The following is a 72,089-nucleotide window of genomic DNA, read 5'->3' as shown; positions in this document are numbered from 1 at the left end:
CTAGCTATTGGTCCATTAGTCAGCCTGCAAGTCTCCTTCTCCGTCATCAGTCCCTTGTTAGCCTGAGAAATTCCAATATTTAGGAGAAATTCCGGCACCATTCTCTCTCTCTCCCCTCCTCACTTTCATGCGCTCTCCTCCTGGCTTTCACTCTCTCTTGCGCACACTCTCTCTCTCACCCTGCAGGGAGACACTCTGTCCGCTTAATAAACTCTCTTGCATGAGTTCCCGCTTCCGGAGTGGTTTCTGGGTGCTTACAAGGTGACTACTGGTCTTTTGAGAATCCTAAGAGTTTGTCCTGCTCTTTGCCATATAGTTTGCTTGAAACATGGTTGCAGCATACAGTTCTCACATTTAACATAACGTGTTCTGTGAGGCATTATATTGTATTTCAATGGGTGCAGATAAAACAGAAATTTAATACACACTGTGAGGTAGAATTCCTTATGAATGAAAATGTTAAGATAGATAATATTTTTCATTTGTTATATTGATAATCACTGTTCCAGATCTGAAGAGGTTCCTTGAAGGCACCCAGAAACCACTCCAGACACAGGAACTCACACAAGAGATATTATTAACTTGTTGAGCAGAGTGTCTGCACCCTAGGGTGACAGAGAGAGAGAGAGAGAGAGAGAGAGAGAGACAGGCGGGGAGGTGTAATTAAGCAGTGGAAGGTCCCGGGCTAATAACGATTGGACCAGTGGCTGAGGAGGATGTTTGCAGGATAATGATCTAGGCTGAAAAATGGTTAAGCGGGGATACAGAGTAATGGCAGCAGCAAAATGGCAGAGGAGTGGTAAACAGCTGCAGCCTTGGTAACCCGTTATCCCTTCACTCCTGAGTCAGACCTATTTTCCATATAGTGTCCTGAATTGGCCCCAAATCCATTCTCATGGCAGGAGGTGATAATTCTCCCTCAGACCAGTACACAGAGGAGTTGGAGTGTAAAACAGTTCTAAAAACCAATCTAGTCTCTCTCTCTCTCCTCCTCATGCTCTCTCCTCCTGGCTTTCACTCTCTCTTGCGCATGTGGGCTCTCTCTCTCTTTCTCTCATTTTCTCTCTCTCACCCTGCAGGGAGAAACTCTGCCTGTCTGCTTAATAAAATCTCTTATGTGAGTTCCTGCATCTGGGTGGTTTCTGGGTGCTTTCATTGGTGCCATGACTCGGATGGGCTCTTCTGCCACAAATAGGTGAGTGGAATTCCATCTGTCACCCCAGACCGTGAGACTCTGGTCTCACCTTCCATTCACCTGGACACTCTCCTCCACATCCAGACACTGACCTGCCTCATTCGGAATGAGACTCTTCACCCCCTAACCAGCAGGAAGAAGATCACAGAAAAAAGACCATCATTCCACCCCAAGTATATAGAAACAAAAAGGGAGGAATGTTGGTGTCAGATCTGCTATTTTTCTGCCACCATTATTCCCCATTGCCCATACCACTTTACAACCCAGATTGTGAGCCTGTGATCTTCCTCACCAGCCATTGATCCATTGTTATTAGCCCGCAAAATTCCACTGCTTAAAAATAGCTCCCCTGCCATTTTCTCTCTCTCTTTCCTCCTCACTTTCATGCTCTCTCCTCCTGGGTTTCACTCTCTCTCTCTTGCACGTGCACTCTCTCTCTCTCTTTCTCTCATTTTCTCTCTCTCACCCTGCAGGGAGAAACTCTGCCTGTCCACTTAATAAAATCTCTTATGTGGAAAAAAAAATCTAAACTGTCCCTGTTTCATAAATTCCATTTCCATCTCAAAACTCTAGATTCCATGTCAATAGTTCTCCTGTAAGATCCCCAATCTATAACCCGTTTTCCTACAACAGAACAATTTTGACACCATGGTAACAATTTATGTGAAGCATCCCAGTGTCCATGGTAAGAGCATAGGTGTCTGCTGAATGAGTTATTAACATGAACTTCCTGCCATGCAGGTGAACCTCTTCCAGTGAGGAAAATAAGCCTGTCCTCTTCATCCTGTGTTTTAGGGACATATGGAAGCCATGTTTGAGGCCCAGTGTGGCAACAACATGAGTTCTTGAGAGACATGCAAAGTGGGAGTTGAAAGTGTTGTGGGAATCAGGCAAGAAGTTGCAAAGGGCACTGGAAGAGTGGGAGACACCAAACTTTATATTAACCGTTGGAACCAGAGGAGGTGAGCACTCTGATTCTGAGTGCCCCTTACCAGTTTTCCACACATTTCTAGGCTATCTAGTGTCATAAATTTTCTAGTCTGAAACAATACATACTTGTACACAAGGTTTCCAAAAATGATACATGATTGTGTGTAACAGTTTTCAAGTAAGAAGCATGTTTACAGAACCAGAGTGCTACAAGGGGACTCCTCTCATAAGGCCTTTGGTAAATAAATCTCCACCCTTGGGCCCTGGAGCCTTGCAAGGGGCCTGGGGGAGGGTATTACACTTCAAAGGAATGTAGTTAGGTCCTAGGGAAAGTCCTTTACAATCCAAAAGGTAGGAGTGAATGTAAATAATAAGGTTCCCTGAAAACCAACTGGCAGGGGAAAGGGGAGGAGAACTCTCTCCCTTTCCCAGGCACTAATTTTCACAGACAGTGTCCTTAATTTATTTTGTATCTGGTCCTGGGTTTGTTACCCACTACAGGAGAACAATCCCAAATAATTGAAAAATAATCGTTTGGAGGCACCAGTAGTCAACAAGGGACCAGGAAAGAAGGCAGTGGAATTAAATTAGATTGAAGGGGGAAGATCAAACCATGTTACTGGGAGAGCAATGGAAGGCTGTTGAATGTGGGCCCAAGAAGTCTCTGTGGCACTAGTCATGCTCAAAGTTGTGCATATTATGAAGACCAGCACAAGGAACCTGTTAACAGATTAGGAGTAATGAATTGACCCATTTTTATCAATTGGCACACAGGTAGTTTTGTTATTCTCTTAACCTGCCTCCATCACATGGGGTGTGACTGCTCATTCATACTGCTCATTCCTGGGCAGCATCGAGGGTCTCATACAACATGAAATCCCTCATGTGATATGTGGCATTAGCATGTTATAAAAGTGTGCCAGAGATGATTCTGAGGGAGCCAAAACCAAGGAAGATCTAGGCAGATGTCACTTGCCTACTTTTTACTCCTGTGATATGTGCCATGCCCAGAGGGGCAATCTAATACAGAAGGTCATACTCCTTACCCAATACACTGCATTCTCAGAAGAGCAACTAATGATCTTTTTTATTCCCCACATCCTCAGTAGCATTTACTCTGTGTACTCTTTTTTTAAATTAATTTTTGTTGTAAACAAATGGGATACATCTTGTTTCTGTGTACATGAAGTAGAGACATACTGTTTTTGTAATCATATATTTACATAGGGTAATAGTTTTTGATTCGTTCTGTTAATTTCCCCAACCCCTCCCACCCTTCTTATCCCTCTATACAGTCCTTCCTTCCTCCATCCTTCCCCCCCTCCTATTCCCTATTATGTGTCATCATTCACTTATCAGGGAGATCATTCGTCCTTCAGTTTTTTGAAATTGTCTTGTCTCACTTAGCAAGATATTCTCCAATTTCATCCATTTGCCTGCAAATGCCATAATTTTATTATTTTCTATGGCTGAGTAGTATTCCATTGTGTGTATATATACATAAATTTATCACAGTTTCTTTATCCATTCATTAATTAAAGGGCATCTAGTTTGGTTCCACAATCTAGCTATTGTGAATTGAGAAGCTATGAACATTGATGTGGCTGTATCTCTGTAGTATGCTGATTTTAAGTCCTTTGGGTATAGGCCGAGGAGTGGGATAGCTGGGTCAAATGGTGGGTCCATTCCAAGTTTTCTAAGGAATCTCCACCTTCTTTCCAGAGTGGCTGCACTAATTTGCAGCCCCACCAGCAATGTATGAGTGTACCTTTTTCACCACATCCTCGCCAACACCTGTTTTTGCTTGTATTCTTGATAATCACCATTCTAATTGGGGTGAGATGGAATCTTAGGGTAGTTTTGATTTGCATTTCTCTTATTACTAAAGATGGTGAACATTTTTTCATATGTCTGTTGATTGCTTGTACATCTTCTTCTGTGAAGTGTCTGTTCATTTCCTTAGCCCATTTGTTGATTGGTTTATTTGTATTCTTGGTGTAGAGTTTTTTGAGTTCTTTATAGATTCTGGAAATTAGTGCTCTGTCTGAAGTATGAGTGGCAAAGATTTTCTCCCACTCTGTAGGTTCTCTCTTTGCATTGCTGATAGTTTCCTTTGCTGAGAGAAAGCTATTTAGTTTGAATCTATCCCAGTTATTGATTCTTGCTTTTATTTCTTGTGCTATGGGAGTCCTGTTAAGGAAGTCTGATCCTAAGCCAACAAGTTGAAGATTTGGACCTACTTTTTCTTCTATAAGATGCAGGTCTCTGGTCTGATTCTGAGGTCCTTGATCCATTGTGAGTTGATTTTTGTGCAGGGTGAGAGATAGGGATTTATTTTCATTCTGTTGCATATGGATTTCCAGTTTTCCCAGAAGAGGCTATCTTTTCTCCATTGCATATTTTTGGCACCTTTGTCTAGTATGAGAAAATTGTATTTATTTGGATTTGTGTCCATGTCCTCTATTCTGTACCATTTATCCACCTGTCAGTTTTGGTGCCAATACCATGCCATTTTTATTACTATTGCTTTGTAGTATAGTTGAAGTTCTGGTATTGTGATACCCTGTGTTTCACTCTTCCTGCTAAGGATTGCTTTAGCTATTCTGGGTTTCTTATTCTTCCAGATGAATTTCATGATTGCTTGCTCTATTTCTGTAAGGCACATCATTGGGATTTTAATTGGAATTGCATTGAATCTGTATAGCACTTTTGGTAGTATTTGACAATATTAATTCTACCTATCCAAAAACATGGGAGATCTTTCCATCTTCTAAGGTTTTCTTGAATTTCTTTCTTTAGTGTTCTGTAGTTCTCATTGTAGAGGGCTTTCACCTCTTTTGTTAGATTGATTCCCAAGTATTTTATTTTTTTCGAAGCTATCGTGAGTGGGGTAGTTTTCCTAACTTCTCTTTCTTAAGATTCATCACTTATGTATAAAAATGCATTGGATTTTTGAGCATTGATCTTATATCCTGCTACTTTACTGAATTCACTTATGAGTTCTAAAAGTTTTCTGGTGGAATTTCCTGGTTCCTCTAAGTGTATAATCATACCATCAGCAAATAGGGATGGTTTGAGTTCTTTTTCTATTCGTATCCCTTTAATTTCCTTGGTCTGTCTAATTTCTGTGGCTAGAGTTTTTCAAAGAACCAATTTTGTCAATTTTTTTGACAAAAAAAATTTGTCTATTTGGTTTCTGGAATTGAGAAGGATTTGTTTGACATATATGGATGAGCCACTATTTGGGGCATAGATATTTATGATTGTTATGTCTTGCTGATTGATGCTTCCATTAAGCAGTATGAAATGTCCTTCTTTATTCCTTCTGACTAACTTTGTTTCCAGCTTTGTATAGAAAATGTGTGTGACCCCTCACATGGGTAGAGACAGGCAGGAAATAGTTAGGGGTTATGCTAGAGGTAAAATTGAGGAATGTAGTTAGAAATGAATAGGTTCTAGATGCAATGTGAAGAGAGGGCAGATGGAATTTCCTAATATTCTGACTGTGTGGTTGGGAGAGAAAGATAGGAGTGAAATGATGTCAAAGGTTTTTAGCCTAGGCAACTCGGAAGATGGCATTAACTAAAATAAGGAAAGTATGCATAGACCAGATCCCCCCCTCCCTACTTCCACCAGGGGAAGGAGAGCAAATTGGAGATTCTGCTTCCTACATGTTTAGAAAGTAGATACAAAGAAAAGAAAATGATCCATTTGAACTAGAGGACACGTCCAGATTCTCTACCTGTCCTGCAGAACTATTCTCTCTTCTATTGGCCAGATGTCCCTTTCTCATGATCCCTGAAGCTGTTGTTTGACTTCTCATTCAAAACACCACCTGAGCAAGCACAGGCACTAGGTGCCATGTTGCTTAGAGGGGACTCACATTCTGCCTCAGAGTCTTATCTATTTTGGGGGAAATGGAGCTCTGCTTCAGGGAACTGAAAACTGCAAGGTCCTAAATTTAAAATTATTATGTTAAAATGTTAATCAGAATTTCAGAAAGATGGAGGCAGCAGTGCAGTTTTGACTCTCCCCAAACACAGAAAAGAAAAAGATATATTAGGACTAGGGGCCATTGAAATAGACAAAACAAAGCCAAAACCCTGGAGTAGGATTTCCCACAAATATAGGGAAGAGTTTTCCCTATGAACTTCAGAACTGAGGATAGGGAAAACCACCAGTAGGAGGCACCAGAGCTGCCGGGAGACTGGAGGCTTTCACACCTCCAGCAGACATTCCCTGGAAAGTACTGCAGGCCAGCAGAGGGGTTTTAGCCAACCACAACATGAGTACAGTTGGTCTTGTATATCTATAGGTTCTGTATCTGCGAATTTAACCAACTTCAGGACAACAACATGCATAAGAAAAATCACATCTGTACTAAAACTATACAGGTTTTTTCTTGTTTTTATTCCCTAATCAATAGAGTATAACAATGATTTAGAGAGCATTTAAGCTGTATTACGTATGAGAAGTAGAGATGATTTAAAGCATACAGGAAGATGTATGCAGTCTCTATAGAAATACTACCTCATTTTACATAAGACTTGAGAATCTGAGAATCTTGGTGTCTGTGAGGAGTCCTGGAAAGCATTCTCTGTGGAAAGCAAGGAGCAGCTGTAAGTACAAGTGTCCCATGATGGAATCTGAATGGCTGAATCTGTCCAGTCCTTCTCCTCTCTTGAAAAATGAATAACCAGTGCTCCTTTTCAGAACATGGCCCCACATGGAAGAGAAATTGCTGGGAGGAACAACAGACACAAAGGATAAAACTGCAGGTGGAAACCAGAAACTCTTAGAAAGCAAGTCACCATGTGTTTGCATACTACAAGAAGAATAGAAATAAGGAGGAGGAGAAGGAGAAGGAGACCACGGGAAGCAGACCAGGAGGAGTAGGGGAGGAAGAGGGGAGGGGAAAAGCAGAGAAAGAGGTAGAGGGAGAAGAGGAGGAAGCTGTTGTTCCATCATATTAGAATCTTTATCCTCAATCATACTTTTACAAACAAAACTCATTTCACGTAAAAATGCATGAGAAGAAAAGATTAAAGCCAAATCCCATATAAAGGTATTTTAAGAAAAGGAAGAGTAGTATTCTCTCAAACAATGAGAACAAGTCACAAAAGAACCGACCAGGCAGATCAGATGTAGCCCTCTATTTCAAAACTGGCTAAAAGGCATTAGGAAAAGCAATGCAAAGTATGAGAGAACATAGAGAGGGGAATGGGGAATTCTCATCAGTGGATGCAGAGTTTCTGTTTGGGATGGTGAGAAGATTTGGAGATGGATAGTGGATAATGCTTGAATAACACTGTGAATCTACTTAATGCTAAGGAGTTATCCAGTTAAAAGTGGTTGAAATGGCAAGTTTTATGTTACATATTTGTTCACAATCACAAAAGAGCAACATAAATGGGGATTCGATGAGATACTAGAACTCATATGGAGACTAAATTAAAGGGAACATAGAGTCAATGAACATAATAGATAATGCATAAAAAGACAGAAAAATTTTTAAAACATCAAAAATTATTCCAGACAGATGATAAATATAAAGGGCAAAAAAGCTAGGCACATTCTAAAGAGAATAATGCAAAAACACATAGGAATTTAGTATGCTATAAATATGACATTTCAAATCAGTGGGGCAGATCATTGGATTAATTGTGATAGATACATTTTAGGGTTAAGTAAATAATTTCTCTGGAAAGATCCCAAAAGTGGCAAAAGCAGATATCTCCTCCTCCAGAGTGGGAAAGATGGTGGCTGGAAAACTTGAGATAATGAGTGAATTTCCACTGAGTGCTCTTCCTGAATCTTTCTCATTGTTCTATCATGTGAACATTACTTCCAAAGTCTGAATGCCACAGTTCAAATCCTAGATTCCCGGTTGATGGATAGCTCTTAATCTAGAGCAAATTATTGACATTATCTTTTTATCTGTGAAGAAGAGGGATGAGTTTGAGCCAACAACTGGCAATAAAAGTAAATTATTGTAAAAACAACACAAAGTCCACCAGTGATGTGTGGATAAACAAAAGTGGTATTATGATATTAGGCAGTGTCAAAAGGGATGAAGGACTCGCACTTTACAGCACAGATAATCCTTGAAAAGGGTCTTCTAAGTGAAAGAAGCCTAACATTAAAGTCACATGTTGTATGATTCCTTTAATATGCAATGTCCTGAAAAGTCAAAACCAGAGAGATTGATGACTGCCTGGGACCAGGGTGAGGAGGGAATAGGAATGACCTCTAACAAGAGGCAGGATCTCTTTTTGGGATAATGAAAATATTATGTATCAGTGCGGATGTGTGCACAACCTCGAAAAATTACTAATGCCACTGAACTGCACACATTTTAATGATGAATTTTATGTTATGTGAATTTTATGTTATGTGAATTTTATCTCCAGAAATAATTTTAAAATGTAAATTAGTAATCTTTGCATGGTGATGATGCGCTGCCTCCATCATCTTGCGCCACTGCATTCCTTTCCTATCCTTCCCTACTGTCCCTCAGCCTCTAACGGGGCAGGGTCGCTCCAGCACTCTGGCCTCGAGAAGAGACTGCACAAATTGAGCTTCCAGGTCCAGCAGCAATTGGCCGGTGTCCCCCGCGGCGCCCACCCCAACCTGCACATGAGCACTGTCTGCTCGCATAGGGTGGATTTGGACGCCTAGAACTGTTTCTTGTGAGCATGGGTTGATGGCAATGGTTCCTGAAGGCTGCACGTGCCACAATCGGTGGAGGAGCTGACAGTTTTATCTATCCTTGTTTTGAGGTGTGATCTCAGCTACTGGTAATTTCCAGATGCTGTGCTCTGAAAGCCAGGCTGGCTGCCAGAGGGCACTTGTGATCACCGAGAACTTGAGGCCATAGGCCTCAGATTGATGCCTTGTTTCTCTGCATACAATTTGATCCTACAGCACTAGATCATTAGTAAAGTGGCTCAGTGATACTGGCCTTGTGTGTTTGAAGGCCAATTGAAGCACTGCAGCTCTGCTGCCTTGCTGCATGGGTGCTGAGTAAATGGTGATTTTTTCAAGGCCGTGTTCTGGGTGGGCCTCCTATTGCTGCAGTTCACTTGGCTAGGTCCCAGGTTATCAGCTGCCCTCAGGATATTTGTGAACCCTTGCCACACCGCGGGTAGATTTCACCCATATTTTGTATTCACCTTCCCCAGCTATGATTTAGGTGACCCAAACATGCTGGAAGATGTGCCCTGAATCTTATTTTCTAGAATGCCTTTCTGGTAGGTCATTCTCCATGCGGGTTTTTTGCATTTCTTCTTGTCAACCTGAAACCATCTTCTGCCATTTTCAATTTGGTTCAGGTTTTATGTTTTAACCCTACCCTCAAACTTTGTGTCTTCAGTCATTTTATCCATTCGTGATTCTTCTTATACTCTCCAGAATCTTCTTTTTCCCTTGCTAGAAATGGATTGCATTCCTTCTTCTACCCTGTCCTTTACCCCTGTTATCCCTGTCCAGGTTCAGTTCCTATCTTCTCACTCAGGTGTGATCCCCACCTCTACCAAAGAAACCACAGTTACCAGCGACTTAAAACTCAAAAGTTCTTTCATTACATACCTATTAATCAATTCTATTACATTTCTTTGTTCAATGTTATTGTTAGAAGTATATGAGAATGAACAAAATTTTATCTCTATATAGGTGGAAAAGCACTTGCTAACCAAATGGTAACAGAAGGTCTCTTTATTACATATTAACCAAATCTATTACATTTCTTTATTCAATATTAATAAGTTTTGAAAATATGTCAGAATGCATACCTACTTATATCTACATTGATGTGGAACACTATGGGGTACCAAAGTGGTCCCAGAAGGTCTCATTATTTATCTATTAAACAATTCTACTATATTTCTTTATTCAAAATTGTTGTTTTCAAATATATCAGTGAATAAATTTCTACCTATCTACCTACAAACATACACATGGAAACCTATATGGTTTCTAAATGGTACCAGAAATTCTCTTATTACTTATCTATTAATCATTTCTATAACACTGCTTTATTGAATTTTATTGTATTCTCAAACTATTAGAATGCATAAATATGTACCTATCTATGTATTTAGGTGGAACACTATTTGGTACGGTAGTGGTACCAAAAGACTTCTGTATTACTTACCAATTAATCAACTATATTATATTTCTTCATCTAATTTTAATAATATTTGAAATCATATGAGAATAAATAAATTTATATCAATTCATATACATGTGGAAACAAACTGGCAGCCATGTGGGCCCATCAGTCTTAGCAGCTCTTATATTGTATAGCCATAGTAGTGAGCAATTTCCATCTCTCTTTCCCTCTCAATGAAAAACTGCACTCTCCCCAAAGGATATTTGGCAGCATTCTCACGCTCTTGTTGAGCCTTCTTCTTCATGGCTTCCTGCTCTGGCCTCTGCTCTTCTGTGATGGGAGTTGACATTACTGGCCCAGGAACATTGGATTTCCTCCATGGAATTGGTTGTAAGGCAAAGTCTTGGAGCAGATATCGGTTTTGAGGCTTGGGCGGTTGGGACTGGAGCTTGTTCACAAGGGTGGAAACAGGGCCCCGCTGTTCAGAAGTGCAAGATGATGATGTGTAGGCTGCAGGCCTAGAGGCAGCAGACCAAGAGACACTAGGCTGGGTAGATGTGGTGAAGCCTGAATGGATTGAGTGGGATACAGCTGGCTGAGCTGGCTTGGCAGGACGCATGAAAGATGTGTTGGCAGGAGCTGGTCGGCATTGGTTGACTGCCCTGGGTTGAGCTGAACTGGTAGAAGCAGGCTGGGCAGGGTAAGCCACAGTGGGTCTACGTGAGGCCAGAGACTGTGGCCTGCGATACACAGGTCGAGGTTGAGGTTTCTCTGGGGACAGAAAAGGCAAAGGCACCAATTTAACCTTCCCAGGAGGTGGAAGCTCATACTGGGAAGGAGATGGACACTCTTTGTCAGCACTGATATCTGGTTTCTGGGCTCTGACTTGAGTTTTCTCAGGACCTTTAACCTGCAGCCAGGGTTTCCTAACTGGACAAAGACGGGGATCTTTGTTACTGCTTGAGTTTCCCAGGGCCCTGGAGGAAGAGAGCCCAGTTTTCCTATCGTTCTTCTTCCCAGTGCATGAAAAACCGACTCCAGCATGTGCATGCCTAGATAACTTCGAGGCTTTTTAAAGGTCTCTTGGCTAAGGTCAGGTTGATTTCTCTTGCGCTTTGCCTTAGGAACCATTGGCTTCTCTTCTGTCTTGACCTTGTTGCCTGCCGGCTTACAATCCTCAGCTTTCTTGGAGATGTTTTCTCTGCTCCTTTTGGGCTTTTCCTGCCCATGACCCTTAGCTTTGCTGTTCCTGCTGGGTGCAGCCTTTTGAGTTTTGCTATTACAATGCTTGGCTGTGTTCACAAGAGCCGTGAGACTCTCTGCATCACTGCAAGCAACTTCTCCCTCTAATGTGCACTGTGGGTGCTTTGGCTGCATTTTGGCCTTAGGAGTCCCATCAGGAGGCTCTGAGGCTTTATGTTTGTTGTTCGTACCTGGATCAGCAGGGCCCTTTATGTCACTTGAGTTTACCTGCTCCTGATTCACCATGATGTCTCTGGTATCACTGGGTTTTATGATTTGAGGACTTCCAGAATAGTCAAGGTCTTTGAAGGATCTGAAAATCTCGGGAAGGTGAATATCCTCCGCCAGTTCAGTGAGGTCTGCAAAACCACTGCTACATTCAGTCCCATTTGCAAATGTGCTTTGGTCCTCAAGACTCAGGCTACTCTTTCCCAGATTGATATGTTCAGAATGAGGCATCTCCTCTTGGTCCAGAGGACCAATGGAGGCCAGGAGCTTGTGGCTATCAGAGATTTCTAAAGTAGTAGTGGAGGATCCTGGTTTTCTACTGCAAACATATAGGCATCCAGAGGGTTTGAAAGCATGGCTTTATCCTCATCCAAACTGTTACTGCCTGTTTCTTCCTGGCTTTGAGTTGGAGGCAATGCCATGAAATTAGTAGAGCTCTGGTCTGGAGTTACTATTGAAATGTCCTCAAGTTCAGTTGGTGGGTTACTCTCCAGTATTTGGAGGTTTTGGATACTTCTGCTACTGCAGGAGTTGGGGAATTCTGGAGGTTGCGGCAGACAAAATGTCTGACTTGGAGGTTGCAATTCCATAGAAGCCTCCATCCCTATGGATGTTTCCATCACTGCAAAGGAATCAAGGAGGATGGTAAGTACGATGCTCCCCTTACACAGCAACACAATAATCAGGGAACTTGCCAACTGTGGAGAAGGCCTTTCTAGTAGCTCTTCCAAAGGACCATGGACAGGTCTCTGTTAGGAGCTGAGTGCTGACCCCCTCAGTTACAGGTGATCACTTGATATCGTAGATTTGCACTGGCAACATTATCATGGCAGCATTTTGGTAGCACACTTGCCTTTTATGTGGGAAACCCTCAAAAAATTTTATAAAGCCTATCATTCTTATGTAGCATCCTCTGAATTTTCTCCACTCTCTCAAGAGTATTTGAACACTTAACACCAAGAACTAGGAGAGACTGGAGCTCTTATTCATAAAATATATGGGAAAGGACAGATTTTGAGAAACCTGCTTTGGAAGGATCTCTGAGTACAAAGTTTAAATGCTGGGATAAATTAAGGAAAATTAAATTGTCACTACCATGGTCAGTTTTGAAGTATTCTTCCAAGAGACCAAAGCAAGTTTGGGAAATACATTCATCATGTGTTGATTTAGTGGGACTAATCTACCAAGACAGTAAAACACCTTCATTGTGCTCCTGGTAGACTCTTAAATGCATTGTGAATGACCATTTTAGTGTCCTGCATTTTCTTCTTGCAGAGTTTGAAAATGCAAACTGTTGAATAAGAATAGGGGTTAAAGTCTCAGGACTTAAATTCTATGGATCTGTAGACCCACAGCACCCAGCTGCCTATTTGATCCTCCATTTGATTGTTGATCTTATTGCTTCTCCTAGTTGCTGTTTGTACTCACCTTGAAAACTTGTTCCTGTGATAGGTTGAGTGGACACCGAGTAGTCGATGCCAGGGGTAGAGACTGATGGTAGGACATTTGTGGACTGAACGTCCTTCAGCACCATCACCATTTCTGGTTGAGGGACAGCGGCCCTACTTCCTGCATATGACACAGAGCCATAGGATTGCAGGTAGGGGCCAAGATCTCCAGAGAGCAGAGGTCCCAGTGTGTTTTGATCATGGTAGTTGACCTGGCTCTCTGCTTGGTAGGGAAGTGACAGGGTACGTGCCTGATTTGGAATCTGAGATGGTGTCCCCTGGACAAGCCTGGCCGACAGTGATGGATACTCAGGGAATATGACATTGGCATCTGAAGGTGTATCATATTGGACTGTCATTGACATGGAAGGAGCTGCTGTGTCCTGATCAGTGACAGTCAGAGTGAAGTCCCCCAGTGCAGATGACTTCTTTTCAGCACCTCCCATATTATCCCACTCAAAAATACTTGGATAGGAGGCAGGTGCCATGGGGATCTGGTGCCTCCTAGTAACCCCAGACAACATGACTGTGCTAGAATGTTGATAAAGGTAGGCACTGCCCATGAGTGACTGGAAGGAGGTACCCGAGTTTGAAGGCAGTAGCCATGCTGAACTGAGAGCTGGAGCAGAGACTCTGGAGAAGTTACATGAACTTCCTGTTAGGGGAGCTTCATTGCTCACCACAGGAAGAGAGAGAGGCAGAGAATTTGTATTTCCAAGTATAGAAGAAGTCTGGAAATTTTCTGTAGGAAGCAAGAGGGTAATTAAAAAAAACTGATGAGTGGAGATATTACTATACTTGACAAATGGTATTATCTTAAAGTTGTGGCAGTCACAAAGCCTCTAAGACCAATCATCGAGATCCCCCAAATCAAACCTTTTATCATGGTTGTAAGTGTTGGAGCTGTTTGGTACTCTTCTGATGAACTGTTTCTCTCCAATTGGGCACAGAAGACCAAAGTGTTCTGGGTCACACATTGTTCCCAACAAGCATCCTTCTCCCTGACTTAGCTTTCCTTGATCCTACCCTAATATTGGCCCATGAATATGCCCTAGAAATGAAGCATTTGAGAAGTTAGAGAACATCTGATGTTATCAGTTTGCAAGTGAGTAAATCAGGGGTCAGAGAAGTATTATTGACTTGTTCAATATCAGCACCAGGTTATGAAGTCAGGTTCAGTGGCACACACTTGTAATCTCAGTTTCTCAGGAGGCTGGCACAGGAGGATCACAAGTTAGAGGATGGCCTTGGCAATTTAGGGAGAGTCTTTATTAAAATAAACTTAAAAAGGTCTTGGGATATAGCTCCGTGGTAAAGTGTCCCTAAATTCAATCCCTGGTACTGCAAATAACAACCCAACTAACACTCCTCTTCCCTGCCACATGCAAGAGAAAACTGAAGCAAAAGAGCACTATGAATCTGGGCATGGTGGGGTGGGCCTGTGGTGCTAGTACTTAGGACACTGAGGCATTGGAATTGCTGGAGCCCAGGAATTCAAAGCCAGTCTGTGCAATTTAGCGAGAGCCTGTCTCAGAGAGAAAACAAAATGTGCTGGGGATATAGCCTGTGGAAGAGTGCTTACCTAGCATGTATGAGACCTTGGGTTCAGTCCCCTACCCTGAGAAGGAAAAAGAAAGGTAGGAAGGAAGGAATGAAGGACTGAAATTGTGGACAAAGTAGAGAACAAAATAAGAAGTGTAAAGTAATTTCATCTCTGTGCTTGTTCATTTTCTTGTAAATATTATCCACATCAAGTAAAAGATATTAAAATCCCACTAGTTAGATTTTTCAATTAATATAAAAACATTTTCTGATAAGAACTTCAGTCATAAAAATGTAGGAAACATGCTTTGAAAGTGTACTGAAATGTAAATTTATCATCAAAACATAAATATTATGTTTAACAGAACGATGTTGTCCCTAAATTCTGAAATAAGCATCACCACTAGAAAACAATAATACAATTAAAACAAATTTTTTATGTTTACTGGAACAGGAATTTGAACCCAGGGGTTTGTGCATACTAGGCATGCACTCTACAATTGACCTATAACCCAGCCCTAAATAATTATTTGAAATGTAGAAAAAACCAAAATAATTGATATATTGTTTTAGATACAATTGGAATTTAAGATATGGAGCTTGAATTTATACTCTTATGTAGCTCTTTCTTTTGATTCTTATGTTTAAAATATGCTAATGACTATTTGTATATACTCCATTGAAGAAAGAAAACTCTTGTAAAGATGAAAAACAGCTTCTGCTTGAAAACAACCTGTCACACAAAGAAACACGTCCTACTGATGCAGGTTAGGGCACATAATTTTTTTTAAATCCAGGTAGTTTGAAAAGCAGAGTAAAATAGGATATGGAAAATGCTGTATCCCCATTCCTGCCTCTAATCACTTTCCATAGTATGTTTACAGGAAGATTCATTTCTAAAACACTAAAAATGTAGATGTTCTACCTGCCTAGGTTATCTGTGTTCAAAGAGGCCATAGAAAAACTCCGAAGAACCAAATGTGACTTTTCTGAGAAACTTCTTTCCACAGTGATCCCCTAATTCTAGTCTCAGTTTCCTTGCTTGTTCCTTAATCTAGACATTCTCTCAAACAGCCTCAATCGTCCAAGTTCTGGGAAGATTTCCACCTATGCTCTCTCAATTGATTTGAAATCTTTGTTTCTCTTGCACGTTGCATTCCAAACATCCTCTTTTCTCTTGAGAACATCTCCATGCTCTTTATCTCTTTTATTGTCACATTGTCTTCTCCCTTATTTTGATATTTTCTCACCCCCACCAAGTACTTGTTGCCCTGTGCTTCAACAGTCCCAAACTTACTTCCCCTGGAATATCTGCCTCCTTACAGCCCTGTCCTCCCCCTCCCCTCTCCCTAGTTCTCTTTCACATAGTTGAAACAGAAAACTCCAAAATATGTGAATGTCCCTTTTTGAACAGCACTAAATCTGAAATACTGAAGTGGAAATATTGGAGGAGAAAGACTGTTCTAGATGGCACTCTTAGTACACAGTGTGAGTTTTCTTCTCCATCTCAGAATCTCTTTTTCTGTTGAAACAAAGGCAATCCCCAAATCCAATTTCATTCTCTATAAACATGCCCCTTAAGACTCAATTTTATAAAAGAAAGGGACCAGTGCACTGTCAGTCTGTTATCCTCCTAGTTCAGATGAGGAAACAGATTTTGTGAGAGAGTAAATGATCATCCATCCCATACCTAGTATATGTCAAAGTGAAAACTCAAATTAGGTCTCCAGATTTCTTCTTCCAGCCTTTTCCCTATTCTAAGTTAACTGGCCTCCTTTAGTACATTGAGGCAGCAAAATATCTAATGAAAAACTTTAGAAAGTTTCTTTCCTTACCTGACATTGTCAGAGAAGAGGTGACATCAATTGCAGATACAAAGGATGAGGAGACCACCCCAGAAGATGTCTGGGTGACTGAGGTTAGAGAATGCATGTTTCCTAGTATGGAGTTCACTGGTCACTGGCCACTGGTCACTGGCTACTGGTCACTGATGACTGGTTACTGCTCACTGGTCATTTGCGATGATCCAAATTTGTTTACAACTCTATGCAATCCCTAAGATTCTATCAGGTGGCAGTAGGTTTGGTGGGAGAATGATGTCACCAAAAAGGCAGTTTAAAGGTATGAGGTAGCCAATAGGGAGGTCAGATTCCCAACCAGAAGGTGGGATTGGGTGGAGAAACTGAGAAGAGAGTTGATTGGGTGGAGAAAGTGACAGGAGACTTATAATTGAACCTAACTGGCCGAGCTCTGGGGTGGTGAAATCCTGCAAGAGGGACAAGGTAGGGCCAGCTTTCCAAGTATTTGTGTTAGGAGGATAATCTCAGTGTTCCTAATTAATGTTCATTAAAATTACTTATATGTTATATGTTATATATTATATTTCACATTATAAAGGGTGATAGTGTGCACATAATTTATACTAATGTACAGTTAACATCCCTGAGGATGGAAGAAAGAGAGCAATTCTAGTCGTTCTGGAACCATAGAAGTTGATGTGATTAGTGAACCTCCTGCAGCTTCCAAGGATGAAAGAAAAGGATTTAAAAATTATCTTTTTTTTTTTTTGTATATGCACCCAATACCTGTATTTTGGTTTTGGTTTTTTAATTTTTTTAAATTTTTATGTGGTGCTGAGCATAAAACCCAGTGCCTCACAAGTACCAGAGTGTGTGAGCACTCTACCACTTAGCCACAACCTTAGCCCTAAAGAGTTGTTTCATAAGAGTAGGGTGACGTTCCTTGGAGTGCATCCTGTAGGGAATGAGGAGGTCCATGTTTTTCTTTAGGGTTTCTTGAATCCTATTTTTTGAACTGTGCTGGACTGGGCCATGTTGGACTTGTAACTCTCTTCTTCTCTCCTCCTCCCACTCCTCTTCATGTAGACATTTTATCATGGACAACTCTTGATTTTGCATTCCTATACTTATGGGTAGTACTTTCTTTTCACTTCCAGAATGAAACACTGGAGTGGTGGGAGAGAGGTTCAGTATAAATTGTCCCTGTTCTGGACTTGAGTTGTACTTCGTTCACCCATGATTTGCCTCAGATGGCTCCTTGGGTCACATAGACATCCTGCATTTGGGCTCTGTCATGTGTGAAAGGGACTGAAAATTCTTTCTCTCTTCTCATGTAAGTGAATTCAGTGTGGCAGTTACTTAATTTCCCCACCACTTGCAAACAGCCACTAGAAAATCTAGGGCTTCCCAATTCTTTGTCTGCCATACTTGGGTGGAAGGCCAGGAGAATAGTTTAAAAAGAACACTAGTAGAATATAGGGAACATGAGAGAAGAAAAAAGATAACATGGATTTTTTTTAAATTTAGTTTATTTTTATTGTAAATAAAAGGGATACATGTTGTTTCCGTTTCTACATTGAGTAAGGGCATACCATTTGTGTAATCATACATTTACCATAGGGTAATGATGTTTGATGCATTCTGTTATTTTTCTTCCCCCCCACCCCACCCACTCCTCTTTTCCCTCTATACAGTCCCTCCTTACTCCATTCTTACCCCCCTCCAACCCCCCATTACGTGTCATCATCCACTTACCAGTGAGATCATTTGTCTTTTGCATTTTTGAGATTGGCTTATCTCACTTAGCATGATATTCTCCAACTTCATCCGTTTGCCTGCAAATGCCATAATTTTATCATTCTTTATAGCTGAGTAATATTCCATTGTATATATATATACCAAAGTTTCTTTATCCATTCATCAATTGAAGGGCATCTAGGTTGGTTCCACAGTCTGGCTATTGTGAATTGAGCAGCTATGAACATTGATGTGGCTGTATCTCTGTAGTATGCTGATTTTAAGTCCTTTGGGTATAGGCCAAGGAGTGGGTCAAATGGAGGTTCCATTCCAAGTTTTCTAAGGAATCTCCACACTGCTTTCCAGAGTGGCTGCACTAATTTGAAGCCCCACCAGCAATGTATGAGTGTACCTTTTTCACCACATCCTCTCCAACACCTATTGGTGCTTGTATTCTTGATAATCGCCATTCTAATTGGGGTGAGATGGAATCTTAGAGTACTTTTTGATTTGCATTTCTCTTATTACTAAAGATGGTGAACATTTTTTCTTATGTTTGTTGATTGCTTGTAGATCTTCTTCTGTGAAGTGTCTGTTCATATCCTTAGCCCATTCGTTGATTGGGTTATTTGTATTCTTGGTGTAGAGTTTTTTGAGTTCTTTATAGATTCTGGAAATTAGTGCTCTGTCTGAAGTATGAGTGGCAAGATTTTCTCCCACTCTGTAGGCTCTCTCTTCGCATTGCTGATAGTTTCCTTTGCTGAGAGAAAGATATTTAGTTTGAATCTATCCCAGTTATTGATTCTTGCTTTTATTTCTTGTGCTATGGGAGTCCTGTTAAGGAAGTCTGATCCTAAGCCAACAAGTTGAAGATTTGGACCTACTTTTTCTTCTATAAGATGCAGGGTCTCTGGTCTGATTTCAAGGTCCTTGATCCATTGTGAGTTGATTTTTGTGCAGGGTGAGAGATAGGGGTTTAGTTCATTCTGTTGCATATGGATTTCCAGTTTTCCCAGCACCATTTGTCGAAGAGGCTATCTTTTCTCCATTGCATCTTTTTGGTACCTTTGTGTAGTATGAGAAAATTGTATTTATGTGGGTTTGTGTCCATGTCCTCTATTCTGTACCATTGATCTACCTGTCTATTTTGGTGCCAATACCATGCTGTTTTGCTTTGCAGTGTAGTTGAAGTTCTGGTATTGCGATACCCCTGTTTCATTCTTCTTGCTAAGGATTGCTTTAGCTATTCTGCATTTCTTATTCTTCCAGATGAATTTCATGATGACTTGCTCTATTTCTTTTTTTTTTTTTTTAGCTTTCTCACCTCTTTAATTTTCCATAAGGCATCAATATTATACTGTCATATATGCTAATGTATGTGTACTATATATGTGCATATGTGTGTATATATATATATATATATATATATATATGCTTTTTAAAAAAAGTAAAAAGCTCTTCATAGTCTCCTGTGTCCAATATAGGCACCAAGAATGTATTTAGAAATTTACATAAAGGCCACAAATACTTCCCAAGGAAGATCATTAAAAGAAGAAAAATCCTCTCTTCCTCTCATGTCATATAGCTGGCCTTCAAGGCATGCCAGCTAAGTAAAAGGTGTCACCCATGGTGACAGGAAGACTAGACAGTTCCCTCTTTGGGTGGTAGCTGAATTTCTATTGGCAGTCTTAGTAAAATATGTAACTCCTCATTTGTTCTAAGCAAGTCTTTTCTTCAGCTTTCCTTCAAGTAACACCTTTACTCTCCCATTAGAATATGAAGACTTGGAGATTTTGAATAGCAACGTTCTGGGTGGGAATCAGTCACTTTAAATCATGTGTTGACTATGCAGAGAGAGGGAAAGATACAGGACAACAACAGGGAAGGAGAGATAAGTTCACTGGGAGCACTAGAAGACAGCAAGCCTTTCAAAGGTGTTGCCGATATCTCATGAAGGCCCAGGCTGCATCCATGGTGAGGGCAAACACTGGCAGCAGCACCATAGCTATGGGAATACTGCTTGGCTCCCCTTCACCTCGATGTGCTATAGGTCCATTCGGCACCTGTAACCTATGCTGTACTCTCAGTGACACAGCATAGCCTGCATTACAAAAGAGATCTACCGCATCCTGGTGCAGCAGGTTCTTTAGGTCTTGACCATTTACCTGAGGGTCCTCTTGTAAGACTGATCTCTTCCTCAGTGACCAAATAATCCACTCTTCCGTTCATGTTCTGCTGCTCGCCGGGCTTCCTCCTGGGGTCAGCTGGCGCTCTGCACAGGTGAAGGTGACTTGCTCTATTTCTGTAAGGTACATCATTGGTATTTTAATTGGAATTCCATTGAATCTGTATAGCACTTTGGGTAGTATGGCCGTTTTGACAATATTAATTCTGCCTATCCAAGAACATGGGAGATCATTCCATCTTCTAAAGTCTTCCTCAATTTCTTTCTTCAATGTTTTGTAGTTTTCATTGTAGAGATCTTTTACCTCTTTAGTTAGATTGATTCCCAAGCATTTTATTTATTTATTTTTGAGTCTATTGCAAATGGAGTTGTTTTCCTCACTTCCCTTTCAGATGTTTCGTCGATTGCATATAAAAATGCTTTAGATTTATGCGTGCTGATTTTATAGCCTGCTGTTTTGCTGAATTCATTGATGAGGTCTAGAAGTTTTCTGGAGGAGTTTTCTGGGTCCTCTAAATATAGAATCATGTCATCAGCAAATACTGACAGCTTAAATTCCTCTTTTCCTATTTGTATCCCTTTAATTTCTTTAGTCCGCCTAATTGCTCTGGCTAGAGTTTCGAGGACAATGTTGAATAGAAGTGGTGAAAGAAGACATCCCCGTCTTGTTCCCATTTTTAAAGGGAACGGTTTCAGTTTTTCTCCATTAAGAATGATGTTGGCCATGGGCTTAGCATAAATTGCCTTTACAATGTTCAGGTATGTTCCTACTATTCCTATTTTTTCTAGTGTTTTGAGCATGAAGGGGTGTTGTATTTTGTCAAACGCTTTTTCTGCATCAATTGATATAACCATATGATTCTTATCTTTAAGTCTATTGACATGATGGTTTACATTTATTGATTTATGGATATTAAACCATCCTTGCATTCCAGGGGGAGACCAATACGGATAGCAGCCGACTTCTCAACCCGGACTCTAAAAACTAGAAGGGCCTGGAACAATGTATTTCAAGCTCTGAAAGAACATGGTTGCCAACCAAGAATCCTATACCCAGCAAAACTAACCTTCAGATTTGAAGATGAAATAAAATCCTTCCGTGATAAACAAAAGTTAAAAGAACTTACAAATAGAAAGCCTGCACTACAGAATGTTCTCAACAAAATATTCCATGAGGAGGAAATGAAAAACAACAATGTAGGTCAGCAAAGGGGGGAACTACCTTAGAGAAAAACCACTCAAAGAAGAAACCAAGTCAACTAAAAACCAAAAATAAGCCAAATGCCTGGGAATACAAATCATATCTCAATAATAATCTTGAACGTTAATGGCCTAAACTCATCAAACAAAGGACATAGACTGGCAGAATGGATTAAAAAGAAAGACCCAACAATATGCTGCCTGCAAGAGACTCATCTCATAGAAAAAGACATCCACAGACTAAAGGTGAAAGGATGGGAAAAAACCTACCAAGCACATGGACTCAGTACAAAGCGGGGGTTTCCATCCTTATATCAGATGAAATGGACTTCAAGCAAAAGTTAGTCAGAAGGGATAAAGAAGGACATTTCATACTGCTTAAGGGAACCATAAATCAGGAAGACATAATGATAGTAAATATGCCTCAAACAATGGGGCATCCCTGTACATCAAACAAATCCTTCTCAATTTCAGGAATCACATAGACCACAACACAATAATTCTGGGTGACTTTAATGCACTGCTGTCACCACTAGATAGATCTTCCAAACAAAATCCAACCAAAGAAACCATAGAACTCAATAACACAATCAATAACCTAGACTTAATAGACATATATAGAATATTCCATCCATCAACAAGTAGATTCACTTTCTTCTCAGCAGCACATGGAACCTTCTCGAAAATAGACCATATGTTATGCCACAAAGCAGCCCTTAGGAAATGCAAAAAAAGAGAGGTACTGCCTTGTGTTCTATCAGATCATAATGGACTGAAAGTAGAAATCAATGACAAAATAAAAAACAGAAATTACTCCAACACCTGGAGACTAAATAATATGCTATTGAATGAAACATGGATAACAAAAAACATCAGGGAGGAGATTAAAAAATTCTTGGAGGTCAATGAGAACGATGATACAACATATCAAAATCTCTGGGACACTGAAAGCGGTACTAAGAGGAAAATTCATTGCATGGAGCGCATTCCAGAAAAGAATGAAAAGTCAACAACTAAATGACCTAACATTACAGCTCAAAGCCCTAGAAAAAGAAGAACAGAATAACAGCAAAAGTAGTAGAAGACAGGAAATCATTAAAATCAGAGCTGAAATCAATGAAATTGAAACAAAAGAAACAATTCAAAAAATTGACAAAACAAAAAGTTGGTTCTTTGAGAAAGTAAACAAAATAGACAAACCCTTAGCCACACTAAAAAAGAGAAGGAGAGAGAAGAGTCAAATTACTAAAATACATGATGCAAAAGGAAATATCATGACAGACACCACTGAGATACAGAACATAATGAGAAGCTACTTTAAAAATCTGTATTCCAACAAAATAGAAACTACCGAGACATTGACAAATTTCTAGAGACATATGCTCCTCCCAAACTGAACCAGGAGGACATACACAATTTAAACAGATCAATATCAAGCAATGAAATAGAAGAAGCCATTAAAAATTTACCATCCAAGAAAAGCCCAGGACCAGACAGATTCTCAGCCGAGTTCTACAAGACCTTCAAAGAAGAACTCATTCCAATACTTCTCAAAGTATTCCAGGAAATAGAAAAGGAGGGTACCCTACCGAACTCATTCTATGAAGCTAATATCACCCTCATACCCAAACCAGGAAAAGACACATCAAGGAAAGAAAATTTTTGACCAATATCCTTGATGAATATAGATGCAAAAGTCCTTAACAAAATATTGGCAAACTGTATCTAAAAACATATTAAGAAAATTGTGCACCACGATCAAGTGGGATTCATCCCTGGAATGCAAGGATGGTTCAATATCCATAAATCAATAAACATAATCCATCATGTCAATAGACTTAAGGATAAGAATCATATGGTTATTTCAATTGATGCAGAAAAAGCGTTTGACAAAATACAACACCACTTCATGCTCAAAACACTAGAAAAAATAGGGATAGTAGGAACATACCTGAACATTGTAAAGGCAATTTATGCTAAGCCCATGGCCAACATCATTCTTAATGGAGAAAAACTGAAACCCTTCCCTTTAAAATTGGGAACAAGACAGGGATTTCCTCTTTCACCACTTCTATTCAACATTGTCCTCGAAATTCTAGTCAGAGCAATTAGTCAGACCAAAGAAATTAAAGGAATACAAATAGGAAAAGAGGAAGTTAAGCTGTCACTATTTGCGGATGACATATTTAGAGGACCCAAAACCTCCTCCCAAACACTTCTAGACCTCATCAATGAATTCAGCAAAATAGCAGGCTATAAAATCAACATGCATAAATCTAAAACCTTTTTATACACAAGCGACGAAACAGCTGAAAGGGAAATGAGGAAAACTAGCCCATTTGCAATAGTCCTCAAAAAAAAATAAAATACTTGGGAATCAATCTAACTAAAGAGGTAAAAGATCTCTACAATGAAAACTACAAAACATTGAAGAAAGAAATTGAGGAAGACTTTAGAAGATGGAACGATCTCCCATGTTCTTGGTTAGCAGAATTAATGTTGTCAAAATGGCCATACTGCCAAAAGAGCTATACAGATTCAATGGAATTCCAATTAAAATACCAATGACGTACCTTAAGAAGTAGAGCAAGTCATCATGAAATTCATCTGGAAGAATAAGAAATGCAGAATAGCTAAAGCAATCCTTAGCAAGAAGAATGAAACAGGGGTATCGCAATACCAGAACTTCAACTACACTGCAAAGCAAAACAGCATGGTATTGGCACCAAAATAGACAGGTAGATCAATGGTACAGAATAGAGGACATGGACACAAACCCACATAAATACAATTTTCTCATACTACACAAAGGTACCAAAAAGATGCAATGGAGAAAAGATAGCCTCTTCGACAAATGGTGCTGGGAAAACTGGAAATCCATATGCAACAGAATGAACTAAACCCCTATCTCTCACCCTGCACAAAAATCAACTCACAATGGATCAAGGACCTTGAAATCAGACCAGAGACCCTGCATCTTATAGAAGAAAAAGTAGGTCCAAATCTTCAACTTGTTGGCATAGGATCAGACTTCCTCAACAGGACTCCCATAGCACAAGAAATAAAAGCAAGAATCAATAATTGGGATAGATTCAAACTAAATATCTTTCTCTCAGCAAAGGAAACTATCAGCAATGCGAAGAGAGAGCCTACAGAGTGGGAGAAAATCTTGCCACTCATACTTCAGACAGAGCACTAATTTCCAGAATCTATAAAGAACTCAAAAAACTCTACACGAAGAATACAAATAATCCAATGAACGAATGGGCTAAGGAAATGAACAGACACTTCACAGAAGAAGATCTACAAGCAATCAACAAACATGAAAAAATGTTCACCATCTTTAGTAATAAGAGAAATGCAAATCAAAACTGCACTAAGATTCCATCTCACCCCAATTAGAATGGCGATTATCAAGAATACAAGCACCAATAGGTGTTGGAGAGGATGTGGTGAAAAAGGTACACTCATACATTGCTGGTGGGGCTTCAAATTAGTGCAGCCACTCTGGAAAGCAGTGTGGAGATTCCTTAGAAAACTTGGAATGGAACCACCATTTGACCCAGCTATCCCACTCCTTGGCCTATACCCAAAGGACTTAAAATCAGCATACTACAGAGATACAGGCACATCAATGTTCATAGCTGCTCAATTCACAATAGCCAGACTGTGGAACCAACCTAGATGCCCTTCAATTGATGAATGGATAAAGAAACTTTGGTATATATATATACAATGGAATATTACTCAGCTATAAAGAATGATAAAATTATGGCATTTGCAGGCAAATGGATGAAATTGGAGAATATCATGCTAAGTGAGATAAGCCAATCTCAAAAATGCAGAAGACGAATGATCTCACTGATAAGTGTATGATGACACGTAATGGGGGGTTGGAGGGGGGCAAGAATGGAGTAAGGAGGGACTGTATAGAGGTAAAAGAGGGATGGGAGGGGTCGGGGCAAGGAAAAAATAACGGAATGTATCAAACATCATTACCCTATGGTAAATGTATGATTATGCAAATGGTATGCTGTTACTCCATGTAGAAACAGAAATAACATGTATCCCATTCGTTTACAATAAAAGCAAATTTAAAAAAATTTTTTAAAAAGGGAGAAAGAGACTCTGAGGGAACAGGTAAACAAAAGGAAAAGAGAGCAAGAAAAGTAAAGAAATAAGAACTTAAAATTTTTCAATAAGGAGAAAAAAGGAAATCTACAGTATAACAGTCATATAGTAATGAAACCTCCCAGTGTTTAGTAGCCTGATGCATGAGAGGTACCTGACAATGAGCTTCAAGCCTCCAGCAGGCGTCTCAGGATGGGATTTACCCCACCTATAGATGGGAGTTATGGCTTCCAGGATTGTCCAAGATGGTCTCTCTGGCTTCGAAATGTGTTGGCAAATGGGGAACTGCAGCTCAGGGGTGGACGTGGTCAGCTGGAGGTCCTGGAGATGGGATGTGGTTGGTCCGGCAGGAGTCCTGGAGTTCGGGTGTGTTTGGTGTGGTTTTGGTATCCTGGAGGCCTGGTGCAATCAATTGGTCTGGGGTCCCAGTGATAGGGCACAGTCAGTTGTTCTGGGGGTCCTCGAGGCAGGGAGCAGTCAGTCGATGTGAGGGCCCCAGAGGCAGGGAGTGATCGGTGGGGCTGAGGGATCCTGGAGACGGGGCTCAGTTAGTCTGGCCAGGGTTCCTTCTGGGCCTGGCTGTTGTCTCAAAATGGCGGCAGCCATGTGGTATCAAAACCTGCAGGTACTGTGACAGAGAACTTCCAGGCAACAGCAGGCAACTGGTGTTCCACTAGCATTCGGCGATCATTTTGCTGACTATTGTCGTAGGATCGGGAGGTGAACCTGGTGCATTGGGAGATGGATAGGTGTAAGGCAGGCGATGGACAGGTGAGAGGCAGGCAAGTGGCGGATGATAGATGCCTGACAGTGAGTAATCTGCACTCAAAAAAGGCGTCAATATGCTGGCAGACTGTAGATGGTCGCAGCAGGGTAAACAGCAGGGGATCGATAAACAGCAAAAACTGCCTCACCAACAGATATCCTCTGCTTGAAACCGGAGTTACGGAGTGACAAGGAATGCAGCCTTCCTCTAGTCTGCCATGTTGGATCCCCCCTAGATTGCTTTTGCTCTTGATCTTGTGGAGAGTATCTGTTTCACTAACTTCTCTTGTTAACTGTGGTAAAGCAGATCAGGACATATTTGCTAGTTCATATATAATATATATAATATTTGTATATAATTTTCATAGATATATGTGTACTGAGCTGGTTTGGGGGAGTAAATCTATAGCTTTAATTATTTTCATTGGTGGTAAGATTTTAAGGATGCCTGGATTGACCTGTCTAGGGACTTCCTAGGGCCAGTGAGTGTATAGTTTGTGATTCAACAGGTCAAGGGCCCACAGGAAGACAATCTCATATATAGGTTAAATGGATCATATATAAAGTTCATATATGAAGATAAACATTTCATTTATAGGTCTATTTCTCCAATGTCCAATAAACACAAGTGCTTATTGTGTTACATGATATTTTTGGTAGTTCTGTGTGGGATAATGCTTTCCTGAGAAGAAATTGTGGAAGGATTAGCAATGTAAAGATATAGCTCGGGCTATGTAAACTTCTTCAAGGCTTTTGTTCCGCTTTTTATCTCAGTTTCTTATCTCGGATAACTTACTTTTATAATACTAGTATGTACTGTAGGCCTAACAAGAAGCACGTCGGCAAATGATATCATTCCCTTTGTTCTCATAGCAATGAAGTAAATCCATAACTACTACAGGTTAAGGTGGTAGGTGTAAGATTTTGAGGATTGTGATATATTAGTTGGGGGTGTTACTGTAACTAACACTTGAGATAATCACCTGATAAAGAGAAAATGTTTATTTTAGAGATTTCAGGCCATAGTCACTTGGCCCTGGGGCTTTTGGACTTTGGTAAGGTAGAACATCATGGATGGGAGTGCATGGTGAAATAAGCTGCTGACCTCACGACCTGGATGAGAAAGAGAGAGAGAGGAAGGAGGAGAAAATGAGGTTTTGAGCTGAATTCTCAACCCCAAGCCCATGCCCTCAATGACCAGAAGATCTCCTTCCAGGACACCCCCTCTTATTCCAGTACTGTTTAGTGAACCGAACATCACTCTGAGCTACCATCATCCCCTTCACTAAAATCTTATTTTCAGACAGAGTCTTGCTCAGGTGCTCAGGTTGACCTGGAACATGAGACCATTCTGCCTCAGCCTCCCAAATAGCTGAGATTATAGACATACAACACTGTGCCCCATTTATTCTCCACCTCTTAAAGTTTCCACCAATTCCCAATAGATCCAAGCTGGAGGGGAAGTCTTCACCACATGGGTCTTAAGGGACATTCCAGATCAAAATTTATAGTAGGTAGTAAGATAATTTTTGATAGTAATATAATTTTTACATACTAAAATATTCAGGTTCTATATTCAGTTATAATTAGGCAAATCTGTTTGCCTCACCTGGTCCCCAGGCTTGATAACTATTTACTCTTCATAATTCCATCCACTCAATTCTAGCTTGGAGTCTCAGCATCAACTTAGCCTCTAAAACAAGTCTAAAATGTGGAAGGAGGTACCTAAAGAACTTTGGTTCACCACTGTGCAACTTAGCATCATGTCCTCCCCTGCCCTAAACCCTCAGTTTTTATACTGAGGGTATTTGTCCCAGGCACAACACAATCCCAGAAATTAGTACTGATCAGGAAAACTGGGACTCATCTTGCTGTAACATACTCATCTCATCCATCCCTGACATACTCCCATGTTCTCTCCATATTTTCATTTTGGTTTTATTAAGACTGGAAACCCTCAAGTCTCTATATAACACCTGGTCCATACCAGATACTGTGACATTTTATTAATGTCAACTACTTAACTCTTGCTCTTAATATCCCTTTCTCCTCTGTCTATATTCCAATTCCTGTGCACTATGGATTTGTGAAGACATTTTTTTAACTCTTATTGGAATCATTCCTCTGCAAAGGCCTACTCTTTGCCTCTTCCCATACTTTCTGGAAACTCTATTCTGTCTAGGTCTGGATTTTCTCCTGGCAACTATAACTGAGTTTGTTCTTGCCCTACTTGTGTCTTTTTGAAAACTTAAAGTTCAAGACCAACATAGCTATTCTAGTTTCGGAGAAATTTATGTCACGTTTTGTATCTTGTCATGTATATAAACAGATGAACCATTTATGACTTCTAGCCATCAGATACCTATATGTTGTCCTATGTTCCAAGAGTATTTTATAATTTACTGTCAAGTTTGAATGTGCCTAATTATAGTTTGCAAATAAATATTGTGAGGATTACTAACAGTGCATGTAAGGTACTTTTAAAATTAGAAACAGAAAAGTAAAAGTTATTTTGAAGAACTATTGCTGTCATAATTATTTACAGTTTAATCTGGAATTTAGTCCTTGGTCTCGTCCTCTGATGGGAAACACTGTTCTTTCCTCTTCTCATGTAGCTGCATTGAGAGTTTCCCTAACAGGTTCAATCCCACAATCTGATAAGTTTGTGCAGATATTACACGAGAGCTACACTCTTATGACTCAGTTTTCTTTTGGTTTTGGTATTTGCCAAAACATTTAATTGTTATCTACTTTTAGCATGATACCTGTCATTTCATAGGAACCAGGTAAACATCTTGCTGGGAATGAGAGTACAGGGTGATATAATTTTTGGAGGTCAATTAGGGAGTAGCTTTCAAACCTTTAAGTTTCTGTTTTCTTCGTTCCAGAAATTCTATTTCTAGATATTTAGATATACTTGTGTATATGTATAGGGACAGTTCAATGCATGGTCTGTAAGAGAAGACCAAAACCCAAACCAAAGACGTGAAAACAACTAGAGGTCCAACAATATGGGACTGGATAAGCAAATGATGATACTTTTAGTTATGTTACTTACAATGCATGCAGTGTGCTATGGTCATTAAAAACTTGGATGGAGACACATATAAACTGAGAAAAATCAGTATTCTAGAGACAGTGTAGAAATCGTATGGTGTGCTGCTGTTGTGTAGGAAGAGGCTATACATATATGTGAAAGTAAATATCTATAAAAGATATACAAAATGTAAATGTAAACACTTGGAAACATCTCGAAGAACACATAAGGAACTGGGTGCAGTGGGACCTAACTCTTTATTCCAGGGCCAGCAGATTTGAATTCAGGAGTGCTCACTGGCACTCACAGACCTGTGCTACAGGCCTCCGGCTAAAGAGGGCGCTGTGGGCGCCAGAGCCCCGTATGTAAGTCGAGCAACACAGCAAGCGGGCGTGTCCCATCACGACGGGAAGTGGCTCAGGCGCAGTGGCGCGGGCCCGCATTCGGTGAATAGCTGCCCGCCACGCTCAGGTCCCAGCATCTTGTTCCTGCACCGAGGACGCCACAGTGACGGCCTAGACCCGCTTGGCCATGGGTGGGCGGCATCTCAACGCCCACATGAGCCAATGGCATCCTGTCCGCAGGGGCTGAGGCCGGGGACGCGACTTTTCTGGACGTCCCTCAGCAAAGAGGAAGGGCGGAAACCGCATCCCGGAAAGGTGATATGCCCTGCTGCTGGGTTGGCCCTTCCGGCTCGTACCTTCTGGGGTGGGCTCCAGGTCTTGTGGTCTCAGCCTCGCCCTGTCGCCGCGGTGAGCTTGGCCCGTCTGCCCGGGATTAGAGCCTTTGACCCTCGCTGTGCCTCCAGCAGAAGCTGAAAGAAATGGCGTGCGGCGTTCTGTGATGCGCCCCACCCTTTTAGAAGTGAGGCTGTGTCCCTTTCTCCTCGGGTCAGGTATGCCTTTGAGGCGGGCCATGGTGTTGGGGACGCTCCTTAATCGTCCAGATGGAACGTGCCCTTGAATTCCTCAGGTCGTGTTATTGTTTGGCAGAGAAAATATGAGTAACAAGATTTAATTCGAATGAATCCCTCAGTACCTGCCTGAGACCTTTCATGAAAAGTAGGTTTGCGTCCTTGCCAGGAATCACCGAAGCCACACTGGTGCTTCCTAACGGGTGGCCCCTGAGACCTTCCTGTACATGCCCAGATGGTCAGTTTTGAGGCTGTGTGCCTGTGTGCAGTGGAACCGTTTACTCCTCGAAATCTTCCTCTCCTCCCTTCCAAACTTCATTGAGTCCTTTTGATTCTATCTCCTGAATATCTTTTGAATCTGCCAGCTCTTCTCCTTCAGCATCCTAACGCAGGTCTTGCCTGACCTGTTGCAGTTGAGTGCAGTAGTGTCCCTGTATCTGTTCTTTACTTTTTTCCAGTCTGTTCTTTGCACAAAACTCTTAAGCAGGTCATTATGAACAATTGAAATTGAGCCCTGCACAGTGGTGCATGGCTGTAATCCCAGCTACGTGGGAGCCTTAAGGCAGGAAGATCACAAGTTCCAATCCAGGCTCAGCAGTTTAGGGAGACTGGTCTCTTAAAAAAAAAAAGTGTGGGTGTATAGCTTAGTGGTGAAATGCTCATTGGTTTAGTTAGCCTCGGCACCCAAACCCTGTTGAAATTGAAATGGAATTGGTAGCTCATAGACATCAGTGTAAAGCATTATTTTAAGAATAAAAACAATCTCCTTACATGGTCTGTGAGGTCCTGTGTGATGTGGGATCCTCTCTACTTCTCCAGCCCCACTTCTTACTGCTCTTGACTTTCTGTGCTTGAGATATATTGAATTTACCATACCTACTTCTAACTTGTCCTACAGAAGTGAGCTCAAATAATACTTTTCAGGGTTGACTCCTAGCCTTTTTAAGTGAAGTTCACAGTCCCTTTCTATTTGAAGAGTTTTCTGTTCAGAAATAAACTTTAAATTCTATACGGATTGAATTTGATGCTATCAATTGTATGAAGATTAAAAAAAATCATGTTTAAAGAATTGAATTCAAAGTATTACACTATTTTGTATTAACACCTTAGTATTTGTTACTGAGGTTAGGTTTTTGAGGGATCCAGAAGTTCTGGTCATCTGATTTTAGATGTTACTGATTTCTGGAGACCTTTGTCCTGTTGCCTTTGATCTGTTTTCAAGATGGGGAGATGTGAGAAGGAATTGTTACCAGACAGGGATGAATAAGTTAAGTAGCAGAGTGCAAACCTGAGGGAAAGGACATGTTGTGTAGCGGGGACTGTGGTTTTCCAGAAGCCTTTATTCTGTGCATGGAGACAAGGCTAACATACAGTTTGGCTAACAAAGAATGTATCTCCTAGGTGGAAAGACTATCTCCCAGTTGGACAGGATGGCTGAAACTTGATTGATTGCTTTTAAAGTCCCTTTGTAAAAGGTAAGCAAAAGTTAATTCAGTATTCTTTCAGAAATCTAAATTCACCTTGTAGACTGGGGTATTTTTTTCTTTTTTTTTTTTGAAATTGATATGGAATTTTAATAGACATATATATTTATATATTTTTAACACTACATGAAATATATAAAATAAAAATTGTTGGGGTTGGGAGTTTATCTCATTTGGTAGAGTACTTGCCTCAAAAGCAAAAGGTCCTTGGTTCAATCCCAGTACCACAAAAAAAAAAAAAAAATTGTTCACTACAAGTTTTTAAATAACTTTCCTTAAAGTGTATATTATAGATATCAGTTCCTTTTTGGGGTAGAGGTTAAAAGCCCCACTATCTGGCTTCTAGGTGGGAACCTGCAGGCAAGGTGTGTTCTCAGGTTTCTGCCTGGGCCACATAGCTAGCAGGAAGTTGGGTGGTTATATCCGGCAGAGGAACAGCACAGACTCTGCAGAGGGATGGTGTTATCAAGCCGGGACTTTCTGTGGTGGGGAGCTTCCTTGCTTGGAGAGGTTCTTTTGGGATGCAGCTGCTCATAAGCATGCTACAGTGCCTCTGTAGAATGGACATTGTCTCTGCCTTCTTCACTCATCTGGCTGTGAGTTTTACACATGTGCAAGCAATGGAACCCTTATTTGTGGTTGTCTCTGGGACTTAGGAGTCACAACTCAGGCATCCATATGATCTACAGTATCACACAGCCAGGGCTGGGTGTGGGGAAGTAGAACATTGATATTCAGGCAGCTTGACTTCATTGCTTCTGTGCTTGGCCACTCTATTAGACCACCTTCCTTGAAATGGAAAATATTTTAAAACAAAAATGAACCAACACCTGACATTGATGGCTGAAACTTTGCCAGATTTCTGGCATACACAATGAAATTGTGATACCAAACATTCCTTTTTATTTTATTTTTTTAATGAGAAAGTAGTTTTATTTATACATAAATCACTTTAAAAAATTTTTTGTCGTCCTACATGTACACTGTAACTTCATTTTATTTATTTATTTTTTTATGTGGTGGGGAGTGTTGAACCCAGTGCCTCACCCATGCTAGTCAAGTGCTCTACCACTGAGCCACATACCCAGGCCTGCACATAGATATTAAGAATTAATCTTGTTTTAAATCATGCTGTTTGTTGGGATTGGTGAACTTTTTGTGTTTGTCTTGATCATGGTGACCTTTACTCAGGGTACATTTTTTAGGCCCTAGAGATATCATAGTACTAAAAGGGACCTGACTATGTCCACTGTATAGTGAGATCTTGGATTTGCATACTTTAAAAATTTCAAGGTAAATTTACTTCTTACCTCTCAGAGCCATGCCATGGAAAGCTTATTCTATCCATGGGTATTATTTATGTAATTACAGTGATTTGGGTTGAATCTGAAGGATTCCTACCTGCTGCCCAAGATGCACAGCTTTTGCAACTTGCTACTCAGTGCCAGAGCTGCTTGGTGGCTTGTGTACTTAAGCCTGTTACCCTTTGTGCCATTGCTTCATACAACATTGGTTTTAGAAGCATGAACAACTGTAGCCAAACTGGAAATATGGAGAAAGTTCTTCAGTCTCTTTCCTTTGAATCTGTCTCACTCATATGGAATTCAGCTAAATAATTGTTTCTGAAAGAATATTAAGAAACAGCTTCCCTATTTTTTATGGTGTCTTGGAGACCATCTTTGCCTGCCCTGTTCCAGAGCCAGCCTACCTCTGCTGAGGTGTGTGTTCTAGATTTAATTTTCCCTGCTCTGCACCAAACAAAGCAGTATGTTCTAGTTAACTTTCAGCCAATAGTACTGTGGCTCTCTATTGAAATTTGTTTCCCAACTAATTTTTTTTAGGTTTGGGCTGCTGTTTTTCATAGAGGCTATGAATATATGAACAGATTATTAGAACACTGGTTTTCAACCCTGTCACACTCCGTTTTCCTTTTGTACCAAATCCTCCTTCATGTGCTCTTTGTTCCCCGTAAATATTTGTAGATGAATATAATTTATTTCAAAACATACTTTTAAAGAAATCAGTATAATGCCATAACTATTAATAATACACTAAATTTACAATTAAGTCATATATATTTCAATATCTAAATTAATGAGCATTAGCACACTAGGAGATATAAAGAAAGAGGTGTTTATACTATGAATGCAAGATCTACAAATATAGATTGTGACCTAGGTCGTATTTCCAAAGCAGTGAACAACTCAATGTATTTCCAAACAAAACAAAATATAGCCTTCACTTTGTTGATCGGGTGATTACTGTCCTGAGAAATTCAGTTGACATCATAATTGTCCAAAAATACTTTATTTGTGAATCAGAGTTAGGTTCCAAAGCTTAGGTAAACAGCATGTTTTTTCTTTCTTTAAAAAAAAAGCTGTATTAATGTTGACTAGGATGTTCACAAGTCATTTAGTATGTGGAATATAACACATATATTTATACATTGAGTGAGCTTTTACATATAGAGTAAGCTTTTTTTCTTCGTTCAGATCAGTGGAAGAGAGGTTTGTAATTTAGCTTCTAGAGGAGTAGAAACCCTCCTTGTATTTCACAGTTCGTTGGTATCTTCGGAAATGAATAAATGTATAAGTGGATTTTAGCTCACATTTTCTATTTCATTCTCTCTGACAGTTTTGAAACCAAACTTGCTCCAGAAGTAAAGTTTTTGCTCTGGAACTTTTTGAGAAAATTCGAGAATTAAACAAAGAGCTTGGATTGATTATTAATTTAACCAGTACTCAGCACTAGTATGAATCAGAGGTAATTGAACCTTTAACTGAAAGGAACATTGTATCATTTCTTTTTCCAATCAAGGATTGAACTTGAACTCAAGTGCACTCAACTACTGAGCCATATCCCCAGTCCTATTATGTATTGCTTTTTTAGAGGACAGGATCTCACTGAGTTGCTTAGTGCCTCCCTGTTGCTGAAGCTGACTTTGAACTTGCCATACTCCTGTCTCAGCCTCCCAAGTTGCTGGGATTACAGAGGTGCACCATTCTTCATTATGATGTCAAAACAATTCATAATAATCCTATAGTGGTTTCATATTTTCATCTTATGCTAATGTGAACCCTGGTCTTCTTTCATGGGTAATAATAATTTTAAAAGGAAACCCAATGGTTTCCCTAATTATATGCTTTTAATTGCTGTCCCAAAATGAGATTAGAGACATGAACCCTTTGGTCACCATTGCTACTGTTTGTACCCAATCATTTTCATCATCTTCAACAAAAGCTCAATAATCTATGAAAAGTAATTCTCTTTTCTTCCTCCAGCCACTGGTAACCTCTAATCTACTTTTTGTGTGTATAACTTTGTCTATTTTTGGCGGCTCATAGAAATGGGATAATAATCTTTGTCCTTTGTGTCTAGCCCATTTCACTAATTATGTTTTCAAGATTCATCTATTTTGTGTCATGTGTCAGAATCTTATTCCTTTTCATGGCTAAATATTTCATTCTGTGCATGTGCCATGTTTTGTTGTTCCTTCATCAATTTATAGGCACATGGGTGTTTTTTTTTAATTATAAACAAATGGGATACATGTTGTTTCTCTGTACATGGTGTAAAGGCATACCGTTTGTGTAATCATAAATTTACATAGGGTAATGTTGTTTGATTCACTCTGTTATATTTTCCCTTCCCCCCTCCCCATCCCACCCCTCTTTTCCTCTATACAGTCCTTCCTTCCTCCATTCTTGCCCACCACCCTAACCCTAACTCTAACTCTAACCCTAATACTAACCCCTCCCACCCCCCATTATGTGTCATCATCCACTTATTAGTGATATCATTCGTCCTGTGGTTTTTTGAGATTGGCTTATCTCCAATTTCATCCATTTGCCTGCAAATGCCATAATTTTATCATTCTTTATGGCTGAGTAATATTCCATTATATATATATATATATATATATATATATATATATATATACCACAGTTTCTTAGTTTCTTTATTCATTCATCAATTGAAGGACATCTAGGTTGGTTCCACAATCTGGCTATTGTGAATAGAGAAGCTATGAACATTGATGTGGCTGTATCTCTGTAGTATGCTGATTTTAAGTCCTTTGGGTATAGGCCAAGGAGTGGGATAGCTGGGTCAAATGGTGGTTCCATTCCAAGTTTTCTAAGGAATCTCCACACTGCTTTCCAGAGTGGCTCCACTAATTTGCAGCCCCACCAGCAATGTATGAGTGTACCTTTCTCCCCACATCCTTGCCATCACCTGTTGCTTCTATTCTTGATAATCATCATTCTAATTGTGGTGAGATGGAATCTTAATGTAGTTTTGATTTGCATTTCTCTTATTACTAGAGATGTTGAACATTTTTCCATATGCTTGTTGATTGCTTGTAGATCTTCTTCTGTGACGTGTCTCTTCATTTCCTTAGCCCATTTGTCGATTGGATTATTTGCATTCTTGGTGTAGAGTTTTTTGAGTTCTTTATAGATTCTGGAGATTAGTGCTCTATCTGAAGTATGATTGGCAAAGAGTTTCTCCCACTCTGTAGGCTCTTTCTTCGCATTGCTGATAGTTTCCTTTGCTGAGAGAAAGCTATTTAGTTTGAATCTATCCCACTGATTGATTCTTGCTTTTATTTCTTGTGCTATGGGAGTCCTGTTGAGGAACTCTGGTCCTAAGCCAACATGTTGAAGATCTGGACCTACTTTTTCTTCTATAATCTGCAGGGTCTCTGGTCTGATTCCGAGGTCCTTAATCCATTTTGAGTTTAGTTTCGTGCATGGTGAGAGATATGGGATTAATTTCATTCTGTTGTATATGGATTTCCAATTCTCCCAGCACCATTTGTTGAAGAGGCTATCTTTTCTCCATTGCATATTTTTGGCACCTTTGTCTAGTATGAGAAAATTATATTTATTTGGGTTTGTGTCCGTGTCCTCTATTCTGTACCATTGATCTACCTTTCTATTTTGGTACCAATACCATGCCGTTTTTGTTACTATTGCTTTGTAGTATAGTTGAAGTTCTGGTATTGCAATACCCCCTGCTTCACTCTTTCTGCTAAGGATTGCATTAGCTATTCTGGGTTTCTTATTCTTCCAGATGAATTTCATGATTGCTTGCTCTATTTCTGTAAGGTACATCATTGGGATTTTAATTGGAATTGCATTGAATCTGTATAGCACTTTTGGTAGTATGGCCATTTTGACAATATTAATTCTTCCTATCCAAGAACATGGGCGATCTTTCCATCTTCTAAGGTTTTCTTTAATTTCTTTCTTTAGTGTTCTGTAGTTCTCATTGTACAAGTCTTTCACCTGTTTTGTGAGATTGATTCCCAAGTATTTTATTTTTTTCATTGCTATTGTGAATGGGGTAGTTTTCCTAATTTCTCTTTCTGAAGATTCATCACTTATGTATAAAAATACCTTAGATTTATGTGCATTGATCTTATATCCCGCTACTTTACTGAATTCACTTATGAGTTCTAAAATTTTTCTGGTGGAATTTCCTGGTTCCTCTAAGTATATAATCATATCATCAGCAAATAGGGATAGTTTGAGTTCTTCTTTTCCTATTCGTATCCCTTTAATTTCTTTGGTCTGTCTAATTGCTCTGGCTAGAGTTTCAAGCACGATATTGAATAGGAGTGGTGAAAGAGGGCATCCCTGCCTTGTTCCAGTTTTTAGGGGGAATGCTTTCAGTTTTTCACCATTTAGAATGATGTTAGCCATGGGCTTAGCATAGATGGCCTTTACAATGTTAAGGAATGTTCACACTATCCCTAATTTTTCTAGTGTTTTGAGCATGAATGGGTGCTGTATTTTATCAAATGCTTTTTCTGTGTCTATCGAAATAATCATGTGATTCTTGACTTTAAGTCTGTTGATATGGTTACATTTATTGATTTCCGGATGTTGAACCAACCTTGCATCCCTGGGATGAAACCCACTTGATCATGGTGCACTATCTTTTTAATATGTTTTTGTATGCGATTTGCTAAAATTTTGTTGAGAATTTTTGCGTCGATGTTCATTAAGGATATTGGTCTGAAATTTTCTTTCCTCGATGTGTCTCTGTCTGGTTTAGGTATCAGGGTAATATTGGCTTCATAGAATGAGTTTGGGAGGGTTCCCTCCTCTTCTATTTTCTGGAATACTTTGAGAAGTATTGGAATGAGCTCTTCTTTAAAGGTTTTGTAGAACTCAGCTGAGAACCAATCTGCTCCCGGACTTTTCTTTGTTGGTAGGCTTTTGATGACTTCTTCTATTTCATTACTTGAAATTGGTCTATTTAAATTGTGTATGTCCTCCTCGTTCAGTTCAGGCAATTCATATGTGTCTAGAAACCTGATGATGTCTTCGAAATTTTCTATTTTGTTGGAGTACAGATTTTCAAAATAGCTTCTAATTATGTTTTGTATTTCACTCGTGTCTGTTGTGATATTTCCTTGTTCATTCCGAATTTTAGTGATTTGGGTTTTCTCTCGTCTTCTCTTTGTTAGTGTGGCCAAGGGTTTATCAATTTTGTTTATTTTTTCGAAGAACCAACTATTTTGTCAATTTTTTGTATTGTTTCTTTTGTTTCAATTTCGTTGATTTCAGCTCTGAGTTTAACTATTTCCTGTCTTCTACTACTTTTGGTGCTGGTCTGTTCTTCTTTTTCTAGGGCTTTGAGCTGTAGTGTTAGGTCGTTTATTTGTTGAGTTTTACTTCTTTTATTGAATGCACTCCATGAAATAAATTTTCCTCTAAGTACTGCTTTCATAGTGTCCCAGAGATTTTGATATGATGTTTCTTTGTTCTCATTTACCTCTAAGAATTTTTTACTTTCCTTCCTAAAATCTTCTGTTATCCATTCATCATATAATAGCATATTGTTTAATCTCCAGGTGTTGGAGTAGTTTCTGCTTTTTACTCTTTCATTTATTTCTAACTTCAATCCATTATGATCTGATAGAATACAAGGTAGTGTCTCTATCTTCTTGTATTTGCTAACATTAGCTTTGTGGCATAATATGTGGTCTGTTTTAGAGAAGGATCCATGTGCTGCTGAGAAGAAAGTGTATTCGCTCTTGGTTGGATGGTATATTCTATAAATGTCTGTTAAGTCCAAATTATTGATTGTGTTATTGAGATCTATGGTTTCTTTGTTCAATTTTTGTTTGGAAGATCTGTCTAGTGGTGAGAGAGGTGTGTTAAAATCACCTAGTATTATTGTGTTATGGTCTATTTGGTTTCTGAAATTGAGAAGGATTTGTTTGACATACATAGATGAGCCACTGTTTGGGGCATAGATGTTTATGATTGTTATATCTTCTAATTTATGCTTCCCTTAAGCAGTATGAAATGTCCTTCTTTATCCCTTCTGACTAACTTTGGCTTGAAGTCCACATTATCTGAAATGAGGATGGATATTCCAGCTTTTTTGCTAAGTCCATGTGCATGGTATGTTTTTCCCCATCCTTTCACCTTTAGTCTATGGGTATCTCTTTCTATGAGGTGAGTCTCTTGCAGGCAACATATTGTTCGATGTTTCTTTTTAATCCAATCTGCCAGTCTATGTCTTTTGATTGATGAATTCAGGCCATTAACATTCGGGGTTATTATTGAGATATGGTTTGTATTCTCGGTCATTTGGTTCATTTTTTAAATTTTATTTATTTATTTATTTATTTGACACAACTTGGTTCCTCCTTTATTTGACTATTCCTTTAGGATAAATCCTCCCTTTGCTGATTTGCTTCTTTGTTTTTTATCTCTTCTTTGTGGAATATTTTGCTGAGAATGTTCTGTAATGATGGCTTCCTTTTTGTAAATTCTTTTAGCTTTTGTTTATCATGGAATGATTTTATTTCATCGTCAATTTGAAGGTAAGTTTTGCTGGGTATAAGATTCTAGGTTGGCATCCATTTTCTTTCAGGGCTTGAAAAATGTTGTTCCAGGCCCTTCTAGCTTTTATGGTCTGGATTGAAAAATCTGCTGATATCCGTATTGGTTTCCCCCTGAGTATAATTTGGTTCTTTTCTCTCACAGCCTTTAAAATTCTGTCTTTATTTTGTATGTTATGTATTTTCATTATAATGTGTCTTGGTGTGGGTCTGTTGTAATTTTGTGTATTTGGAGTCCTATAAGCCTCTTGAACTTGATTTTCCATTTCATTCTTCAGATTTGGGAAATTTTCTGGTATTATTTCATTGAATAGATTGTTCATTCCTTTGGTTTGTTTCTCTAAGCCTTCCTCAATCCCAATAATTCTCATATTTGACCTTTTCATGATATCCCATAGTTCTTGGAGATTCTGTTTATGCTTTCTTACCATGTTCTCTGTTTGGTCTACTTTGTTTTCAAGGTTAAATATTTTGTCTTCAATTCTGAAGTTCTGTATTCCAGGTGTTCTATCCTATTGGTTATGCTTTCTATGGAGTTCTTAATTTGGTTTATTGTTTCCTTCATTTTAAAGGTTTCTGCTTGGTTTTTTTCAATATCTCTAACTCTTTATTGAAATGATCTTTTGCTTCCTGTATTTGCTCTTTTAACTGTCGATTGGAGCGATCATTCAATGCCTGCATTTGCTCTTTTATCTCATCATTAAGTGCCTGCATTTGCTCTTTCATCTCATTGTTTGCTTCACTGATCGTTTTAATTATGTACATTCTGAACTCCCTTTCTGTCATTTCTTCTGCCATGCTGTCGTTGGATTTTATTGATGTAACATCTAGATTTGTTTGGGGCATTTTCTTCCCTTGTTTTCTCATATTGTTCCGGTATCAGTGGACCCCTAAGATATTACAGATTTCCTCTGTTGACTTATAATGTCCCTGAAGATTGCTAGTATATCCCCTCTTATCATTCAGTAACCTAACGTCTTGGAGGAAGTTGATAATGTGGTGCTCCACCAGGAAGCTGCCTTTCTAGGGGTGGTGACCCTCAGGTGGGGTATATTCCCTGATAGTGAGCAGTGGTGCCTCCACTTGTTGACCAGTGGTCATCCAAAGGGGGCTGCGGGCTGAGGCAAGGCCTGTTTGGGCCTGTGTCTCTGGTTTTACCGTCCTTAGTGGACAACCTCACCCGGCAGGGAAGACTCACCTAATGGGGAGGTCTTGCTGGTCAGTTTCCATCCTAGAGGTTCCCCTCAGTCTACAACTACCACCTGGGCTGGGCTGCCTTCCTCTGCAACGATCCAGGGGCCCGGACCTACCTTCTGGGCCTGGGAGCCTCACCCTTCGCAGATGAGTCTCCTTAGACTGCCTCTCCTCAGAGAATCTGCCTGCAGTCCTGGAACCTTCGCTCCGCCCCTAAGCGTGTCTCTGTGCGGCTCTTCCACCAAGAAGCCTCCTAGGTCCTTGGACCCTGCTCTGCACCTAATCGCCTGGCTATGTGGCCCCTCCTCTGTGCAGCCCCCTGGAGCCCCTTATAGTTGCTCTGAGTCCCAGCGACCCGCTGCATGCCTCTTCCTCTGTACAGCCACCCAGTGTTCCGGTGCGGTCACTAGGAGTCCAAGCAACTCACTGTGCACCTCCTCCTTCCACCAACCGCCCGTTGCCCTGGGCAGTCACTCCGAGTCCAAGTGATCCGCCCCATTCCTCCTCCTCCTCCGGGCAGCCCCCTGGGTGTTCAGGAGCGGTCGCTCTGAGTCCCAGCAACCCGCCGCACGCCTCCTCCAGGCAGCCGCCCGAAGTGCTGGTGCGGCCGCTTTGAGACCAGGCGACCCACCACGCTCCTCCTCCGGGCAGTCCCCCAGTGTTCAGGAGCAGTCGCTTTGAGTCCAAACAACTCACCACTTGCCTCCTACTCTGAGCAGCCGGCCGGAACTCTGATGCAGTCACTCCAAGTCCAAGCGACCTGCCGCACTCCTCTTCCTCTTCCTCTTCCTCCAGGTAGCCCCGGTGTTCAGGAGTGGTCGCTCTGTATCCATACAGCTTGCCGCACAGCTCCTCCTCTGGCAACCGTCTGTAGCTCTGGTACAGTCACTCTGAGTCCAAGCGACCTGCCACGCTCCTCCTTCTCCTCTGGGCAGCCCCCCCCCCCCCCCCCGGTGCTCAGGAGCGGTCACTCTGAGTCCAAACAGCTCACTGCACAGCTTCTCCTCTGGGCCCAGAGCCCCAGTGGTTGTTCCAAGTCCAAGCGCTGTGCTGAGCGGCCTCCTCTATGATGCTCACAGTTGTCCGTGTTCACTGCTCCAGCGGGGAGAGGAGTGTCTCATTGGGCAACTCTACTTCACAAAGTTCCCTGCGTTCTGGGACTACTGCCACATCCGGGACGCCTCCCCAATGGGAGAGACTCACCTGACTGCTTTGAGTTGGTCCCAAGTCTCTCAATTATCTCCTCTTTTGAATCCTGAGTCCTGGAGCAACATGAAATGCAGTCATCCTCTAGTCCGCCATCTTGAAAACCCCAGTGTTTCTTTGACTATAGTAAATATCGTTGCTATGCACCTTGATGTACAAATGTTTGTTTTTGTTTTTTTCGGTATTGGTAATTGAACCCAGAGGGACTTTACCATTGAGCCTTATACACAGCCCTTTTTAATTTTTATTTTGAGACAGGGTGTCACTGAGTTGCTTAGGGTCTTACTGAAGGTAGCCTCAAGCATGTGATACTGCTACCTCAGCCTCATGAGTCAGTGAGAGTACAGGCATGTCCCATTGTGCTGGGCTGGTGTATAAATATTTGAATCCTTGCTTTTAGTTCTTCTGGACGTCAGACTAGGAGTAGAATTGCTGGGTCACATGGTGCTTCTCTGTGTAACCCTCTGAGAAACTACTGTACTTTTGCAGTGTTGTCTTCTTGTTTTTAAGGTGTTATCTTAAATGTCACACAGATACAGAGAGACATAATATTTATAGGTGTTTATTGCATACCCACTAATGCCTTCACTTTTAATGTTTATCGACTGATGGCTGTCTTCTTTCATCTGTACCCCTACCTGTTTCACCCCATTCTGCAGTATTTCAAAGCAAATCTCAGATGTCATATAATTTTATTTCTACCTCTTGGTGTGTATATTGTAAATGTATGTACTTTTACTTTTTTATATCAGTTCTTGAATGGCACATATCCCATCAGTGCTGAATCTTGCAATTAGCTCCTAAATGCCATAAAATATTGTCACGTTGCAATTAGTTGTTAAGACTTACATCTTATTTAATCCACAGATTCCCTTCCATGTCTGTAACTCCTCCAGTGGTGCCTTGAAATTTATGTATTAATCAGGTAGTATTTGTGGTATGCAGAGTTTGACAATTACATCCCCATGTGTTGTTAATATTTTTTCTAGTCCTTCACTGTCTGCAAATTGGTACTTGGATCTAGCATGGTCATGTTCAGACTTGTTTCTTGTTTTCTCTCTCTCTCTCACTCTCTCTCTCTCTTTTTTTTTTTTTTGTAGGAAGACAGATTGAGAACTGACCTTGTATTTGATATTTTCCGAGGAAGCTTATAAATGAGTGGTTATCTCTTTCTATGATGTTAGCAGTTCTTGATGATTGGTCCATCAATTCTTTTGAGACTTTAAAAAATCTAAAGGTCAATAATTCTTCCTTTATTATCTATGGATTTTTCTATAAAGACAGTTTCCCCTTATCAACTGGAGGCCCAGTTGTATAGGCATGATTCTTTCTTCTTTTTATTTTTATTGTAAACAAATGGGGTACATGTTATTTCTCTGTTTGTACATGGAGTAACGGCATACCATAAATTTACATAGGGTAATGTTGTTCGATTCATTCTGTTATTTTTTCTCTTCGCCTCCCACCCCCCACCCTCTTTTCCCTCTATACAGTCCTTCTTTCCTCCATTCTTGCCACCTTCCCTAACCCTAACCCTAAACCTAACCCTAACCCTAACACTAACCCCTCTCACCCCCCATTATGTGTCATCATCGGCTTATCAGCGAGATCATTCGTCCTTTGGTTTTTTGAGATTGATTTATCTCACCTAGCATGATATTCTCCAGTTTCATCCATTTGCCTGCAAACGCCATAATTTTATCATTATTTATGGCTGAGTAATATTCCATTGTGTGTATATATATATATATACACCACAGTTTCTTTATCCTTTCATCAATTGAAGCACATCTAGATTGGTTCCACAATCTGGCTATTGTGAGTTGAGCAGCTATGAACATTGATGTGGCTGTATCTCTGTAGTATGCTGATTTTAAGTCCTTTGGGTATAGGCTGAGGAGTGGGATAGCTGGGTCAAATGGTGGTTCTATTCCAAGTTTTCTAAGGAATCTCCCCACTGCTTTCCAGAGTGGCTGCACTAATTTGCAGCACCATCAGCAATGTATGAGTGTACCTTTTTCCCCACATCCTCTCCAACACCTGTGTTGCTTGCGTTCTTGGTAATCGCCATTCTAATTGGCGTGAGCTATCCAGTGGTGAGAGAGGTGTGTTAAAATCGCCTAGTATTATTGTGTTGTGGTCTGTTTGATTTCTGGAATTGAGAAGGAATTGTTTGACGTACATGGATGAGGCAGTGTTCGGGGCATAGATATTTATGATTGTTGTGTCTTGCTGATTTATGCTTCCTTTCAGCAGTATGTAATGTCCTTTTTTATCCCTTCTGACTAGTTTTGGCTTGAAGTCCACATTATCTGAAATGAGAATGGACACTGCAGCTTACATGCTGTGTCTGTGTGTGTCGTATGTTTTTTCCCATCCTTTCACCTTTAGTCTATGGGTATCTCTTTCTATGAGATGAGTCTCTTGCAGGCAGCATATTGTTGGATATTTCTTTTTAATTCAATCTGCCAGTCTATGTCTTTTGATTGATGAGTTCAGGCCATTAACATTCAGGGTTATTATCGTCATATGATTTGTATTCCCAGTCATTTGACTCATTTTTGTTTTTTGACATGATTTGGTTTCTCCTTTATTTGGCTATTCCTTTAGGCTAGTTCCTCCTGTTGCTGATTTGCATCATTGTTTTTCATCTCTTCCTCATGGAATATTTTGCTGAGAATGTTCTGTAAAGCCGGCTTTCTTTTTGTAAATTCTTTTAGCTTTTGTTTATCATGGAAGGATTTTATTTCGTCGTCAAATCTGAAAGTAAGTTTTGCTGGGTATAAGATTCTTGGTTGGCATCCATTTTCTTTCAGGGCTTGAAAAATGTTGTTCCAGGCCCATCTAGCTTTTAGGGTCTGGATTGAAAAATCTGCTGATATTCGTATTGGTTTCCCCCTGAATGTAATTTGATTCTTTTCTCTCACAGCCTTTAAAATTCTGTCTTTAGGGCTGGGGAGAAAGCTCATTTGGTAGAGTGCTCCCCTTGCAAGCACTAAGGTCCTGAGCTCAGTCCCCAGCACTGCAAAAAAAAAAAATCTATCTTTATTTTGTATGTTAGGTATTTTCATTATAATGTGCCTTGGTATGGGTCTGTTGTAATTTTGTGTATTTGGAGTCCTATAAGCCTCTTGTACCTGGTTTTCCATTTCATTCTTCAGATCTGGGAAATTTTCTGATATTATTTCATTGAATAGATTGTTCATTCCTTTGGTTTGTTTCTCTAAGCCTTCCTCAATCCCAATAATTCTCAAATTTGGCCTTTTCATGATATCCCATAATTCTTGTAGATTCTGTTCATGATTTCTTACCATCTTCTCTGTTTGGTCAATTTTGTTTTCAATATTAAATATTTTGTCTTCAGTGTCTGAGGTTCTGTCTTCGAGGTGTTCTATCCTATTGGTTATGCTTTCTATGGAGTTTTTAACCTGGTTTATTGTTTCCTTCATTTCAAGGGTTTCTGGTTTTTTTTTTTCAGTGTCTCTAACTCTTTATTGAAATGATCTCTTGCTTCCCGTATTTGCTCTTTTAACTGTTGATTGGTGCAATCATTTCATGCCTACATTTGCTCTTTCATCTCCTCCTTCAATGCCTGTATTTGGTCTTTCATCTCCTCGTTTGCTTCCTTGATTGTTTTAATTATGTACATTCTGAACTCCCTTTCTGACATTTCTTCTGCTGTGCTGTCATTGAGTTTTATTGATATAGTATCTAGTTTTGTTTGGGACATTTTCTTCCCTTGTTTTCCCATATTGGTCAGATATCAGTGGGACTCTGAGATATTGCAGATTTCCTCTATTGGCTTATAGTGTCCCTGTAGATTTCCAGTATATCACCTCCCAGTCTTCAGTAGCCTGAAGTCTTGGAAGAGCTTGATAATGCAGTGCTTCTGAAGAAAGTTGCCCCTAGCCCGCTACTGGGTCCAGGGCTGGGGGCTGGTTCTGCGTGGAAATCCTCTCACTGGGCAGTCCTACTCCTAGAAGCTGGCTATAGACAGGGCCTGCCCCCACCTGAGGGAGACAGGCTGCTTGGGGAAAACCTCTCCCTGTCCTGCCTTGGTACCAGAAGCCGCCTGCGGGCTATGGCCCACAGCTGGGTTTCAGGGCTTGGGGTTGGCTGTATGCGGAAAAGCTCTCAGTGGGCGGGCCTGCTCCGAGAACCTGGCTATGGACAGGGCTTGTCGTGGGAGGGAACAGGGCTGCTTGGGGAAGTCTCTCACTGCCCTGCCCTGGTCCGAGAAGCTGCCTAGCGGCCTGGGCCCACCACTGGGTTCAGGGCTTGGGGTTGGTTCTGTGCTCTCACCTGGCGGGCCTGCTTGTAGAAGCTGGCTGTGGATCAAGCCTGCTGCCAGAGAGATCAGGGCTGCTTGGGGAAGACTCTCGCTGCCCTGCCCTGCTCCAAGAAGCTGCCCCTGTCCGGGCCTGCTGCCCGGCCGAGCTTTACCCAGTGGGAGAGACTCACCACACAGCTCTATGTTGGTCCGAGTCTCTCAATACCTCCCCTTCTTACTGCAGATTTTTTTTTTTTTTTTTTTTTTTTTGCGGTGCTGGGGATTGAACCCAGGGCCTTGTGCTTGTTAAGCAAGCACTCTACCAACTGAGCTATCTCCCCAGCCCACCTCCCCCTCTTGAATCCTGAGTTCTGGAACAACGGGAGATGCAGTCACCCTCTAGTCCGCCATCTTGGATCCTCCTTGGTGGCAAATTATCTTTCCTCTCTTTTCACCTCTGAGTCCTTGCTAAGGAGAAGCTCTCCCACTTTACAAGTCAGGGCTAAGGAGCCTCAGGCAGTGGTTCCTCTCTCCCTGCCATCTTGCCTCCTTCTCTTGTTTTAGGAATGTTTTATTAAGTTTGCACAATAATGAGTTGGACTAGTAGAATTTTATTAATTTATTTTTTATATCGTTATGGACACCATGCTGTTGTTTTTCTTACTGAGGTACAAGTTGAATTCCTATCTTTGGATGTTTGGAGCTCCTCAATTTGGTGCCTGAGACATTTTGAAACAACCTTAGGAATCTTTGTTCATCATATATGCTTTATGTGTAAAAGAGTTCCAGGCTCATCTTGTTCATTTTGTGCCCCAGCCTGAATCAGTCATCTTAACAAGGTCCTTAGATTCCTGTTAGTGGGAATGATACTTAAAGACTACCATTTGAGTGCTAGAGATATGCATTGCTACCAGGCTGAAATTGTTCCTAGGCTTTTTCTGTGAAATTATGTTTGTAGGTGTTTATAATGTAAAAACTCGGGTTCATGCTGATACTTACCAATTAACTTCTGAGCTATAGGCTTTTCACTTACCCTCTATCTGAACAAAATTCCAGATCAAGTATACTTAATTAACCTCTCTTTGGTGCTTTTTTCCTTTGTATTCAAACCTCTTGCCCAAGTATAGGTATAGTAGTTGATACCAATAAAGAACAAAAGTAACATTTCATTACCCAGCTACTGTATTAGGTACTTCCTGCAAATTCTTTTGTGCACGTGTCGCTGGGGTTTGAATTCAGGGCCTTATGCATACTAAACACATGTTGTACTGGTAAGTTTCACCTCCAGCCCCTACTTCCTTTAATCCTTGCAGTAAGCCTATAAGCATGTTTTATTATTATCCTCAGTTTACTGATCAGAAAGATGAGGTCTAGGAAGAGTAAGTAGTGTCAAAGACATACAGTGATTGAGTGGCAGAGCTCAGATTCAAATCTGTTTCCATGTCACACTGCTTCCCATGTCTGTCCTTATTACAGAGATCTGGAAAGACAAGTGACAAGGCAGATCTTCCATGTCGGCCAGGCAGAACAATCTACCTCATCAGCTCTGACTGTCCTCCTTGCCTGAAGTACAGCTCCCATTTCTTCTACACTGGATACATATGAAAAAACAGGTAGATCCTTGCTGGTGTGGATGAAATCCTTTCTGGCGACATGAAGAAATCTTCTGTAGTCCATGGTCAGTTCTCAAGAAAAGGCAGATTCAGAGGCAAGCAAAGGTGTTCCTCAGCCTCTCTGTCTCACACACACACACACAGGACCAGGCATGGACTCTCACACACAGTACAACTAAGTTCATTTTAAGACAGCTTCTATAGTACGCTGGTTTACAAGTGTCTTGTCTTTTGAATGAAGCATACTTACAGAATGATTCATCAGTACAACCACATTGGTTTTGCTGTGAGAACTCATAATAAATAACAGTAATTGGTATGAAAAAGAGCTAACCCAGCATTATGAGTTTCTCTTTGAACTTCTGTGTGTCTTTGTGTGTGTGGTGCCAGGGATGGTACCTCTGCATACAAGTGCTTTACCACTGAGCTCCACCCGCTTAGCACAGATTTGAAATTCTTTAATACAACATTGAACTCTTGAATTACCATCACTTCAGGTCAAATACTCTAAATTTCTGGTGGACTTTTTAAAATTTTTTTTTATTTTAACTTTTTGATACTGGGAATTGAACCCAGGGATGCTTTACCACAGACCTACATAACCAGCACTGTTTGTTTTTATTCATTTTTGTTTTTGTGTTTGTTTTTTTGAGATAGGTTCTCACTAAGATGCTGAGGATCTATCCTCCTGTCGTAGCCTCCCAAGTTGCTGGGATTATAGGCATGGACCACTGCACCTGGCTTCTCTTAGAAAAGCAACAGAACTGTTGCTTATATATCTTTTAAAACAAGAATCATAAGGTTATCAGGATATGGGCTTTGAAGAGTCATTTTAGAAAGAAGCCGTTTAATGCTACAATCTCTATATTTTCTAAAGAACAAGTCTCAAGTATAAAGACCTTTTGCTCTGAGACTTTCTTTGCTCCTGCCTCCCTATAACACCCAGAACCAAGTCCTGTGTACTCACTCCTGAAACTTGGGGAAGCAGACACTAGTTACTGACTCTGGTAGCATCATCTGGTAGGAAGAGTTGAGTGTGTAGGTCAACACTGGAGAGAAATGAGATCTGTGTGGCATGAGTGTGAGAAGAGTAAGGAGCCAGAGGACTCTTGGTGAGCACGGACAGTCACATGTGGTGCATAAAGAAAGGTATAGCCATGTTAGGCCTTCTCAACAGCTGGCCCCAAACTCTTTTTTCAGTAAAAGCTGTTCACAACCATGAGGGGTACACTTGAAGTTCACAAAAAGTGAGGCTATTTCTTTCCAGCATTGTAAACAAGTAAATGCAATACAAGTATGGGAAGAGACCCATAATTTCTTTTGTTGTTGTTAAAAAGATTTCTTATGCAACAGGGTGACTACATAGTTTACTTTCTTTTTTCTTCTCCTTATTTTTGAGGAACTGCATTTTTATTATTTGACTTAAAACATTTTACTTGATATATAATTCTACATATTTATGGTGTATAGTGTTCTATTTCATTACATATATATATACAATGTAAAACTGTCAGGGTAATTGGCATATTACATGTCAAATATATATATATATTTTTTTTGCTTTTAGGCAACATTCAAATTCCTATTTTTTTCTTTTGTAAAGACTTCACTGTCATTTTGCCAAAATGAAATATATGTATACTTTTTGTTGGAGATGGTCCTTTATTTTATTTATTTATATGCAGGGCAGAGAATCAAACCCACTGCCTCACACATGCTCTGCAAGTGCTCTATCACTGAGCCATAGTCCCAGAGGTTAGGATTCATTTTGAACTGTGTACTTCATTATTGTCAAACACAGTTACCCTACAGTGCTATCAAGCATTAGTATGGTCCCACCAAGTGCACCTGTACACCCGTAAAATATCCTCTCTTCAAACTCAATTCCCAACTCACCTGGCCTCTACTAATCACTATTCTGCTGCCCCTTATGAGATCAAATATTTGAGTTTCTTCTTGTTTATTAGAACATATGAAAATATTCCCACCTTTTTGAAACCACCTTGTTACCTGACCTCTAGTATAGCAGTCTCCTTATTTTAGTACATTTCTAGGACAAGTCCTTCTCGGTCTTTTGATGTTCCTGTTCTTTACTCCATAATGTTGGAAGACCCCAGGGCTTGGTCCTTTTCCATTTTTTCTTTTCCAGATGCATAAAGTGATTTCATCCAATGCCATGGTTATTCCCTAATGACTCCCAGATTAAATTTCAAGCCCTAAATTATACCCTGAAATCCAGTTGTCTATTCAGCATCTCCAACCCAGCATGGACAAAATAGAAGTTGATTCCATGCTTTTGAAAACTCATTTTCCTCCAGTATGCCTCATCTCTATCTCAGAATTCACGTAGTTCAGGTAAAGAAAGATGTAGGACTCATCCTTGACTCCTCTCTTTCTTCCTCCTAATATCCAAGTGATCAGTAAATCCTAACTTCGCTACCTTCAAAATAGAGACTGAATCTAACATCTAAACTCTTCTCTATCATCTGTGAGACTAGCCTAAGACTCTTGTCTGAAATACTGTAAGAACCAAAGTATTCTCTGCTTTGTCCTTCAATCCTCTTCAGTCTAACCTTCACACTGTAGCTTCATATTTCATACAGGTAATCCAAATTATGCCATCTCTTCTCAGTCTCACTAATGGCCTCGATTTACATATCTACACCAGGCTAAATGATCCTTTCATTAAGTAGTCTCTACCTTTTGTCCCTAGTTCTTTCCACTCTTTTGTCTTAATCATGCTGTAACCTCAGCAGCTTCTGCTGTTCCTTAAACATGCCACATAAGTTAATACTTCAGAGCCTTTTTACTTGCCTTTGCCTCTGTGCAGAATGCTTATGAGGTTCTCTGCCTATATCATCTCTTCAGATAGACCTTCCCTAACCACCTTATAAATAATAGCAACCACCTCCCCATTCTATCCCTAATGCCTGCTTTTTCTTCTTACCACTTGATATTATATATCACTTATATGGCTATTATCTTCTTCATTGGAACATAAACTCCATAAAAGAAGGTACTTTGTATGGGATACAACTATATAATCAGCACACCAAAAAATACCTGGCACATAGTAAGGAACTAAATACATATTAATTCAATCTATGAATACATGAGTGAGATTTCTACTGTCTGATTATAGTTTTTGTTTTAGTAGGAAAAAACTGAGAATGTGCCCTTCAATGCAAAGATAAATTCAGCTTCATTCCTCTAAAATGATATGAATTTTATTAAGAGTAGCAGAGTCATTCAGTAACACTGGAGGAGATATTCATATTTGGTAAAATTATTTTTTAGTTCTTGATGGACATTATTCATTTATTTATTTATTTGCAGTGCTGAAAATTGATCCCAGTGCCTTGCACATGCTAGGAAGCTCTCTAACACTGAGCTACAACCCCAGCCCTCCAAAATTATTATTTTCAACATCTTAGTTTAGCTAATAGGAAATTCATGAAAAGCTTCAGAATTCCTTCTCAAAGTAAAGTTGCAGTCAGTTTACATAGACCTGAACATTTAGAAATTATGTGTATACATACACATATACACACAAATAAAATAGTTTAATGAAACTGTATCACTATGAACAGAAATGTCTTGATTACCCCTCATCCCTTTTCCTTCCTTCCCTCAACCAATTTATATACCAGTGAAGGCCCAGGAGGCCATCAGCTACTCAGGGCTCTTAGAGTCATATATGTTGTATCCTATTAATTTGGCACTGCTGCTGTTGTTCACATAAGAAAAAAAATGTCAATATCCACAGGTTTCACAGAGTCAGCAGATATTCTGCAAAAGTATGTCTGTAGATTGACTAGCACTATATTTTACCTGCTCTCTTCTATCAATGCAGCTCATAGTATAGAAAAATATGAAAATGCCCACCCCAAAGCAGATGTGTCTCTTCATGTATAATTTGGTGGAGGGCAGAGCATGATGAAGAAGTCATTTTTCAACAGTAAGCTAAAAATTTAAAAATAGGGAAACAAATGTCTAGCTACTTGGCCTCTCTAGCCTTGAGGAGGGAATTTAGTCTGATGTGTTCAGCTTGTATGTTAGTATTCATTTAGTATTTATCATGGTGGTTCTGCTCTCTGATAAAAGGACAGTTCTGATCATGGGACAGAAGAATGATGAATATTACTTCCTATGAAATGTTTTAAGCCTTGTAACCTCTGAGAATAAATACTCCAAATACCAGTTCCATTTCTTTCCCCGAGTAGAGCTCAGGTTCATTGTCCTTTTTTCTGGGCTTTCCTGCAGCAAAAAGGAAGCAGCATAGTTTAATAGAGAAGGGTGTTAGACTAAATTTAACTTCTTTTTGTACTCCACTACTCCAGCTTTTTGTAGGATTTGGAGGTCAGTATATGTTCCTTTCTAAAAGGGTTTTTATGTCCACAGGCAATCACCTGGTTGTCACTTAGTGGTCAATTTCTTCATAAGTCTTGCTGCTGAAATTGAACTCTGATTTTGCCTTTTGTACCGAGTCATTTTTCCTGGCTGCATCAAATTTTTACATTACCTGTGCATACTGTTTCAGAGCTGGTTCAGTTTACTGGTATCCAGGCAGAAGAGTGCAGAATAGAACATCCCAGGAGCAAATAATACCCCTAGTGGAAGGTTATAATTTACATATCTGTCACATCCTTCGCGTACAAATCCAGCCTGAACTGCAACAAGTAAGTACTGTTACTCTGCAATCACAGTGCAGTAGTAAACAGCCATCCTACATAGTGAATCACTTTAGACACAGAATTCATGGATCCACCCAACGTTGTCTCCAGAGGACTACTTGCCAGAGATTTCCTGCCAGTGTCCACAGAAAGCCTCAGCAGCCAATTTTGCAGCACCTCTTTCAGACTCTGAAGAACACTACACTTGAAAGACGTGGTTGATGTAAAGAAGAGCTGTGCTAGATGGTAAAAAGAAGAGGCTTCACCTCTGAGAAATGACAAAAGGAATCCAGCTTACAAGCTGAAGGAATTGTGACCAACAACAGAGGCCATCCAGGAGAGGAAGGCGCTCATACTGGAATGCTTCACAGGAGTAAAACCCCTTGTGTAGGAAGCACTGTGCCATGATGATACTGTCCAGGAAGTTGGTAAAGTCTTATCCATGTTCAAAATTATTCCCGTTATATGAAATGCATTCTTGTAATATTTGACTCAGCTAGTGACATAGCCTCGGTGACATTGACTCATCTCTGTCACAGTTAACATAGTAAAGTAGCAGAGAGTTGTTCAGCACTGAGCCCATCTGAGAGTGCAACTCTAAGCAATGGATGTTTTGTAAGAGTGGAGGGAAGTTTTGAAGCTGTTCCAGTGGAAGTGATCTGTGACTGAGACAAATCAGAAAGACTCGTCTGTTTTTTTTCCCACATTAATGTAGCTACCAGAATGTAGTACAGGTGTAACTGAGTGAGAATTCCATTTTCTGTTTAGAGGACGGACATTAGCTGGACCTAACACCACTGTCGGAGAATCTGGAATAGTTTGCCGATTTCTTAGCACAAGCACTCAAGTATACTAGGAACTGTATCCAAAGGAAAGGAAAACAATAAATAATCTAGGTACAATCCCTTTAAAAGAAGAAACAAGCAGTGTTCATAACACAAACATGAGATGAACCCTCAGAGAGCTGAGATTTGCTTACATGAATCCCGCCCAGGTTGATGAGACCCTGCTGATCCTGTATGAGGAAAAGTTCTTTCTCTGTGTTGCAATAATCATACCAACACTTTGCTTGGGGATGAGAATGTGGGTAATGGTAAATTCATTCCTCATCTGTCAAAGTTGAAAACAGCTTGTCAACGATTGTCATGCACTCCTGCAACCTCACTGTGGAAAGTCAAACATCTACACAAGCAACATTACTTCCCACCACAGCATGAGTCTCTTCTGTGTTCCCTGGATCTCTCGCCTCAGTGGTTCACGACATTGTCTACTAATGTGTATTACTGGGTTCTCTTCATAACCAGAGATGCTGTGACCATCCCCTAACCTTCCTCTGATGCCCAGCTTGGGTAAACACCACATCCCTGTTGCATTGTACTCATGGTTCCTGAAAAGCACCAAGTGGAGTAGCATTTCTCCTCCTTTGCTCATGTCTAAAGCAGTTTTCCTCTCACTGTTAAGTCCTTCATTAAACTCTGGCGACGTCTGTTTCACTTCATTAATGGATTCATTCGGCAGTTAGTAATGGGTTCTGTAAGTGCCTGCATTCAGTGCTCTTTCCTTCTCAAAATTCCTAGACTTTTCCGTCCTCCATTACAGTTCCTACAATCTTGTATGGTACATACAGCAGCTGGGAGCTCAGACAGAATCACAATGCTGTCTATTTTTATTTCATGTCTCCCATCTCTCGAATGTCATTGGACACTTTTCGTGAATGTAAACTGTGTCCCTTACATATATTTTATATTTCTAGGCCCTACCACAGAGTAGGTGCTCAGAGCATGGTGGTATATGTAGTGGGTAGCTCTTCCTACTATGATTAGAGTTTGGTGCATGTGTATCGAACTAGAATCAGTTCAATTCAAGGGAATCTGAAAAGCAACCAAATACAGAGTCAACAGATTTAAAGGGACTATACTGAACAGTTCATGGTTGCATGTGCAGAGAATTTGATGCAAAGAGAAACTGACCCTGAACATCTCTGAGAGTCATGGGAGGTCAAGGAAAAGGAAGGTCTCACTTCAGGAATGAGTTTGACTTTTTGTTTGTTTTTCTTTTCTCTCCTTTTCTTTTTCACTAGTTTCTCAAAGAGAATTCAACTTGCTTCTACTCCCCGAACAGTGTTGGCAGTGGCTAACTGGAGAAACTGAGGTCACACCCTTCTGCACAGCACCACAAGGTGCAATCCATCGATTGTAGGAACTGTAACGGAGAAGGGAAAAGTCTGAGACCATGAGGCTGAATCATTCCAATTAGAGCTCACAGCTGCTAGCATTGGGAGAGCAATGCTAAGTCACTGGAATCCCCCCAATTTCAGACATTGAGTGGGCATCTCATTCTCATGACATCAAAAAATCATAAAATCATGTCATAAAATCTCTTCTCCAGCCTGAGGCCACAGCTGATTAGGAGATGTGATGGTCAATTTTATGTGTCAGCTTGACTGCATTAAGGAATACATACATGGTAAAGAGTTATTTCTGGGTGTGACTTTCAGAGGTTTTCTAAAGGAAACTGATGTGTGGTTCTCCAGACTGAGTGGGGAAGATCTGCCATCAATATGGGTGGGCACTATGCAGTCAGCTAGGACCCCAGACAGAATCACAACACAGGCTTTCTTTTTCTGCCTTTGGAAATCAGGACTGGATTTCTAGACTTTGGACTCTAAGACTTGCACCAGTGGCTCCTGGTTTCTAAGATCTTTGGACTCAAACTGAAAATTATACCATGAGCTTCGCTGGTTCTGAAGATTTTGGATGTGAACAGAGTCACATGGCCAGCATTCCAGGGTGTTCATCTAGCAAAGATGTTTTGTGGAACTTGTCAGCCTCCTTATTCATATTCGCCAATTCCCCTAAGAGCTGTGGGGTCATGTGGTCTCTACCTAGATTTCAGAGTATGTTGCAGACAGTCTGAGGACCTGTTCAGAGACATGTCATAGGAGCAGAGCCACCAAAGAGAGTCCCATTTGGAGCAGTGCCTTGGCATTAGAGGAGTGGGGCAGTGCTTAAAGACTCAGAACCAGAGAGCCATCAGTTCACGATTCCATTCTCCACAAATTTGGGCGTCAGACTCCAACTATGAGAGCTCTGAGCGAATTGAACTCAGCAGAAAATAATGGGCTGCCTGAGGTCTTGGGGTACAACCCTTGTCCTTAAGTACCCAGGATGCAGGATATGGAATCAAGAGAGATTGTTCTCCAACATTAAGACTTAATGTTGTTTTTATATGTTTGGTTTGTATGTTGCCCAAGCTGGCCTTGAACTTGGGAATCCTCCCACCTCAGCCTCCCTAGCAGTGGGATCGTAGGTATGCACTACTAAACCTGCTCCAGTCACTCAGTTCTTCATTTGTTTCTGCTTTTTGGAATGGGACTGCATGTCCTACACTGGTTCCACCATTGTATTTTGGAAGCATGTAACTTATTCATTTCATAGGCTCCCAGCTGGAGAAGGATGAATTGTGCCTTTTGTCTCACCGATATCTGATTTATAGGAAACTTTGCAGTTTCAGTTCGGGTTGTCGATACTTCAAGAAAAAGTAGGCTTTACTTATTCAAGGTCAGACAAGGGTAAACAACTCCTTTCCAAAACATTTCTAAGATATTTAGAAATTCTTTGCCACCATCTAAAAAGGATTAATAATAACCTTCCCTTTCAACTGAACGTTTCATTTTTCACCTCTCTTTGACCTCCTAAGAATATTAAAGTATGACTTTCAAGGAGGCATAAAATAATATAGTCTTCATAATGGAAAATGACTTAGGTAGTTATTTGTTTCTGAGTATTCTTTAGAAGATAGTTTAAATTCCAAACCCCAACCCCCTAAAATAACAAAAATCTGGTCCCTCTAAAAATGCGCGAACAAAGAAGTTCTAAAACTGCTTCAGGATGCCAAGGATGGACCCAGTTCCTGAACACCATGTAAAACAAACCTATGAGAAAACCAGAAAACTAAGGGTAGGAAGCAACTTTCACAGCCATATTTTCATAATAAACATCTTTTTTAAAGTACATTCTGCTTCTGCACATTCAACAGCAAGGTCTGAACTGCCAGAGATGACAAAGTCAGACCATGAGATGCACAGTTATTCAGAAGTTTGATGATGACAACTACAAATAATGAATTAAGGTTTGACACAGTCCATTCCTTTTAATTCAGTAAATTTGCCTACCAAATGCATACCAAGTAGACACTGTGCTCAGCCTACAGGGAACACAAATGTGAATCAGACTTGAGCAACACTCAGGTCCTTACTAGCACTAAATGAAAATCAAGTTATTGACAAAAGACTACAGACTCTGATAAATGATCTAACTTGTATTACACATAAAAAGAGCTCTGGGAGTTTTACAGAGAACCCAATCAACCTGATTGAAAGGAGAGGAAGTGGAAAGTCTTCAAGAAAACCTGGGAAGCAGGCAAAAGTCTAGGTAGAAGTCAAATGTTACCAAACCTCATTGGATAAGGCAGTGGAGGGAATGTCCTGGAACATGAGACTTCAATTTCCCTGAACTTAGAATACATAGGAAGGAACAGTAGTGGAAGATAAGCCTGCCTAGTAAATGGGGGTGACTGTCAAAATCTCAGACCTCACAGCTCAGCCCTTCTTCCCTTCGTACACTGTACTTGTAGATGGATTTCCATCAAAGCTGACTTCTTTAAGTGACTACTTGAGAGTCAGTTCCTGCCTTCCACAAATTCCTCTAATGATCAAGATATACTCATCATTTTACCCCATTCTTATTTCTCGATTGCCATCATTGGTGACAGGAGGTAAGACTGACAGTAGTTTTTATGGTTGAACTGAGTTATCACCCACCACACATGATCTTTACCTTTACCATGCTCCTTATCAGGAATGCTTTCAGGGCAAGCACAATTCAGTAGCCTGTTTTTTCTCTCTTTTTTTTAAAGTCAGTCATTGATTTGTACCATGGTTCTGTACATATTAGGATAAGTTTTTACAAAAAGCCAGTGGTGGTCTCTAATTCACTAAACATTTTCAATCTCTGAATGACCTTAAAAGCTGAGGGTTTGACTTTCAGGGTTAGTACCAGCTTTTCAGAAAACTGACTGGGCTTCAGGTAAATTGTATGTTTTAAACAAAGGCCTCTTACAAGAGAGCCAGTGTGACAGGACACACTATGGCAGTCCTTATCCAAGGGGTTCTGTTATCAAAGGCTGGTTAGTGGGATCACAGAGGCCCTCCTAGGCTGAGTCCTCCAGAATGATACTGTGGAAGCAAAATGGGAGGACAACAGCAAACAGACTCACTACCTAGGGAGGTTCTCAGTGCTCCAGGTTTCAAGGACCTGTCCACCCCCGTTGGCCTAGCTGGCCTTGCTTTTTGTTACAGTCTGAAGGCTGTGTGGATGACACAGGTGAGGTAGGGAACACAGAAAGGAGGACTTTTCCAAGTCAGGCACCAGTGACCACCTAGTCCAGGGTCCACCTTTCCAAATTCCTGTACAAATTTCAGTCACTCTTTTTCTAGTTCCTGGTTCTAGATCATTTCCTTAAAGGCATGGAACTGTTCGTGTTCCAGCTATTGCTCCTTCTCATGTTCTGTCCTCTGTCTTTGATGTTGTAGCTCTTGCTGGATAGTTATGTTCCCAGCAAATCCTTCCACTTCCTCCTTCTGCAAAGGGAGAGAAAGATTTAGGTCAACACTTCACACCTCAGAAGAAAGACATCCCAGGGAAAGAGAGATTTTCAAAATATTCTGTGCTAGTTTGATTTTCCAACACATGATCCATGCTTCCCTTGGTACCAATATACTGATGAGATGCAGTCCCCACCCCTTCCTACCAAGCCACCATATACCTATTTTCAAACACAGTTAAATTCCTAGTACTTTCAGCTTTATGTATAACCACATGTGAATGAATTTATTAACACATTACATTACAGGATCTAGTCATTGGTTTAGTAATACTATACCATGATTCTGAAGTAGAGATAAATGTAGATGGTATTTTGGGATATCAGAACAATTTTAATATGACATGAAAATATCTTGATAGCTCTTGGCGATAAAATTAGAAATATTTTGAACATGGATTTTGTTTAAGCCTACATTCAACATGGAAAAAACTGCTAAATGTCAGTTGGTGGATAGTAATAATAACCATTTTCCTCATTCAACTTCATGGTCCCCCTGAATTCTATCCATGAATCCCTCAGAGTTTCCTGGACCCTGGGCTATGAATCTCTTCACTAGAAGGTCTCAACTGTTCTCATGGCTTCAGAACCATTTTCATTTTGAGGTCACTCTTATTTATATTTTCAGCCTGGATCTCTCCTCTGAGTTCATTCAGAGTGGTACATTCAACCTCCTATTGACATTTCTGCTTGAACATCTCATATGCATTCCAAGTTCAACAAGTCAAAAAGTTAACAAACCAACAATCTAGGGGCATTACCACTGAACTATATCTTCGTTTTATTTATAAATCTATTTTATTGATAAATACTATTTATATGTTTCAGACAAAGTGTCTCAGGAAGTTGTCCTGGCTGACCTTGAACTTAAAATCCTTCTGCCTCAGTGTCCTGAGTAGTTAGGATGACAAGTGACTCACTCCTCAAACCCTTTGTGACACACACTCGGGAAATAGACTACCATGTTCCTCAAGGTAAAAACCTGAGTTCAACCCATGATAGCATCTTTTTTTCCAGACTATAAATAAATCCCCTGGACTCTACCTCCATTCAGCAAATCCATCTAAGCTCTCCTATGCAGCCATGCTTCAGTACTCCAAACCATTAACCTTCTGCTGAGTTGCTGAGTTTCCTAGCTGGTTTTCCTGCCTTCTTTGAGCAACCCTCTATTTACCGCCGAATAGCCAACACTCATATTTTAAAAATACAAGTTTAGGTCACACCCCCAATGTACTTTTCAATGGATTTCTCTTGCTCTCAAGATAAAATGCAAACGCCTTACCATGGCTAAAAGTCAGCAGGATCCAGTCCCAGATTTTGTTTTTTTTTTTCCTTAAGAATATTACTCTTTATTGCATTCCTTCATTTGCATTAAAAACGTTTATCAATTTCTATGCAGTTTTGGGCAAAAACACAAAAACATCATCTGTATTGAAAAAGATACTAAGTTAATATACTGTGTACTGGTTCTCAGGAAGAGGCCACATGGCAAACAGATTGGGGATCCAGGACACAAGCCACCAGGGATCAGGAATTTCACAATATAATTCACTGTTATAATAGCCACAAAATGAGCCAGAGATGGAGACCCCAAACAAAAGTATCCAGAGAGCAAGATTTGGAGATAATCTCCCTTCCACCATGGGGACACATGACAGAGCCACACCCAAGTGCCACTGTGGCAACAGACTGGTGGTGCTTTTAACCACCTGTCCTCATTTTTTAAACAGTAGTTAGATTAGCGGCAGATACAAACTTCAAGAATCAGCCAAAAGCCTTATTCAGGAATGGAGTCATAGTTCTGATGGACCCACTTTCCTGGTGCAAAATAAGCCACTGAACAAAAGATAGGGATTGGGATTATATAAGTTTTTCTGAGGGGTTCTCTAGTGAGCATAAATTTTATTGGGCACTCAGGAATTTCACCTCTTTTGGGCCAGGAATCTGTAGGCAGCTTCTGGAGAGGATTTACTTGGAAGGAGATTAACTATTGCCTCCTAGAGACTCTTACTTTAGGAGTGATAAAAAACACCTCCTCCATGTCTGCAGCTAGCTCCTGGAAACATTTGTCTTGGAGATGCAGGCTTTCAGTGTTTGCATTGCAATGCTACAACAGCCTGTCTAGAACATTGCTAAGGACTGGGGGTGTTCTGAAAGCAGAAATGGGATGTATACTGAAGAGAAATTGTTCACACTGGTAAAATGTTTGCTGTGAACCCATTGGGAATATGAAAATGACAGAATTTGAAAAGTAAATACTTGGAAACAAAAGGATGGGATGAATTTGTTCAAATATAGGGAAATATCTCAAATGCTTTGGAGACTTTTAAACTTGTACATTATTATTGCATGAAAATATTTATTTGCAATAAATAAATACATATTTATTGCATGTAATAAAGATAATATACTTAAAAAAAAAACAGAAATCAAGATTAATCTGTGGTTTGGAGCATCACCTATGGCTTCATTAAAGACTGGTCTTTCCTGTCAGCAGAAAAAAATGACAAGTTTCCATAACAAATTCTTCTGCATGTTTGGAGAGACCTTTAATATGTGTGTTTGTTAAAAGTGATGATTAAATGTATACATGAGGAATCAGTTTAATTTTAGACCTCTTTTGTTTCTTTGTTTCCAGTCAGTTAGCTATAAATTATTAAGTTTATAAATTATTTATTATTATAAATTATTATTATATAAATTAATTCCTAATAATTAAAAACATTTTTGGTAAAAAGTTAAAATCTCCAAGGTTGAGAATTACAAAAGGAGTTAAATGACATAAGAAATTTTAGGGTTATTTGGTGCACTTCGGGTGAGGGATTTTATCATGTTCTGTTTTGTTTACACATTTATTTTATATATTGGCTTAAAGCACACGCTGTAACTTTTTGTATTTCTAATTTTTTTTAAAATAAGCTATGTTCTTTTTGTTATACATGATTATAGAATGTATTTTGGCATGTTATGTACATGGAGTACAACACCCTTCCCTGTGGTTTGAAGTTAAACTGGTGATATATTCATATAAAAAATGTGGGATATCAATGCAATGTAATCATAGGCAATCTGAAAAAGGGATGAAGGACTCAACTCTTTACAACATGGATAATCCTTGAAAACAGTCTTCTAATTCAAAGAAGACAACTAAGGTCATATATTGTATGATTCCTTTTTAAAGAAATGTCCAGAAAAGACAAAACCAAAGATTAATGGTTGCCTGGGGCCAGGGCGAGGAAGGAATGGGAGTGACCTCTCACATATAGAAGGGTTTCTTTTTAGGATTATGAAAATGTTATGAATTAGATGGTGGCGATGGTTGCACAACCTCGAGAAATTACTAAATGCCACAGAATTGCACACTTTTCAATGATGAAATTTATATGAATTGTATCTACAGAATTAATTTAAAAATTTATATTAGTAATCTTTGCATGGTGATGATCCCCTGCCTCCGTCATTTTCTGCCGCTACTCCATTCCTTTAATATTCTCCCCCACTGTTGGTCACCCTCTCCCAGGGCAGTTGTGCACGAGGACTCTGGCCTCTGGCCTAGGGAAGAGCCTGCACAGCTTTGGGCTTCTGGGTCCTGCAGCTGTTGGCCAGCTATCCCCTGCACACGCGCACTGTCTGCTCGCACAGGGTGGAGATGGACGCCAAGAACTGATGTTTCTCGTGAGCATTGAGTGATGGCAGTGGTCTCTGATGGCAGCACGTGCAGGAATCAGTGAACAAGGACTGACAGGTCCCTCAATTTAGTTATTTATCCTTGTTTTGAAGTGTGATCTCAGCTACCGGTAATGTCTGGATGCTGTGCTCTGAAAGCCAGGCTGGCTCCAGACGGCACTTGTGATCACGGAGGACTTGAGGCCATAGGCCTCAGATTGACGCCTTGTTTCTCTGTTTACAATTTGATCCTACAGCACTAGATCATTAGTAAAGTGGCTCAGTGATACTGGCCTTGTGTGTTTGAAGCCTAATTGAAGCACTGCAGCTCTGCTGCCCTGGTGCATGGGTGTTGAGTAAATGGTGATTTATTCCAGGTCGTGTTCAGGGTGGACCTCCCACTGCTGCAGTTCACTTGGCTTGGTCCCAGGTTATCAGCTGCCCTCAGAATGACTGTGAACCGTTGCCACACCCCTGGTAGATTCCCGTGTGTTTTGTATTTCCCACCCCAACCATGATCATGTTGAACTTGTGCCCTGAATCTAATGTACTAAAAAGCCTTTCTGGTAGGTCATAAGACCTAGGACATTCTCCATGAGGGTGTTTTGATTTTTGCATTTCTACTGGTTATCCTGAACCTATTCTTCTGCCATTTTCTACTTGTTTCAGATTTTATGCTTTTAACCCTAACCTCAAACTTTGTGTCATACTTCAACCATTTTACCCATTCCTCATTCTTCTAATAAACCCTTTAGCTTTCCTAGTGCTAGATCATATTCCTTCCTCTTTCCTCAATTCCTATTCTTTTACCCTGTTATCCTGTCCCACGTTCAGTTCCTTTCTTCTCATGCAGGCTTTGATCCCCACCTCTACCAAAGAAAACCACAGTTCACAGCAATTCAAAACTCAAAAATTCTCTTTATTACCAATCTATTAATCAAATTTTTCTTCAATTTTATTAACTTAGAAAAGTGTATCAGAATGATGAATTCTAACCCTAAGTTACATATATTTACCTCTTTGTGGAAAAGTATATGGTGCTCCAGTGGTACCAGAAGACCTCTTTATTGCTTAACTATTAAACAATTCTATTATATTTCTTTATTAAATTATATTAACCTTAAGAAAATCAATAAATTTGTACCTATCAAAATATATAAATGTAGAAAACAATTTGGTATCAAATAGTACCAAAAATTCTCTTATTATTTATCTATGAATCATTTCCATTACATTACTTTATTTAATTTTATTAAATTTTGAAACTATATACAAATGAATGATTTTGCATCTATTTATCTGTGTTTTATATGTGGAACACTAACTATTACCCAAGCTGTACCAAAAGGCCTCTTCATTATCCATGAATTCTCAGCTGTGCCAAAAGGTCTCTTTATTACTTCAGTATTAATCAACTTTATTACATTTCTTCATCGAGTTTTAATTATATTTGAAAACATATGAGAATAAATAAATTTGTATCTATCTATATACATGTGGAAACTAACTGGCAGCCACGTGGCACCATCAGCCTTAGCAGCTCTTATATTGTATAGCCATAGTAGTGAGCAATTTCCATCTCTCTTTCTCTCTCAATGAAAAACTGCACTCTTCCCAAAGAAGTGTATTTGGCAGCATTCTCACGCTCTTGTTGAGCCTTCTTCTTCATGGCTTCCCGCTCTGGCCTCTGCTCTTCCGTGATGGGAGTTGACATTACTGGCTCAGGAACATTGGGTTTCCTCCATGGAATTGGTTGTAAGGCAAAGTCTTGGAGCAGATATCGGTTTTGAGGCTTGGGCGGTTGGGACTGGAGCTTGTTCACAAGGGTGGAAACAGGGCCCCGCTGGACAGAAGTGCAAGATGATGTTGTGTAGGCTGCAGGCCTAGAGGCAGCAGACTGAGGGACACTAGGCTGGGTAGACGTGGTGAAGCCTGAATGGATTGAGTGGGATACAGCTGGCTGAGCTGGCTTGGCAGGATGCATCAAAGATGCGTTTGCAGGAGCTGGTCGGCATTGGTTGACTGCCCTGGGTTGAGCTGAGCTGGTAGAAGCAGGCTGGGCTGGGTAAGCCACAGTGGGTCTACGTGAGGCCAGAGACTGTGGCCTGCGATACACAGGTCGAGGTTGAGGTTTCTCTGGGGACAGAAAAGGCAAAGGCACCAATTTAACCTTCCCAGGAGGGGGAAGCTCATACTGGGATGGAGATGGACACTCTTTGTCAGCGCTGATATCTGGTTTCTGGGCTCTCACTTGAGTTTTCTCAGGACCTTTAACCTGCAGCCAGGGTTTCCTAACTGGACAAGGACAGGGATCTTTGTTACTGCTTGAGTTTCCCAGGGCCCGGGAGGAAGAGAGCCCAGGGTTCTTATCATTCTTCTTCCCCAGTGCATGAAAAACCTGCACCGACTCCAGCATGTGCATGCCTAGATAACTTCGAGGCTTTTTAAAGGTCTCTTGGCTAAGGTCAGGTTGATTTCTCTTGCGCTTTGCCTTAGGAACCATTGGCTTCTCTTCTGTCTTGACCTTGTTGCCTGCCGGCTTACAATCCTCAGCTTTCTTGGAGATGTTTTCTCTGCTCCTTTTGGGCTTTTCCTGCCCATGAACCTTAGCTTTGCTGTTCCTGCTGGGTGCAGCTTTCTTAGCTTTGCTGTTAGAATGCTTGGCTGTGTTCACAGGAGCCCTGAGACTGTCTGCATCACTACAAGCAACTTCTCCCTCTAATGGGCACTGTGGGTGCTTTGGCTGCATTTTGGCCTTAGGAGTCCCATCAGGAGGCTCTGAGGCTTTATGTTTGTTGTTCATACCTGGATCAGCAGGGCCCTTTATGTCACTTGAGTTTACCTGCTCCTGATTCACCATGATGTCTCTGGTATCACTGGGTTTTATGATTTGAGGACTTCCAGAATAGTCAAGGTCTTTGAAGGAACTGAAAATCTCGGGAAGGTGAATATCCTCCACCAGTTCAGTGAAGTCTGCAAAACCACTGCTACATTCAGTCCCATTTGCAAATGTGCCTTGGTCCTCAAGACTCAGGCTACTCTTTCCCAGATTGATATTTTCAGAATGAGGCATCTCCTCTTGATCCAGAGGACCAATGGAGGCCAGGAGCTGGTGGATATCAGAGATTTCTAAAGGGAGTAGTGGAGGATCCTGGTTTTCTACTGCAAACATGTAGGCATCCAGAGGGTTTGAAAGCATGGCTTTAATCTCATCCAAACTGTTACTGTCTGTTTGTTCGTTGCTTTGAGTTGGAGGCAATGCCAAGAAATTAGAAGAGCTCTGGCCTGGAGTTATTACTGAAATGTCCCCAAGATCAGTTGGTGGGTTACTCTCAAGTATTTGGAGGTTTTGGATACTTCTGCTACTGCAGGAGTTGGGGAATTCTGGAGGTTGTGGCAGACAAAATGTCTGACTTGGAGGTTGCAATCCCACAGAAGCTTCCATCCCTAGGGAAGTTTCCATCACTGCAAAGGAATCAAGGAGAATGGTAAATAGGATGCTCCCCCTACACAGCAACACAATAATCAGGGAACCTGCCAACTGTGGAGAAGTCCTTTCTAGTAGCTCTTCCGAAGGACCATGGACAGGTTTCAATAGGAGCTAGGTGCTGACTCTTCTTTACAGATGATCACTGGATGTCCTACATTTGGGCTTGCAGCCTCAGCATGGCAGGATGGCTCAGTGGCAGCACACTTGCCTTTTATGTGGGAAACCCTCAAAAAATGTTTCATGGAACCTATCATTCTTTTGTAGCATCCTCTGAATTTTCTCCACTCTCCCAAGAATATATGAACACTGAACACCATGAACTAGGAGAGGTTGCAGCTCTTTCTCATAAAATATTTGTCAACAGACCAATTTGGAGATGACTGCTTTGCACAGGATCTCTGAATAAAAAGTTTAAATCCTGGATTTAACAAAGGAAAACTAAACTGTCACTACCATAGTCAGTTTTGAAGTATCTTCTTAGAGAGCAAAGCAAAATCAGGGAAATAGACTCATAATGTGTTGGTGTAGGGGGACTGATCTACCAAGACATTGAAAATTAATCACCTCCAGTGTGCTCATGAAGGTCTTTTAAATGCATTGTGAATTACCATTAGAGTGTCCTGCATCTTCTTCTTGCAGAGTCTGAAAATGCAAACTGCTGAATAAGAATAGGGGTTAAAGTCTCAGGACTTAAATTCTATATATATGTAGACCCACAGCTCCCGGCTGCCTATATGACCCTCCTTTTGAATGCTCATCTTATTCCTTCCCCATGCTACTGTTTGTACTCACCTTGAAAATTTGTTTCTGTAATAGGTTGAGTGGACACAGAGTAGTAGATGCCAGGTGTAGAGACTGATGGTAGGACATTTGTTGGCTGAACCTCCTTCAGCACCATCACCATTTCCGGTTGAGGGACAGCGGCCCTATTCCCTGCATATGACACAGAGCCATAGGATTGCAGGTAGGGGCCAAGATCTCCAGAAAGCAGAGGCCCCAGAGTGTTTTGATCATTGTAGTTGACCTGGCTTCCTTCTTGGTAGGGAAGTGACAGGGTATGTGGCTGATTTGGAATCTGAGATGCTGTCACCTGGACAAGCCTGGCTGTCAGTGAGGGATACTCAGAGACCATGGCATTGGCATCTGAAGGTGTATCATATTGGGATGTCATAGACATGGAAGGAGCTGCTGTGTCCTGATCAATGACAGTCAGAGTAAAGTCTCTCAGTGAAGATGACTTCTTTTCAGCACCTCCCATATTATCCCACTCAAAAATACTTGGATAGGAGGCAGGTGTCATGGGGATCTGGTGTTGGCTAGAAACCCCAGACAACATGGCTGTGCTAGAATGTTGATAAAGGTAGGCACTGCCCATGAGTGGCTGGAAGGAGGTGCCCGAGTTTGAAGGCAATAGCCATGCTGAACTGACAGCTGGAGCAGAGACTCTGGAGAAGTTACATGCACTTCCTGTTAGGGAAGCTGCATTGCTCACCACAGGAAGAGAGAGAGGCAAAGAATTTGCAGTTCCAAATATAGAAGAATTCTGGAAATGTTCTGTAGGAATAAGAGGGTAATGTAAATATTGATGAGACTGACAGATTGTTATGATACTTGAGAAACAGTATTATCTTATTGTTGTGGCAGTCAGGAAGCCTCTAATACCAATAATCATTGAGATCCCCCAAATCAAATCATTTACCATGGATACAAGTGTTGGAGCAGTTTGGTACTCTGCTGATGAACCGCTGTTTCTCTCCAATTGGTTACGGAAGACCCAAGTGGTCTGAACCACACATTGTTCCCTACACACCTCCTTCTCCCTGACCTAGCTTTCCCCTAAGTCTCCACTAATTTTGGCCCATGAAAATGCCTTTCAACAGAAGCATTTACAAGTTAGAGAATGTCTAACATTATCAGTTTGCAAGTGAGTAAACCCAGGGTCAGAAAAGTATTATTGACCTGTTCAATATCAAGACGTATTTATGGAAACTTACTCCCTTGCCAGAACTCTCTGTTGTAGACAAATACCAGAAATCAGGAGAAACACGATTTTGTTTTTTTCTCTGTTCAAAGAAAACAGTACTGATATCACCACTGATTTTTCAGCATCTCATTTTGTTTGTGCAGGTCACGTGCCATTTTCTGGAGTTCGCTTGTACCATCCAGATGGTAATTTACAGGGCCATTGTTTTTGATATTCAAGCCTGATTTCTCATCCAACATCAACATGACTAACTCAAGAGTAGTTTTCTCTAGAAATGCTTCATGTACGAAAAAATTTATTTAAACTTTTTGAGCTTCAGGTTACTCATCTTTAAAGTGTTGTCAATAACACTAACAGTCATAATTCATCCATGAATAAAAGTGGCATATTACATAAGATTTATGTAGACTAAGATGTATTAAGTTCTGGAAAGATAGAAAGGAAAAATGAAAAAAAGCACAAAACTACAAAGAATACCTAGATACTAATGAAAATTGGGATATGTAGCAAGTGTCACAGCATAGCAAATTTACTAAGAAATGAAGTTCCATTATCATGTGTACAGTATAATGAAAGTCAGTGTTTCTCCTTTATTGTAGTGAATACTGTTAATCAAAACACTGCCCAAAAGAAAAGGTGGTTTTGAATAAATTTCTAGCCAGTACCTATAGACACAGAAGCTGTATCAATAAAAATTGTGTAATAAGCAGCCAATTTAAGTAACTGTAAACATTTAGGTATCCACAATGTATGTATATAAATATTTCAAGAAAAATGTTTTTAATCCAGTTATAGTGGCACACACCTGCAATCTCAGATTCTCAGAACGCAGGGGCAGGATGATCACAAGTTAGAGGACAACCTTGGCAATTTAGCGAGAATCATCAACATAAAATTTAAAAAGGGTTCAGGATGTAGCTCAATGGTTATGTGCCCCTAGGTTCAATCCCTGGTACTGCAAAACAAATGAAACCTAAACCAACCCTCTTCTTCCCGCCATATTCACAAACTGAAGCAAAATAGCACTATGAGTCTAGGCATGGTGGGTTGGACCTGTGGTCCCAGCACTCTGGATGCTGAGGCATTGGGATTGCTGGAGCCCAGAAATTCAAAGTCAGTCTGGGCAATTTAGCAAGATCCTGTCAGAGAGTAAACAAGATGTGCTGGGGATATAGCTTGTGGAAGCATGCTTCTCTAGATTATATGAGACCCTGTGTTCAGTCCCCAGCACAGAGGAAGAAAAAGGAAGGAAGGCAGGAAGAAAAAGGAAGGAAGAAAGGGAGGAAGGAAGGAAGGAAAGAAGGGGGAAAGGAAATTTTCTACAAAGTAGATAATGAAACAAGAAATGTAATTTCATCTCTGGTTGTTCATCTTCTTCTAAATATTACCCATACCATGTAAAAGACATTAATCCCACTATGTAGATATTTCAATTACTATAAAATATTTCATGATAAACATTTGTTATAAAAAAGCAGAAAATACTATAAGTGATCATTAAAGTTATATTCATCATCAAAATCTAGTTTATAATTATCTTTAACAGGAAAATGTTGTCCCTAAAGTCTGAAAAAATTATTTCCACCAGAATATACTCATACAATTAAAACAAATTTCTATGATGTTCTATTTCTAGAACAGAAAATCCAAACTCAGGGCTTCCCACATGTTAAGTATGCACTCTACCACTGATCTATACCTGCACTCAAAAACAATTCTTTGAAATGTAGAAAAACCAAAAATTACTTTAGATAAATGTGAAATTAGAGATATGGAGCTTGAATTTCATTCTTACGTATGTCTTTCTTTTGATTCTTAGGTTTAAAAAAAGGTTAATGAATATTTGTATGTACTCTCTTGAAGAAATAAAACTATTGTACAGATGAACAACAGCTTCCGCTTGAAAACTATCTATCACCACAGGAATGCATCCTTCTGATGCAAGTTAGGGTACATCATTTTTTAAAAATTCATGTAGTTTAAAAAACAGTAAAATAGGACATGGAAAACTGCTGTTTCCTCAGGTATGTCTGTACCACTTTCATTAGCATGTTTAGAGGAAGAATCATTTCTAAAACATACTTTAAAAATGTTCATGTTCAAACTGTCTAGGTCATCTGTGCTCAAAGAGGCCATAGAAAAACTCCAAACAACCCAATGTGAGTTTTCTGAGAAACTGCTTTCCTCAGTGATACCGTAATTCTACCCTTAGTTTCCTTGCTAGTCCATTAATCTAGACATCCTCTCAACCAGCCTCAACTGTCTGGTGGTGGGAAGATTTCCCTGTATACTCTCTGTGTCCGTTTAAAATCTTTGTTTCTCTTGCACATTCCATCCCAACAATCTTCTTTTTTTTGGAGACCATCTCTGTGCTGTTCATCTCTTTTATTCTCACATTTTCTTCTCCCTTATTTTGACATTTTCTTCCCCCACCAAATTCCTGTTGCCCAGTGCTTCAACAGGCCAAATTTCCATGCCCTGGAATATCTGCCTCCATACAGCCCTGTCCTCTCTCCCTTCTCCCTAGTTCTCTTTTCACCTAGTTTAAACAGAAAACTCCAAAATATGTGTATTTCCCTTTTTGAACAGCACTAAATTTGAAATACTGAATTGGAAGTACTGGTGGAGGGACACTGTTCCAGATGAAACCTCTTGGTATACAGTGTGAGTTTTCTTCTCCACCTCAGATTTCTCTCTTTCTGTTGAAAAGAAGACACTCCCCAAATCAGATTTCATTCTCTATAAGCATGTCCCTTAAGACTCAATATTAGAGGAGTTGTGGCTCAGTGGTAGAGCACTTGCCTAGTATGTGTGAGGCACTGGTTTCAATTCTCAGCACCACATATAAATAAATGAATAAAATAAAGCTCTATCAACATCTAAAAATATTTTAACAAAAGACTCAATATTAGAAAAGAAAGGAACCAGTGCACAAGCAGTCTGTTATCCTCATAGAGCAGAGGAGAAAACAGATTTTGTGAGAGAGTAAATGATCATCCATCCCATACCTAGTATATGTCAAAGTGAAAACTCAAATTAGGTCTCCAGATTTCTACTTCCATTCTTTTCCCTATTATTCTAAGCTAATTGGACTCCACTAGTACATTGAGGCAGCAAAAAGTCTAATGAAAAACTTTAAAAAAGTTTCTTTCCATACCTGACATTGCCAGAGAAGAGGTGACATCAATTGCAGATACAAAGGATGAGGAGACCACCCCAGAGGATGTCTGGGTGACTGAGGCTAGAGAATGCATTATTCCCAGTATGGAGATCACTGGTCAGTGGCCACTGGCCACTGGTCACTGATGACTGGTTACTGGTCACTGGTCACTTGCGATGACCCAAATTTGTTTACAACTCCATGGAAACCCTAAGATTCTATCAGGTGGCAGTAGGTTTGGTGGGAGAATGATGTCACAAAACAGGCAGTTTAAAGATATGAGGTAGCCAATAGGAAGGTCAGATTTCCAAGCAGTTGGTGGGATTGGTTGGAGAAAATGAAAAGAGAGTTGATTGGGTGGAGAAAGTGACAGGAGACATCCCTGAACCTAAATGGCCAAGCTCTGGGGAGGTGAAATCCCGCAAACGGGATAAGCGTGTCACCTCCCCCAGTTGCTCGTGTTAGGGAGATAATCTCAGTGTTCCTTCTTACTGTTCATAAAAAGTTATTTATATGTTTTATATTACATTTCACATTATAATAGGTAATAGTGTGCACATAATGATATATTAATGTATAGTTAATATCCCTATGAATACAAGAAAGAGACATCTGGTTTGAACAATTCTACTTCTTCTGGAACCATAGAAGTTGATCTGATTACTGAACTTACTGCAGCTTCCAAGAATGAAAGAAAAGGATTAAAAACATTCTCTCTCCTCTTTTTCTTTTTGTACAGTCACGTGATACCTTGATTTTATTCATTTATTTTTATGTGATGCTCAGGATCAAACCCAGTGCCTCACACGTGCCAGGTGAGCACTCTACAACTGAGCCACAACCTCAGCCCTAAAGAGTTTTATCATAACTTAAGAGTAGGGTGAAATTCTTTGAGTGTACCCTGTAGGGAATGAGGAGGTCCCAGTTTTTCTTTCAGTTTTCTTGAATCCTACTTTCCTTGGGCTGGGGTGTGCTGGGCCAGGATGGACTTGTAACTTCCTTCTGCTCTTCTCCTCCTACCCTTCTTCATTGTAGACATTGTTTCATGGACAAGCCTTGATTTTGCATTCTTATACTCATGAATATTACTATCTTTTGACTTCCAGAAGCAGAGGTCTTTTTTTTTCTGTGATTTGATTCTTTGAAAAATGCACTCTGAATATTAGAGTCAAACACTGTAGAGATGTAAGACCCAGCTCATTGTAAAATGTCCCTGTTCTGGACTTGCTCTGTACTTCTTTCACCCATCATTTGCCTCAGATGGCTCCTTGGATCACATAGACATCCTGCCTTTGGGCTCTTTCATATGTGAGAGGCACTGAGGATTCTTTCTCTCTTATGTAAATGAATCCAGTGTGGCAG

At 40.2% G+C, this 72,089-nt stretch overlaps 1 protein-coding gene and 4 pseudogenes across 1 annotated transcript; all 5 read right to left on the bottom strand.

Moving 5' to 3' along the window:
- Positions 1-10,416: 10,416 nt before the first annotated feature.
- LOC124962804 (uncharacterized protein C2orf78-like) lies at positions 10,417-16,627 on the bottom strand (annotated as a pseudogene).
- A 3,001-nt stretch (positions 16,628-19,628) lies between these two features.
- Positions 19,629-20,460, bottom strand: LOC124963668 (synaptojanin-2-binding protein-like; annotated as a pseudogene).
- A 28,593-nt stretch (positions 20,461-49,053) lies between these two features.
- LOC124962832 (STAM-binding protein-like) lies at positions 49,054-60,468 on the bottom strand (annotated as a pseudogene).
- Positions 52,167-53,697, bottom strand: LOC124963479 (centromere protein I-like; annotated as a pseudogene).
- A 3,168-nt stretch (positions 60,469-63,636) lies between the features above and the next one.
- LOC124962968 (uncharacterized protein C2orf78-like) lies at positions 63,637-70,821 on the bottom strand. The gene is made up of 3 exons (XM_047522248.1): positions 70,725-70,821; positions 66,376-67,137; positions 63,637-65,558 (listed from the first exon to the last, which is right to left on the bottom strand). Exons 1-3 carry the CDS (start codon positions 70,819-70,821, stop codon positions 63,637-63,639), a joined length of 2,781 nt encoding a protein of 926 aa, XP_047378204.1.
- Between the last annotated feature and the right edge of the window lie 1,268 nt (positions 70,822-72,089).

Source organism: Sciurus carolinensis, chromosome 13, assembly GCF_902686445.1.
Source record: "Sciurus carolinensis chromosome 13, mSciCar1.2, whole genome shotgun sequence".
Lineage (NCBI taxonomy): Eukaryota > Metazoa > Chordata > Mammalia > Rodentia > Sciuridae > Sciurus > Sciurus carolinensis.
Note: the sequence above shows the minus strand (reverse complement) of the source record. Positions and strands in the feature narration are given on the sequence as shown.

Bases quoted from the DNA above. Each gene is read 5' to 3' on its own strand.
- LOC124962968 (XM_047522248.1), bottom strand. From the start codon at position 70,821: ATGCATTCTCTAGCCTCAGTCACCCAGACATCCTCTGGGGTGGTCTCC. The intron at 67,138-70,724 runs GTATGGAAAGAA...TTATTCCTACAG, and splicing joins CTCTTCTCTGGCAATGTCAG to AACATTTCCAGAATTCTTCT. The intron at 65,559-66,375 runs GTGAGTACAAAC...ATTCCTTTGCAG, and splicing joins TACAGAAACAAATTTTCAAG to TGATGGAAACTTCCCTAGGG.